The sequence below is a fragment of the Apteryx rowi genome, unplaced genomic scaffold (assembly GCF_003343035.1).
Source record: "Apteryx rowi isolate R43461 unplaced genomic scaffold, aptRow1 scaffold_70, whole genome shotgun sequence".
Lineage (NCBI taxonomy): Eukaryota > Metazoa > Chordata > Aves > Apterygiformes > Apterygidae > Apteryx > Apteryx rowi.
In genome coordinates, this window is record NW_020450983.1 from 3,017,129 (window position 1) to 3,089,217 (window position 72,089).

A 72,089-nucleotide genomic window follows, 5' to 3' on the forward strand; every position below is an offset into this window, starting at 1 on the left:
AGTCCAGGGGGGCAGAAGAGAGGAGGAGGAGGAGGGGCAGGCATCCAGATTGCCCCCCCAATCCCAGGAGGCTGATTCTGGATGGGTGGCTCTGTAAATCCGGCAAATCCATAACCCCCCACTCCTGGAGCACCTTAGTTGTTAGGAGAGAAGCAATTATGCAACTCAGATGTTAAAATCGCACCATAGACCTTCACAGGATTCATTTGTTCGCTTTTTTGAACTATGAAGATCCTTATATCTACAGTATATTTCAGTTACAAATACCCTAACTTTCATAAAGGACGGTACACTGGACTGGGATGTTCTAATCCCTCCAGAGCAAAACAAATGAAACAAATGTGCCATTCTTGCATATAGCAGCAATTTCGTACACACAAAGATGGGCAATTCAAAAGTTAAAAACAAATAACGAAGGTGTTAGAAACAAATAGTGAAGGTTATTTCTAAGTAGGGAAGACGGAACACTTTCAAACATGGGAAAAGTGGTGGCATTTACAGTTTATCAGCTAATCAAATATGGAATTTTAAGAAAAAGTTTTCCTGTAATTATATCTTCTACTTATTTAATAGGAAATGTCCTTTTAGCAAAGTTAATCTTTCATATCAAATGAGTGTGGTCTATGAACTGGGCTCGCCCATTTGTTTAATGGATTCTCTTTCAACACTCAGGAAACCTGCAGTTCCTGTATGGAAGTGCACAGCGAAGAAGGAAACAGTTCCACATTATACGAATGACAAGTAAGTCATCTCCATATATTTTTATGTGCCAATTATTCCATAGGAAATACAAGTTCTCGTGAAGCACTTCAGTGTCTAAATGCCCAGCAGCCCCGCTAGATGGCATGTGCCGGACTCGCTGCTGGGAAACCCTGCTGCCGACCTGCCAGAGCAAGGTCCTCCAGCAACAGTGCTTTTATTATAGAGAAGCTTTATGATCTTGTAGCACAAGTTGCTGAAGTTGTAAATGAAAGTTAAAAGACACGAACGATAATACTTTTATGGTAGGTAAATAGGACCTTTAACCTGATGCAGAGGAATTTTATATTTTACTCTGAAGCAAGCACGATATAGAAGTCACAAGGAGTGTTTCTGTAGAGCTGTACAAGCAAGGACAAATAGGTCAAGAGATGCTGACCTGCAGACTTATCTTTAGGCCAAACTGGTTCAGCACCAATGTTTTGCATCCCATTGCAAAACACAGACTCTTGCACCTGAAACACTAGACTGTGGCCAAGAGTGGGGCAGTGCCTCAGGCAATGTAAACAGCTGAAGCATAAAGCTCACAGATAGCAGGATCTCTCACCCCCGGTAAGAATCCACACTTGTAAAATACAGGTCACTTTTATGTCTGATCACAGACTTTGAACAAAAACCGACTAGCATTTGTGTGTGCACGCAATTATTCAAAACCAGAAATGCTCCCTGACCTTCATAGGACAGGTAGCCCATGCTCATTCATTGCTGAAGGTTAACTCTACAGCTCATGTGCCACGAGATGCACAAGATTTCATTTATGAACAGAACAGTAATTTAGGCCAAACATTTTGCATTTTGTGTATAACCTGTGCTTTGAGCCTTATTGTTAGATATTGCTCATTGTGATCTGGTTCTTTAAAAATTAACTTGTTGCCAAAACATGACAAACTATTTACAGGTGCTTCATTTCAAATGTGGAGCAGAAAGTGAGTTAAAGCAGAAACGGAGATGAAAGAGTAAGGTACAACCACACGTGAGGTACAGCAACAGAGCAGAAGAGAGAAACAGAATATATGTGACCAGCAGTACAGTGAGGTGTTTTCTTCAGCTTTGCATTTCTAGAAGAAAATAAAGCAAGAAACTGAAGTGTCATTTTAATAAATAAATCTGACCATCAGCAAAAAGCTGTCACACATTAATTGTGCTGCAGCAGTAGCAACTCCCTAACAAACTCACTCAGTTTTAAGCTTGGCAGATACCAGGCAACTCTTGTCAAACATTCAGAGGTCTTTCATAAAATTATAAGGTAAAAAATTAAAACTAAAAAAAAAATTAAGCTAGTATTGCTTGAACATCTCTAAGTGACCCATGTTGATATTAACAAAAGACGACATTTGGTCAGTATTTTACTCACCCTGCATTTCCGTGGATCCGCTTATAATTATTCTGCAAAACAACATTTAATTTCATGCTTTTAGAATACATAATTTAACACAAAAGTCATTCAGAGTTCTCTATTTATTGGTGGTAAAAGATTACTGCATGTCTAAATTGCATGGGACAGCTGGACTACAAATACAAGCTAAAATAACTAAGTATCTCAGCTTCCTTCTAAGCTATGCCTCTACCCCAAAATAAGCCTGAATCACCTATACCTGCATTCATGCTTTGAGTACCTGGAATGATCCTCAAGTCAGGGGAAAGCATCAGTAAATCTTGGAGCAGCTGAGACACCATGCTACCCCGTTTAGTTCTCCTTTATGCTATTCCACTTTTGAAGCAGTACTAGTAAGTGCCACTCATGCACTTTTTGTCTCCACACATTAGTAAAACTGTGGGCTTCCAGAGTAGCATCCCATGAATAAAAATGCTCACTGCTTGTCTTTTTTTCTACTCTTCCAGGATTACCAAAAGGAGTTTAAAAAAAAAGCAGAAAGAACATTTACTGATGCCAGCATCAACTTTGAGGCATACTACTTTTAGTCTCTAGGATTATTAGAGAAACAAGGCAATGGTAGCAACATTTCCTAAGGAAAGGGGTCCAAAACAGTTCAGAGATCCATATATAGCAGTATTAAAAAGAACAGTACAGGAGTTCCTCTTTACAGAATCAAAAGCTTTAAAATAAATAATAAACTGAATCCTTCTTTAAAAAGAAGGTAGTTAAATTTCTGAAAAACTTGCAAAAGCTTAGGAAATTTGATGGGTATTCAATTAAATAATACCTATTTGCTGCAAAAGTTCTAGAGATTTCCAGTTACTGAATTTGTGCAAATCTTTGGCTAAACTCCTGAACCAGGATATAGGAACTGTTAACCATCTATCAACAGCAGAAACTAATAATATATTTTGTCTATTATGCTGCTCTCAACTAGTTCAGTTCAAAAAAGATGTTTATTTAAAGCTGGGAATGAGATTGAAACTGAAAACAGTTCCTGCCTGCTTTTCATTCCATGAACAAAAACAAGTATCAAAGAAGGATGTTTAATGTTCTGGAATGATATAGCAGCCAGTTCAGTTTCCATTGTGTACACAACATCCTCTTTGTTTAATAAACTGGTTTTAAAGTGTTCTTTTTTCAATATACTTTCTACTTCTGCATTAGCATACTTTATTTACAAAGACACCAGGCTGTTTTATGTATTTTAATTGGCTTCTGGTCCCCAGAGAAATGCAGGTTGAAAAACAAAAGTAATGAGAAATAATTTAAAATTATACATCTAATTTAAAAAGGAAAAAAAATCTGAATGAGGACATTCAGACTACATAATTTAAGTGTTCTCACAGTTTACAATATAGAATGACAAGTTTAATACATGATTATATTAAAGTAAGTTGACAGAACTATTAGTTAGTGGGAACAGAACAAATTTAGGGTGATTAAAAAAATGTTACTTAAACTAGCAAAAGATCAGTCTGTAGTTTACACCATAAGAAGTTCCACTTACCAGAACTCCAGTGAAATATGAAAAATCACAGCTGCACCCTTCGGTAAACCTGTGAAAGTAGAGACAGAAATAAATCATATGATTTATTTAACAGAAAGACTTTATAGTAGCCCAGAATCATCACCTTTCTCCCACAACCACACATAAACTCTTCTGTGGAATCTGTGGTTTAGAAAACGTTGAGATAACGCAGTCTAGAAGGGCAAAGCTGTTGCAAAGTTCAGCTCCCATGTCATCAGAGATATCACTGAAGAGAAGAGTTAAGTTTACTTTTATTAAAAGTATTTGCCCCTTCTGCTTTTCTTCTTGACTCCTTTTGCTGCCTCCAATTCAGTTACCAAAAGTAACAAATGTTACCAGCAACACCTTGCTTTTCTTGTGGATAACTTGTGAAATAATGAAAAATTCTGAAGAGCCAAAAGGAGGAGGAATGAAAGCTCACTTTTTTCAGCTATTATATTATGCAATATCTTGTTGGGGCACACTATTACACAAGAGCAAGTTCCCACCTGGTGAAACCTACAGTCAAGAAAAGATAAGCAGACAACAGGCTTTAGAAATATGCTGGTTTCAGCTGCTTCAGCTACACAAAGCAATGCAAGACCATTAATTTGAAGTCTACATTTTCATCTAGCGGACAGTTCAGTAAACAGAGACTTTATGAACTGCTAGGTCTTACTAGTTCTGGTAGCAATTTTTTAATAAACGTGAGGAACAGCTCCCTCCAGCTGGAGGGCACGTAGGCAGGTAGGAGGGTGGAGAGCAGAGTCTCCCCCACGCTGACCCACGAACCGGGGCTGTTTAAAGAGCTGCTGCAGGTGCTTTGCTGCAGGGCTATGCACGAGAGCATATATCAGCACATAGCTCTGAGTCCGCTCTCTTGAAGAGAATATAGGCAAGAGATATATATCCTCTTTTCCCTGGAGAAGGGGACTTATCTAGGAGCAGCTCAATGCAGGCAAAAGCAGAAGTGATTTTGCTGGCAGGAAGGAAGCATTGAGGACACAGGGGACAACTGATGCAAAGCAGCTGTCTGTTAACTAAAATTATGAAATACAGTCTCTGAATCTTTTGAGGCCTCCCTGCTTCCTCTGCTATGCCTGCAAAACAAGATTGGGAAAGGCAGTAACTTCCAGTCTAAGCTGGACAGCTATGTGTCTCTCATGAAAACATAAATTTAACCCTGCAGCGTGACTTCCAACCTCAATTACTACAATGCAGAAAGGAAATCAAAACCAAAAGAAACCACACACACAGCCCTTCAACTGTCAAGGGCAGCGGCTCAGCTGTGCGTTAGCAAGCTGATGGGCATCTGAGACCCACATGCTTCATTTCCTGTACTGCTCACAGGAGAAAGCGGCTAAAATTGAGAAGTCTCATTCTTCATATCTCTATACGCGTTAGGTATCTAGGGCTAGTATTGCCATTTCTTCCTCCTCATCCATAAGAGTTCCTAAACTCTTCTCTTTGCTCTCAGAATTTGCACTCAATTTGTTAGACAGCCTAAAGCCTTCAGCCAGCACTAGCATAGCCAGCCACTTCCTCACCTTCCCGGCCACACAGAACTGATATTCAAAGGGGCAACACGGATGTAATCCTTAGAGGGACCCAGATGCCCAGAGCACAGTGCTCTTCCCCCTCCAGTGGGGGTTGAGCCCAGGCACCTAAAAACAGCCAAAACCTTTTAGAAAGGAAGTGGAGAAAATACCAGCTCTAAACGCAATCATAACAAAACAGTTCCAGTTTACAGAATAGCAAGGAAATAACATTCCTAGATTGCTCCCCTCCACCCTTTTTCTTCTTTCTTTCTTTTGGAGGAATGGCAGAATGGCCATGTTCTTCCTCAGTCATTTTCTCATTTTCAGAGCTGCATGGCACAGCTTCAGTTTCTAGATCACTCTTATCCTGATGCATGTCAGTAGACATGTGGTAATTAATTTAGAGAAATTAGATATGTCTTCATGCAGTTAACTGCAGAGCTTCCGGTCTTTTATCAGAAAAAGTATATTGGTTTCAGTTTCATTTCTCATGCAGGTCACTAAAATACTACCAAGACCATATTAACATAAGCTGCACAAGTACAAACATCATGCACAGTGTCATTTAAATACCAACACAGGCCATTTCCAAGAAGGTTTCTGATTTGGAAAACACACTTAGAAAGCCAAATAGCTGTAAGGCACTTACAGGCCCATTACATTAGCCATTTGGATTTTAATCTTGACTGTTGGGGAAACAACATCTTAGAAATAATCGAGTTAAACTAGTCAGGTATTTGCTGTTAAACTTAACAAACAGTTTTCCAAGAAGGAATGAAATGAACTGCAAGCTGATAATAGTTATTTTGTTCCGATACAGCAAGGTACCCCTTCCCTCACAAGGATACCCCTCCTGAAACCTGGGAGTCACAACACCTGAGAGCAGGAAAAAAACAAAACAAAATAAACCAAAAAAGCCCACAGATCATGCAGAACTCGGGATATCCAGCCTCACAGAGGTGACGACAGCTCTCTAACACCGCTCGCACCAGCAGCAGGGTAACAGCAATACCACTGTTTGAAGCGCAACCCTAAGTCGCAGCGCAGGCTGGCACGGCGCTTGTTGTGCAAACCTCTGCATAAGCCAGCCTTTGACAGCAAGAGTTATTTTGACAGCTCTAAGTAACTGTTGCTAGAGAGACGCGTTTTTAACTTCATTCACAATCGCCGACTGGAAAACATCAACCCCCTTTTGCAGCCTTCCTAACCATYAAGCAGCGCTGCGACGAGAAAGAAAAGGTAACTCAACGGATCACYTAGAAGAAAAAAGAAACACGCGGTAAAGAGACGCTGCTATTTACAGCCACAATACCCGTCCCCAAGGACGAGGAGCCGCTCCGCCACCTCTCCCGCCGCCCTGGCCCCGGCTTTCCCACGCCAACCCCGGCTGCCGCCAGCGCTGGGGCCGCCCTAAAAGCCGCCCCGAGGTGGGGGGAGCCGCCGGGCTCGTCCCGCCCCGCGGGGCCGCCCCGGAGCGGCAGGTCGCGGGCACCAGCGGCCCCGAAACCAGCGCTGCGCCCGGTTCCCTCCCGGTCCTGCCTCCGGCATCGGCCGGCTGCGAGGAGCTGCGGCATCGCCCCCTCCAGCCGCCGCCTTCTGCTCTCTCGGGGCGGCGGAACGTAAGGGCAAGCATTTAAACCAGGCAGTATTCCCCGAAGGTTTCCTCGCGATTTAAGATGATAACGTCTCTCCTATACTCAGCACAGCTTCTAGAATCAAAACAGCGGCAGTATTTCGTTAAGGAGGTATGGTGATTCAACCTTGCCCATGTAATTATTATCTTGTATATGTATTATTATTCACAGTCAAGGATAATCCGAAGCAAATATTTGAGGCTTCCCATAATCTTTATACTATCATCTTCTCCTCGCTGAAAAACAGCTTCCCCTGAAACCTAAATGTTTCCTAAAGACAGCTGGTTTCTTTGAAGCATGTGACAATAGAGGAAGAAAACCCTTTGATTGGTGCTTACCCCGATGCACTATTTCTGAAGGATTGCCTGAAAACGCAGGTCAGCTGAGGAAATGATTGCCTTATTTTTTGTTCATTTTGATGTCTGATAGTACCATTACATTAATAAGAAATATTATGTAGTAATTGGAGAAATACAGATGSAGTACAACAGATTCATATTCCTTAAAGAAACATGTTAACTCTGAAAAGGTCCAAAGTTTCCTGTAACTTCTAAAGCTTGTTTATTTTGAAAACATTTGCCTCTAAAAGGCTACCTTGAGCATGAGTCTTACAAAAAGGGACAATTTCGTATTGCAGAATCCAGACATATGATGTGAGAACTGGGATTAGGACTGGAGGCACCTATTAATTTCTTTGCTTTTTTGATAATAAATTTAACCTTACAAGCTGAAGTCCAAGGAGGACACACATCACTTCTACCTTTGGAACTAACTGTATACAAATATAGTCTGTGGTTGGTCCCAAATTTACTCTGCTTTCCTGCTTCCACATAGGCTCTATGGAGCCACTCACCATCCTTAATCCATTATAATGGACCAATATATCGATGAAGGGAACGGGGAGGCCTGAGAAAAAAGTCACCAGCGAGCTATCAACCAGCCTCTCACCTACACAGCTGGGATTTTTGTCCCAGAGATGGTCGCTCTGCAGCCATCATAAACCTCTATGTTTCCAGTCTACCACCTAAAAGCAAAGGCTCGTCAAAGTTTCTGTTAAGTAAAATTTACCATACATTTCAAGAAGACAGGCGTACAGTTACATTTCATCACAGTACCTCATGTGTTGGTGGATTTGTTGGTGGATCATGGGAAATGTTAAACCCCTCACTTACAGCTCAGCTTTTTATGAAAAGAGTTACTTTACTATAAAATATGTTTTGCATCCAAAATATTTTCAGGTTAAAGATTATCAGAGATGCAGTTAACATAAATGTTACATAGGTTAGTGATGAATCTAAAACTGAAATGCCCGATTTTATAAGGGTCATCATAGACTTACTCAATGCTTGTTACTGATAATCAGAGAATGTTCCTGGCTTATAGAGAAACTAGTATAACATATTCAAGAGGATCAGTTTGCAGAGAGATTTCTTTAAATGTCACTGTTTAAAATTTAGTTTATATAAAAGCAGGATTCTCTTTACAGAGAATTCTCATTTCAGAGAATAACGAGATATTTTCTTAAATTTTAAATTTAATACTGAATTCTCCTGCTAGTTTCTTCAATGATTTTGGTCAAAAAAGCTATTAGGCACTCCTACATTGCTGTTCACATTGTTAAAAGTCATCCCTTTAATTCTTCAGAAGTCTTGGATATTATTACATGCATTCATTTTACCTGCAGGTAAAAAATGAATTCTGCAAGCCTTATTTTCAGGATAGCAGAATTATAAAATAAAGCAAAGAATAGTTCTGTTCTGTCCTGTCAATAAGGGTCTAAATACTTGATCTACAGTAGCAAAACACACTTCTGATATTTCCATCTGTGGGCTGCTACTAGCGCTTTCTTTCATTATCCATTCCCACTACACAAGGCCTAGGACTGCTTTCAGACAAGCACCATTATCTGTGAAGAAGATAATTCTGTCTGACAGATTAGTAGAAACAAAAAATCATGATGTTTTCACAAGAAGAAAACAGCCTGCTCCTTCTGTGTTAAGGACCAGCTAGCTAATTCTTAAAATCCATTGATCACAATGTCAAGGACTTTATATAGTAGCATGACTCTGAAATATGAAGTATTTCATGCTGCATTAAATATAAGCCCATCACCTAGACAGTGCAACAAATGCAATTCTCTTCACCAGATCCCACACCTTTGAATACCTCTGCAGCAAAGGTACTGCCATTCACCTTGGATCATGTTATATCTATATACCTTGAAGTTACAGATGAAGAGAATTCAGTGCTTAAAGGTTATGAAGCATGAATTAGAAACTTACAGTAAGAAAGCAAACACCAATCATGACAGCTTCTCCAAGAAAAGCGGGTGCACAGTAGCTTTCAGGATTTGATTCTAATGAAAAAACAAACATAATTAAAAATGCTGGGTATTTATCACTGGATTTAACTATTTAAATATTAACAATTCCAATTAACTAAGGAAAACGAAAGCCAGTGCCCAATGGGACTCCTGACAGATAGCTCTGAAAGACAAAATTACCTTGTCCTAAGGAAAGAACAGTTAYGAAAATTAATATGAACCTCACCCCACCCCAAGACCGGATGCTAGAAAATGGTATGAAAACCTGCCCCAACTATCATCTCTGACAACCTACCCAATTATTAGCCCAGTTCGCCTGGCCTACAGTGTGGCCAGGATTGTACTGAGCTATACTAAGGGTCAAAAGCTTCACAAAAGCAATATAAAATTTCAGTATCCTAGGGCATTTTCAAGACGAAACATAGAAGCTGTTAATAAGATGAGAAGAATATTGGGATGAGGATGCATATAGCTAACTTATTTTCTTTGAACTCCTGTAAGCAATCATGTTACCTTTAGGTGAAACATTGGAAGACATTTAACTAAAATATGAAATATTTTACCTTATAAAATCCCAGTCTCCTTGGATTTGCTTGCACATTGTTGCTGAAACTTAAGACATTTCCTCTTAGTGCTTGTTAAATAGTCTCATACAAAAAAGAGGATTTTAGAGGATTTTACTCRCAGATTGTTCAGTAAGAAAATACTTCATATGCATTGACAGGTAGAAGGTGCTTTAAGTTGAATCATAGTTTTTGTAATATGATTGAAGAGCCCTCTTRACAGTTTAAGAGGCACACCAAGACWTGGCAAGGAGCGTCAAGATGGCTGTGGAGCAGCTGGTAGCTTAGCCAAAAGTACAACATCCAGCTTGTCAGCCTGCGCTTCGCCGTGCAGCGTCAAGCCTYGTCGCTGCACTTGCATTAACACCTCTTGCTCTCACCTGCCTGAGAGCAGCCGCAGCATGAAGCAAGCAAGCAGATTGCTCCGTGGTTTGATTAGCTGCACAGCGGAAGCCTGGATTGCAATCCAACATTGTGATTGTGGCTGGCAACAGCATACCCTGCGCGCAGGCTGCCTTCCCGCTGCCCTTAGAGTAACGGCAGAGCCCATAGGGGCACGCCTGGAGAGCACCCTTTGGTTTTGTTCCACCAGAGAAGGATCCAGTCCACACCATTCTGGTAGCGTGACCCGCGACAGCTTGGCCATGCAAAGCACGGTGTGGTTTGCTGCAAAAGCACATCCCCATCCAAACTGAAACACCAACATAGTCACTTGGTGCACTGCGTGCATTGCAAAGTCTCCCCGAGATCACCAAAACCCAGCCAACAATGCTAATAGGAAGTATTGGAAAACCTCTGCTATACATTTAGAAAAGTTGTAGAAACCTTTTTGGATTGCAGTAAAGTCAACCTTGTAAAAAAAAAAAAAAAGAAAAAGGAAAAAAGAAAAAAACAAAGCCAGACAGAAACAAGTATTATCGATTCAGTGTACGGTCTCATCTTCCAGGCTGCCAGCCAGCTTGCTCTCCCTGTTTTACCTCCCCGCGTTAAAGCGCCATACATTTCAATAGATGTCACGACAGGAATAATGCTCAAGCTGTACTTCAGCTTGCTTCTGTAGCAAAGTCAAGCCCTTAGAAGAGCTTTCAATCACATTATGACGTTACTAATGTCAAGGAACACGTTGTTTATAGATCCACAGTGTTTAACATTCATTCAAAAAGAAACTTGAATTCTGTTGCCCAGCAAACATGACTTCTTGACATAGGGATGAATTTGTCATCTTCTATATGAGGACATTTTCATCTTATCAGAGAAAACAGAGATAGCAGCACATCTTCCTTTTCCTTTCAAGCATTTTTCAGTAGGAAGAGATGCTGCTAAAAAGCAGGGCAACTCTGGCTTACCTATTCTCCTGCAATGGCAGGAAGGAAATGCCATTTCTCTCACACAATGCAAAGTAAAGTATCAGTCCTCATCAGCCTTTGCCATCTCAAATAATACCTGACTTGCTTCCTTGTTCAGTGAGGATCACTGGTGCTATGACTGGCAGCCAGGACTTTTCTGTTACATGAGTGGATAACTTTTCTCCATCCAGTCAGAAGATTTAATCAGTGTAATAGAGAAATATTGGAAGAGAAGCTAGAAGTGCTTCAAAAGTCAGAAGGGGACCATGCTTCTAGCAGTTTATTCTTTAGGTTTGTCATGTTTAACTGAAAAGAAACATTCTTAGATTTTTGGCCCTGTTTTCTAGGTATGTTGCAAAAGTTCATAATATTTAGGATTTTACATACTACTTCTTCAGCTTCCACCTGCTGATCCTCCAGACTCTGGTACCTAAATCCCTTGGTACACAAGACCAGAAATGTGATCACGCCTCCCCACCCCCCAAGTCCTGAAACAGAGGTCTCCAGTACACTGATTTGCTAAATTTAGTAGTGATGATCAAAGCAGCTGTCATCTTCGTTCATGACAGTGTCCAAGCAGCTCTGTGTCTGCTAGAGCTTAGGTAGTCCGGTTTGAGTAAATGAACATGTGAGAAGATTCACTTATGCGTGTATATGAGAAGCTGATTAACTTTTTGCAGCACAAACTGTGTACAACTGCATTTAACATCAAGAAAGTCACTGTTTGCATGTCACAGAGAATAACAGATACAAGCATGTTTGCCTTATGTGCCTACATACACGATCCCACAGAAGACGCAGTTCACTTCTCCAGAATTTACAGTCTGGAAAGCAAACCCAAAAAGGCAAGTGGCCCTGGCAGATGGAGAGAAGGATTTGCTGGCAATACTTTTCCTTCTCTTCACATACAGCAAAGACAGAGGGTGTCAGGTTTGAGGTGCAAAATTAAGGATGCTGCCAGGGAAATCAAAAATAAAATGATCTACTCTCCCTCCCCACCTCCCTCTCATCAGGCGCAGAAAGGTTCCTCTGCCAAAAATCAAGACTTTATTATCCTTTTAGCATTTATGCTAGGTATCGTATCTAAAACAGTAGAGGTTTTGAAAGCAGACAGGTACATAATGAAACCTTTTACCTTTAGGTAAAATTTAAGTTTTGATAAAACAAGACCAGACTAATATCAGAACACCACCACTCTGTGTCAGAGATGTAGTAAAAGGCAGTTTAAATCTAAACATTTTAAAAGTAGATAAATTACTGTTATTATTTCTTAGATGTGGAACAGGGGCAAGTAAGTTCCATCATACTAGTAGCTGACAGATTGAAAAGTGAACTAAAATCTCGAGCCCTAGATTAGTGCTCTCTTTTTTTGGTTCAGTAATTGGGCCTTTACTAAGATAATAAAAAAATGTATTCATGAAACTAAGAGGCAACTAACACATTATTTCTGCATTAAAGATTTGTAACTGTGGTAGCAGGACTGTTAGCTTATTGGATTTCATTTAGCTATGTCAAGTCAGTCATCAAGCCTATGGCCCAACAAATTGTTTTCAAGTTCTCCTTTGAGAAGAAAACTAGGTGAAAATGGTTTTACTCCTGTAGCGTTTTTGCCAACTCAGCATCCAGATAATAGGATTGTACAGTTATGAATTCTAAATCGTATAAAGCAGTAGTCCTCATATTTTTACATACTTTGGCCTGCAATGTAGTTCCTCAGACTGTCACTAACAATCAATATAATCATTTAAACAGGAAAAGCAATTCCCACAGTGAACTCTCAACCATTATCATCAGTCTTTTCTCAAGATATTAGAACACAAGTGAAAAACAAAGACTGAACAACAATAGAAATGACTGATCAATATTTGATTTTGCTTCTAGATGTTTTTGAGCCAAACCAATTTCTTAGTTAGACAGAAAAGAAGAATAAATAAAGTTTTACGATTGCCATTCATACACATTTTTGACTGTCAGCACTGCAAATGGACCAGCATAAGCTGCTTTAGACTTGGAAACCAGGAGATAGAGAGGTAAAGAACAACTTAGCATAAAGAAATAMGCTGTTACAGTTTACAGCCTTTAGAATTAACGATGATACCGAGAGCTTAAAATGCAGCTTGTGTAAATCCTGTTTTCTGCTAAAGGGAAACTGATACTGTAAACAGATATTTATGGGTAACCTTTTCATAGGAATGATTTTCTCCCCAAAAGCATAATTAATACAAGCAAAATTAAAACCATGAATCGGGAAATCCTATTCAGGTCGATTCTATGTGCCCTGTCTTGAGGACATGTATAGACAACTTAAGTGTAGAAGCTGGCATTCTGAAGTTCCGGAGTGGTTAGGATTAACCACGCTTTTAAAGTTTTTGCACAGTCAAGTTCTTGGACTTCAGCACTGTAGCAGGCAACKAATAACATTAGATCCTTTAGCAGCAATGAAGTGTCGGTATTCACTGAATGCTCCCCTCCCCCCAGTATGTTTTCTCGACAGTAAGAGCGTTTGTGATTTCACTGGTCAAGTTCCTCTAGAACCAGCAAAATTGAATCAGAATAAATCCATTATGTTAGGACACCTAAGGCCTTGAATTAGCATCCCCCTTTTTAAAAGCTACATAAAATAAAGAGCATAAGTAGCAGCCATCCAAACCATGCCTAGCAATAGTCTGTCGGCATGGTGAATGATGTGATCGTTCAGTACAACAAGGAGAGGTGCCACACTCATGTCCTGCCACCTCCGTTTCCATTTCCCCTGCARCTCATGCTCCCCCCAGGGCAAATTTATTCTAGTGCAGCAAAGAGTGTTCAAAAGCACCCATGGCTCTGATCTACTTCCATTTACAATATTTGAGTCCTTTGAATACTAGCATTATTTGAATTCTGTTGGATTATTTTTGAATTAAGTATTACAAAAAAAAAGTCCTTTAGCTTTATTATTCTTAATTAGGTGCCCTAGGCTTGCCCAGAAGGTACTAATAAAGGAAAAACTGCAAACATGTTTGTTTCTGGTTATCTTAAAATACACTGGCATTCATTTATTTTATCAACCTGAATAAGAATGTTGCAATACATGGACACACACACACAGGATAAGAACAGGTTGTTACTAAGAGCAATAAAGTCCAAGTTAATGTATTTTATAACAGGCTCAACTGATAAAAATGTACTGAGGTCATTGAGGATTTCATTATATAAGAAGATAACTAAGAAGTTATAGAAGTAGAAAAGCCACTAGATCTGCAAGAGTTTATAAGGTGAATTTACATGTTAGTTGACAATGAGAATCAGGGAAATATAGTACTAGGCTCTCCTTTTCCCCTTCCTACCTTCCAGACCTCCCAAAATCTCTCACCTCTCTCACTATGAAAACACAGGAAAGGGAAAATGGAGAAGATTTATGAGATATAAACCCTATTCACATTATTCAGCCTTATCCACCAACATCATGTACAGTAAACTGTTTCATCTCATATGGATTACGTTGGATGTGGAGTAATTACACAGGAAGAGATTGCTCATCAAAGTAGTGACCTAACTCGGAGTCCAGGAGCATTCTTTAGAAATCTTGAATACATTTTCAGGAGCTATGAAGATTCAAGTTTAGTCCTATTATTTCTTAAATCAAGACTGGCAGATTTGTTACACACAGCCCTGGCTTGCTGCCTCACAAGCTATTATAAATTGTATTTGCCATTCAATCTCTGATTAAACAGTTTAATATAATTGGGCTGCTGGTTATTAATAATAAAGGAGTTGCCCCACTCTTCTTCAGCCATATCTTACTAATTACAAGGTCAAAGCTGGATACCACGTAGCCACAGCACCTGCGCAAGAAGTTGTTGGCAGAAGACTGAAATTTATCTCCCAGCGGAGACAGGTCTGTGGCATGGTGCCCGCAGACTATTACAGCAGCTAGAGCCCTGCCGAGATGCATGTTCTGCCCGCCTTGCTGTGGTGGGAGGCTTAGTGCCCTGCAGCCTGCTGATTGCTCTTTCCTTGATGGAGATGTGAGGTCCAGCCTGCGGACTTCTTGTCAGTCTTCCCAATGAGAACCTCACCAAAATGGGTATCCACCACAAAGAATCTGGTAGTGCTCGGTTGCCTGCCTGAGGTTACCTGCTTTCACTGTACCCATGCAGTCACCACCACTGACTTCCATGGTCCTTACCGTGTGTGAGGTCATGGTCCAGGTGACAATCAGCATTTGAGGATTCTTGTCATGCTCTTTCCCTCTGCCAGGAGGGAGAGGGTGCTGGAGATGTTGTCCCAGTTTCAGAGGTTTTTGAAACACGTGCCCAGTATGTCAATGTGCTGGCACTCAGCGTGTGGCAGGGAACAGCCATGCAGGCCATGCAGCAGAGCCTGCAGGATGTGCTGCTGAGGAGTGAAGATACCTGTGGCAGCCTCAGGCATTAACAGGCATGCTGCAGAACCGCTAGTGATCAGGCTTCGCTCCTCTTCCCATGGCGTATCATGGCAGGGCTTCCAAAGACAGCTGTAAAGACACGATTCTGGTAGTTTTCCAGTGCCAATGTTCAGCCAGTTTGGCCTCAGGCTTGCTGGCATACAATGCAGAAGCAGTCTAGTGCACCCACTGTACATATCCTGTGTCCTGGCTATGCTGACAGGGATGGTTTCTCCACTTCATCCCTGAACAGCCCCAAATGCTCACTCAGACTCTTTTAAGACCTCAAAAGTGCAAACAGGTACTAGGGACAGAGAAGTGATAGTTATCAGCTCTTGCAACAACTCTATGCATTTATAGCATTTCTAAATTTAAATATTGTCATGGGCTACATGATAAACTGTTGCTGCATGTCAGTAGGAAGAGGGCAGATCACACTGCTGTAGGGTCATTAACACCTCAGAGATGTTGGTCTTTCCCATCCTGTAGGATCTCAACATAGGATCCCACACTGGGTTAGTTTCAGGTTCTGCAAGTTAGATGGGGTTAGCTGGCCTACAAGTCTACACAGGTAGGCTCTGTTGATTTCTGGAGCCCTTCACAGCCAATAGGTTCCTTAATCAGATCTCCAGAACTGAGGTACAAACCCCATTTTATCATGGAATAATACTGGTATCTACAATTTTCAGTGATTCTATGTGGTTCTCTTTCAATCACCTTTCCCAGAATTTCAAAGTATGTGTTTTCCACTTAAATTAATATAAATTAGTGTTAATTAGTATTTTCCATATCTTTAGAACTAGGCACCACAAACTTTTTATGCCATTCAGCATTTGTTTTCTCTTACTAAATATTATTAAATATTTGCTGGCAGAGCTGTACACAACTACTTCGGATACTTCTGACCAAAGGCTTTAACGTCCTGATCCAAAGGCTAACCTTTATTTCAATGGACTTTGAATGAAGACCTGTAGTTTTAATGCTTCACCATAATGTTGAAATCATAAACTCTTCTATATCATCCAAATTAAGATGGTATTACTATATAAGCAATAGACTTAACAATAAAACTATTTACAAAATTTAATTTCCAGGATAGAAAGGGAGAAGAGAGGAGTCTGACCTCTTCTGTGCAGGCATCTCCTTCAGGAAAGGAACTGAAGACTTCTACCTTAGTTTTCTACAACTAGGTGATTTAGAGTAAAAAGTTCACCAATCAAGACAACACACATTTGTAGTATTTTTATATATATATATATATACACACACACACACACACACACACACACATATATACATATATATACATACTACAAATATATATACATATATATGGTGCCAAGCACGTCGATACTGCATGATGCATTCAGCATCTCTGCAGATTTTAATTAAAACTTTTTTTCCTTCTTAATCATCTTCTATCAATGATATCCATGAAGCAGAAAATAACATTCAGCATTCGAGAATTATAGCTTGAACAGCAATGCATTAGGAAACAGTGACATCACCAAGTAGATATTTATTTTATACTGAAAGTCCATAGTATTTTTTCCACTGAGCATGTACTTGTAAAAAGGCAATTAAGCTTAACAGTTAGTATAAAATGTTCGTTTACTTGCGTAAGAAGTATTTCATTCTCCGTGTCCTTCTCTGACTCCTGTACCTTTTGTTTTCATGACGTCCTCTTCAGCTCAAGTTACCCAATGGTTTTGCAATGACTCAGCATGGTCAGCCTCTTCCTCTTCCCAAGTTTCATAGTGATATAACTTTACATTACRTCAGGGCTAATGTTCTTAAACAGGCCAGTGACAATAGAACTAAAACACTGCATACTCTGAAAAGTGTCACATCCGGTACCCAAAAGGAGACTGAGCAAAAGTAGGAATTGAGACAAGTTATTTTACAAGACTGCTCATCCAACAGGTTAATATAAAGTCAAGTCACATGCATGGTTACTCTGTTTTTCTGATATAACCACTCCTTTTTTTGCTAACAAACTGGCACGTGTATGGAATTTGCACACATACATTACACACATTTGCACTCACTGGAAGAGATAAGTATTTCTGTTGAAAAAACAAAAATCAAGACAAAACATGCATGTCACACTCATTCCAACTACTGGAGCTGAAAGCAAACAATCTTAGCTTATAGAAGTTTTTTTCGATTGCGTACGTACTCTTTATTAGGTGTCACACTTACTAGCACGTTTAATATCAGCACACCTGCTTGTGTTTCTCTACACGAACAGAAGAAACCTTCTCAGAAGTCACACCCTATCTGTTTACATAGCCACTCCTCTCTACAGTCCTGTCCCCACGCCTCATCTTTTATGGTTTCTTTCTTTAGGGTGTTATGCCGAAATTCTCAAGTTATTTCCTCATGCACCACTTGCTTTTATTCAGCAAAGCAAGAAGAAAATGTACCCATTCATGGCTGCCTCAGCAGAAAGCATAGTACCATTTCACATTTCATGTTTTTAATGGGGCAAGGAGTGTTCTGATATTACAGTGATGAATGCCATGCAAATGTCCAGGTAGAAGGACTGAAGGGCATCATTAACGGCATGTATCTTGCAGATCATTGAAAGGAAAAGGCCTCTTTAAATAAAGAGAAAAAGGCCTCCATTAGGATGTATTCAGAAAGCAAAGGAATCAAACTGTGGTACCGTATTGACTTTGCTCAGGCAATAGCTGCAGCACAGGTGTCAAGAAGGATAAAACACATTGTACATCAGGGATTCCTGTTGGGGTATCACTTTTCTGGGACATTTTATTAGAGGAGGACGTTTTATATCAGGCCCTTGATGTTCCTTTATCTGCAGTGATAAAGGCAGAGATAAAATTGTCCTGTTAGGGAATCACGTAGTTCATTTATTTACTAAAGTAGTAATTTCAGTAATAACCTGCCTGACCTGGATCCCACTGGACTTACTGTCTTTATCGGAGCATTTTCAGGACATTGAAGTGATCCTGCCATCACCATGGTAGTCTCAATCATTTTAAGTGGAAATGTTTCAGAACCTGACATTTAAAACAAGTCCCCTGAATCACAAACGCTAGAGTTGTCTAATGCTACGCTTATTTCTGAAAGAAATTTACGGTTCCAGGTACGGTGTCACTGCACTGGTGCTAGGCAATGGCTGAAGGACAGAAAAGGCATCATTTGTGGCTCTTACCAAGTTTCCAGGTGCTCTGAGCCTTAGTCTACAGTTATATGAAACTATAGGCAGAAAAGAAGCTGCAAAAAAGTTCAAAAATCATATTTTTTTACTCCTATTATTCACACCCAACTGTCTGTATAATACCAAAATATCCACACTGAAAATGCAAAGCAAATGAGCATTTTCTCTTTTTCAAATACAATAATATTTTGGCACTTTAGGTTCTTCATGAAAAACAGAAGTCAAAAAAAAAAAAAAAAAACCTAGCTCCTACTGATCTGACCTGCAAAACATTTATCTGAGTTCTAGAAATACATGCAGCTTCTCTAGTAGTGATACATGTTTTTGTCCTACGCTGCACATCTTATTTATGTCCTACTTGGTATTTGGGGGCATGATCATTAAAGACAATTGCCTGAAATTGGAAATTTCCCTGTTTGGAAAATGTAATTCATCATGGGTCTAGCACATGCCTAGAAAGGTAACACAATCACTAGCATTGCCCCCAAATTCCCCAAACTTCTGCTATCAATCCATCAACAATACCTCCAGTAAAGACCAACAAAGCAATACTAGACATTGACATATGCATGGTGGCATCTTCTGTCTCCAAAGGTGCTCACCTGAAACAACAACAACAATAAATTTCCAGGGCTGTTCCTAGTTAGAAACAAGCATTTTTAGATAGAACAAGGGCTACAACCAGTAGTTTGTTGTTGTTGTTGTCACTGTTTTTAAATGCAAAACAATTTCAATGCAATAGAGTACTTACCTAATGTAGTTTGCATGGAGCAAAAAGACCCTCAAGTCAACATCATTAAGTGGATCCAAGTCCTGTTGAAATGAATTGCAAGAAGATTTTTTTCCCTTAATGCCCACCCAGTTGCCAGGATAAAAAGATTATTACACTATTAAATTATGACTGGCTTATCGAAAGGTAAAGATGTAAAATTTGTGGTGTATACTTTTCTTTTTTCCAAGCTTGCATACCAAAAGTGCACTCTGCCTGTAGCTGAGAGGAAAAAGGCAATTCCATAATCCTGGCCAGCAGCTTGGGGGCAGCAATGTTTCCATGTTGCCACCTTGTGGCTCTCTAACACTTATTTCTATCCTCTGTTTTTCTGTAATACCATTTTATTTTATTACACACAAAGCCTAATCTTTCCAGCTTAGCAATATGCCATCCTTCCTTAGACAAACAATGTCCAGGGAGAATGAGGTTGCTCAGTTAAGTAAGGACTTTCCTCCCAATTACAATTTTATGCCAGAGCAAAGGAGTTCTTGTTGACCTCTTTTATTGCACAGTTATCCAAGGATTTAACCTGGCAGGGGCTGGGTTCCCGGGATATAAGAACACATGCTCACTTAGCATTTAAGCATTTCAATAATCTCCATGTGTATCTTGCAAACATGTAGATTTTAAGAGTTGTTCTGCATCAGAAACCAAAGAATAAGAAATACACAGAACTGAATTTGCAGTCTGGGCCTATAAAAGATTGCCTCTCTTGCTTATTGTTCATGAACGGCAACATTAAATGGAGGGGATAAAGCCCATCTATGCCATATAATAAAGTGAATTTATTTCAAGACCAAGACTGACAAACCAGGCATGTAAGTATCTGCGTTGCACGGCTTCATAGCCAATGCCCAGGACTCCGTATGGGAAACGCAGCCCACCATTACAAAATTCACTGTGCTCCTTTTTCAGTAGTCAGTGAGATTTGGGGGGGAGGAAGGGGTGTATTGAATAGTGCTGTGTGCATTAATACAGAAGGTTTGATATTAAATCTGTAGCTTTCAAGTAGACCTCCTGAGTATCAATGCAGGCAAGGTCAGGAGTCCAATTTCCTATAGCACTACTGTAATAATTATGTTTATACTGCATTATCAGAAGAGAATGAAAGGGAGAATGGGGATGAGAAGTTTCTATGTCATTTTTGCAAAGAGAGACCAGAGTATAAAACATAATTGTGAACCAGGATGAATTTTCAATGGCATTCTAAGACATATAACAACGTGTGGTCACCTACAGGCCTCCTTTTCAGAGCGCCAAGAATTCACTGTCACTCCCGATAAAGGAATGGACATGCTACTGGGGAGCACAATTTCTGTGCACCCATCAGGATACGTCTATCTGCCCTTTATTTGGTGAGGATGGTTAGTGTGCTTTCATACGCACAGCACTGAAACACATATGCAAAGAAAACAGGAAATTGTATCTGGCCTGGGCTGTCTCACTCCAAAAACCAGATATTAGTCTCTTTAGCAAATTGCTTTGTTAGCTTAATTTCAGAGGAGCTGAAGTCATAAAAGGCTGACAAACCATGAACAAACCATTATCTCATGGCAATTGCTAATAGAGTACCTCAGTAATGATTTGACATTTAGGAAGCTCTTCCTAAGGGATTGTGTTTAGAAAAGCATTTAAGATTACAGAAAAAATAACAGATCTCCTTTCACATCTTTTTGGGTCAATTTTTCCTAAGGAAACCACATCTCCCCTCTACTCCACCTAATCCCCATAGGAGCAATTTTTAAGGAAGGAAAAATGTAAATTTAAAAATCTAAAGATGACCTTTGAATTAAACTAACATGTATCATTCTAACACAAAACATACCATCAATGCAACTAAGAGGAGAGTCAGTAGGAGGAAACTGCTTTTTTTTTTTTTTTGAGCGGGTACTACTTAGATGACTATAAGAAAATTTTGATTTTGGACATTGTGGGTTTGTCTAATTCTAAAACAAATACCCCAATTAGTTTAAGACAAAACCTTTTTTTTTTCTTCAATGTGCACAAAAAGTCCTCTTTTGCCTCCCCCAGATTACTGGATAACCAAGAGTTATGTTGCCATTCTCTTACAAAAAAAATGCTTGGTCTTTCCATGGGCAAAGTAGCAACCAGCTGCCTCCCTGGTACCGGTGTCACCTGGGCTTGTGTTGCTACTTGGGGTTTCCATCCCTCTGCCCCCAGGACAGCACGCTGGTGGAAACAGAATGATAGGACTTGGAGGCAAAGTTATTTTACCCACAGAAACCTTCCACATTTCTTGAGCTGACACCACAAAGCCATTTCCTTTAGTTAGCTCCTTCCCACCACAGGGACCTTGATACAGCACTTGCCATGTCTGCAGGAGGTGGGGAAGAGCCTGGCTGGGGGCTCTCCCTTTGCAGCCCATCAGTGCCCTCCTCAGACTTGTGAGCTAGAGCCTCTCCACCTGTGGAAACAGCAGAGAGTTTCCAGGAACAGAAAATAGGTTTGGGGTTAGTCAAAAGAGCCCCAAGGCCCAAATAATGAGGTGTAAGATGACACACTAAAAAAAACCCAAAAAACTTCCCATTAAGGGTAGAAATCAATTACAGGTTAAAGGTGGGTTGATCTTTAATTGCTGTCCTGAGTAGAGCTTGTGACCTGTGGAAAGTTAAGTGTTGCAATAATGAACTGTTGCTGCCATCTACTGAACACAGGAATTATATACTACACAGTTTTATAATTTGGCTAGTGATCAAGTGTGAAACTATTTGTTTTGCTAGATTTGCTAAAATATCTCTTTCATTAGAGCAAACATATTTCTCTCTAGAAGATATTTAGGAGAGTTTCCATTTTTATCTCTTAACTATTACACACGTGTAAGTACGTGATTCTGCTTTAGAGAATAACTGTTCCCCTTTGGGGGAATACTGTATTTTCCTTTGAGGAGCCACTCCTAACCAGCGAAGGAACRGTGAAAAGTGGGTTTTGTAAAGAGGATATGGAGCACTCATAACATGAAATACATTGCTATTAATAAGAGAGAGTTACCAGTTATTTTATGATTGCAGCTTTTAAAAATGTTTGTATATATTGAATTTTCTTTAATAACAGTGCTTGAGAACTTCACCATCATCTTTACTAGGATGGAGAGCTGCCCTTGTATAGCCACTGTGGTTTAGATGAGGGAGCTTCCAGTGCATAAATGCTGGCATTGGCGCTACCAAGATACTAATGGATATGACCAAAGTGAAGCAGGCTGCTGAGGAAGTTCTCCTAGCCAGCAAAAGCTGCAACAACCCAGTGCTTTGTTTTATTCAGGGACTGAACMAGTTCCTGCATGTTCCAAAAGCTGTCACTGGGCGCTAGCAAAGAGACCCTCAGGTCTTTTTGGTAGGTAGGTAGGGGGTAAGTAGACAGGGGCATTCAAGCATACTCACACAAATATGCAAGTGTTACATTTTCCTTTTTTTTTTTTTTTTTAAGGCATACTAACACGCAAAATAGCAACAAAGTGCAAGAAATAACAGTACTATCATCTGGTTGCAATATATAAAAAACATAWGCAAGTATGTATTGCTTACCTACACAGTATATGTGGACATTCACAGCCAAATCAGCCCTGTTGGAAAATGAGACTTTGTTTTGCATTGATTTAAATGGAGGTGGACACACTTGCTTCAAAGATGCTGTTAGCTTGTTAAGGGTCATATGAATCCTTACTATTGCAGAGGACACATGGCACATGAGCACAGCTGCCTGCYGCTCTCATCGGGCACTTCATTCAGCTGGTCGGGTCAACAACAGCTCAACAATACCTGAGGAACATGGTTTTGCACCTAAAAAGGTGCAAGAGCATTGCTACAATGATAGTAACTTCTGCCTAGGATGGCAGGAGGATTCAGAGGGATGAATTAAAATAGCAGTTCTGGCTTTTTTGCTCAATCTGCGTTAGAGTAAATCAGGATTGAGAGGCCTGATTTTAGTAGAATTACACCAGTGTGAAACTAGTTGAGAACAGCAAATGGGATCTGCTGCCATTTGTATTCTTCTGCAAAACTATAAAGTTCCACACGAGGGAGCTTCTTGCCCACGAAGCTCATCGCTATGGCGCAGGGTGCTTTCTGCTGAGGAAGGTGCCAGCAGTGTTTCCCTGTGGAGTTCATAACTTCTGCAGATTCCAGCCTGATTGCGCAGCTAAACGTTACAGCAAGASCTAGTAGTGAACTGGTTAACAGATAATGATGATTGTCAGAGCTTATTAACCACAATCATTTTCGAGACATATATGTAAATCTCTATAAATATGCAAGTGTGGCATATAATCTAAAACATACAGTTTAAATCTATAAACATTCCTGAGTTAATTTCACTATGGGAATATTAGTTGCAACTTCCTGGCTTCACCGTGTTTGAATTCATATCCATGAACATTAATTTAGAATTAGTCTAAATATTTGTTGAGAATTAATCACCTGATAAATTTAGCTCTTTTTCATTTTTATGAATTATTCATCATCTCCTTTCCTTTCCGTTGATGTGTTGGTTATTTACAAGAATTCAATTACTAGTTCATGCTAAAAAAAACCCAGCATTCCAGGTGATTTGTAAAATGTTCCCCCAGGAAACTGTGTGGTGACTGTGTTATTTTTTGTCTATTTATCACCAATATTTTATGGTACTGTTTTTTTTCTTGAAGGACTCACTGGAATTTTTAAAGAGAGAATAAGGCATAAGCAAGTTCATACAGCAGATATTTTGCAATAAATAATCTTTTCTTTATGTGTCTTACATATATATCATGAGTGCTTCTGTAAAGCAAAGCTGTTCTCTAAAGTTACTTGTATAAGTTAAAGCATGTTGGCGTTAAAGTTTGGGAACAGTTAAGTATTACTAGGTGTGACTGCAGGAATGAAGAGCTAGCTGAAACAGCCAAGCCGATGACTGTTTCCGAGCCCTCTTGGCAGTACCCGCACAGCTCTGACCTGAAGGTACAGCGCTGTATTTCGGTTCTCTGCTGTCTGCAGTAAACACAAAATCTCCTGCTCCACAGCCCTATCATAGAAAATACCTGAGCTCGCCAAAGGAAGAGAATGATTCTGTCCCTASGAGGAGTTTGCTCTAGGTTGGCCTCAGGCAGGGCTGAAAGAAAAGTTATCAATCGCTAGATATTATGAAGATGAAAAGAAAGCTTTTAGTGGAATTCCCAAGGGGATGGGAGCAAGCGTTCTCAGCACGGGCCAGTGCAAACGGCGATTTGTGCGCATCCAGCACATAGACCTTATTGCCTGCCTTCAATACGAGCAGTGGGAGTCCAGATTTTTCGAATACAGTTTAGTTCCCAAGTCTAGCACCGCAAGCCTTATTTTTAGCAGTCACTCGTTAAATAAATCTTTGCCATAAAATTAAATTACTAGCAAATCTCTGTTCCCTTCTTACAAGTCCCTAAATAGACACCATATTTAACTTCCCATTGGGTGATGTCTTTATATTTGTTACTGTCAAACTCAGTTTGTTACTATTAATTAAATAACAAATCAGAAAATTACTTCTAAAATTATGAAAACGCCAAAGCAAAACCGCCAGAACACACCCTCACGTGGCTAATAACTGGTACCAGCACTTGCAGAACATCAAAGGGTTCTCTAAACATAGACTTTCATCAGTGACACTGCAAGCCTTAGTCTAATCTTTCATGATTTCCCATGCAGAAACATCAAAAGAGGGAGAAGAGAACAGCACTGTTCCAAAGCAGCAGTGCTCTGTATGAAAAGTATATGTCTAGCTACAATGCACATAAAATGTAAGTGGGATGTTATTATTTACATGAGACATTTTAATAAACATCATCAGTAGCTCCTTTTCTTTTCCTATAGGGAGCATGGATCTGTGCAGTTCAAAATCATGTCCAAAGCTCAGGGGATTTCTGAAAGAAAATGAAAAAGAATTAGAAAGTATCTAATGTATAAGTCTTCAAAGCAAGAAGATAAATTTATGTTCTTTTTTACTTACTGAAACACATTCTGCATATTTTATTGTTTCTATCATCTTGTTAAAATCCATCGAAAGAATTTTCAAAGAACATTAAGTCCTACAAATAAACAAACTATGAATGGTAGGGAAGGTGCAAAAAATGCAACAATTATTATCAAAAGCAATACTTGTAGACTTTTGTTACATAAAGTAATTAGATTACTCAGTCGTTTTCTATTACTCTGCCACAGAGCAACAAGAGTTTTGTAGGAGGTAATCTGAAAATTTAAAGTGTCAAGAGAATTACATTTCTAACCTAATAAAACTAAAGGATCTGAATTGTTGCTGTCTTAAAGCAAACAATTCCCACTGTATAATCTAAATAGTTTTGTCCTTTTCTTCTATATTCCCTGATCTAAGTATTCCAGATGATTTTAGCACCATTGCATGCTAATATTAACATGTTAATGATGGCAAAAGACAGACATACACATTGAGAAAACAAATTTAAACATGGGAGGCAAATATCAATTCACAATTTTTAAAATTGTGCATCCCAACTCCACCCTTAACCCTAGTCTGAAGTATTCTCCTTTTTCTATAGAATTCTTATCCCAGTTGGGAACCAGACAGATCAACAGCAAATTTAAAGATAGTTGGTTGAGTCCCAGAACTTGAGAAATGCACTCAGTGTTTTAAATTACCAATAGAGATAACATAACTCTTCTGTTCTGGATCATACACCCATTCAAATACAACAGATAATGCCAGGGGTTTTGGTAGATCTGCTATACACCTTGATATTTGATCCTGCTATGCGTAACATTAAACTGCATGTAGAATACTATTTAAATAGACAGCTAAAAAAATAAAAATATTAGAAACTTAAAGAGGTGCAAAGCATAAAAATAAAAACAGCCATGAAAATTAAAAGTTTTCCAGTTGACTATTATCTTTCAGGTATTGGGTTTGGCTTTTCTCTGCAGCACTCCTCTGCAGGATCCCAGCTGTCAGGGAGTACTTTGGTCCCAGTGTGCTCAGTTCTGTAGGGGCTTCCTCTCGATTTTGCATACTTACGATCAGGAAACAAGCACCAATCATTACTGCCTTGATTCTCACATCAAGATCTACTGGAACCTGGATCCCAAAGTTGGCAGTGTTGGTAAATACATTGTTTACAAATCCAGACCAGTACTTGGAAATTTTGCCAATTGTTGACATTTCATTGAGAGCTTTTACCTGCAGAAATGAAAAAAGGAATAAACCTAAATGTAACTATAATCAGTGTATATTCAATTTATTATCTCCCCGCAACTAGTGATTTGACCCTGACATGCAGAGTATGCTATAGTTGTCAGGATAGTCTTTTATTCTTATCTCTTAAATGCTCTATAGTGTCACATTACCTATAGAATATCACACAAGAAAGGTTCTCTTACAAATTTTGAAACATAATTATCTTTAAGAGCTGACTGAAAAGTAGGGGAAAGCCATTGTGAAAGTTTATACTGCTTTTCGTATTCTTTCACAATTTTTTTTTTTCCTTTTCCATGTTCTTCTGACATACTCCAAGTCACAGCGGTACCATTTCTGTGGCCCAGTGTACCTCCTGACTGATGTAGCCATCTCCATGTTTCTCACAGTATACTGAAATTTGGGACAGCACCCACTGAACTGTCTTGATCTGGCTAATGAGGAGCTGATCAAAACAGAAGTTCTTTTATAATTCTTTAAATTAGGCAAAACACTTTGTTCATGTCAGAAAATTCTGCCCATGATTTCTTGTAGCTTCTTCCTTTTCCCTCTTATCTCCCAACTATCTCAGTGGCTTCCCAAAATTACTTTTCTCCTGAGGAATGCTGTTAAATGGATGCAGACATGGTGGACAGTAATACTGTTCTTTGTCCTCAGTCTGAGAGCAACGAAGGCAGTGGATTTAATGCCACAGTCTTCAGGGGACTGTGAATCAGATACTAGTGACTGCACATGAAATGAAATCCTGAGCCTGTCAAAGTCAACAGCAGAGCTCTCATGGACTGCAGTAGGACCAGGACTTCACCTAGGGAAATGTTTTCTTCCTGGAGGTAATTTTCATTCCTATCTTGAAAATATCTGTAGGAATCTGAGTCTAGAAGCCAGGGACTGTGATGCACACTGTTGCCATTCTGTTCCCAAATTATAATAGTTTACATAGTATTTTTAATGATAGAGTATCTGAGTGAGACATTCATGCAGAGCAGTAAAACTTAAAAATTGTAACAAGAAACATACCTCAAAGTCAACATCTTCAAAACAGCCACAAGTTGCATATGGGCCAATTATTTTTAGTACATCTTCCTTGCTTTCATTCTGTATAGTAAATTTAGGCAGAAAGGGGTCCCAGTTCTGGACAACATACCCAGCTATTGTACCTGGTGGGGACTGAACTTCTAACTATCAAACAAAACAAAACCAAGTCTTAAAATCTAGTTTTATATAAGTATATAGAAGTCCATAATACTATATTATTTATATAATTACAAAAATATCTATTTACTGAGTATAATTACATATAATTTTACTGAACCATGAAATGGGTATTAAAAAAGCTCTATAATGGTGTTTTCAAATATACTGAACAATCGTAAGCTCAAAAACTGCACCAGAAGTTAACATCTTACATATGGTGTAAGATTTGAGAAAAAGCCATAAACTGAAATTTTTTAATTGTAATTAGTGAATATCTTGTAGGATATTTATACAGCAATTTGGCTATCCAAGGACCTTCTAAAAATCTTAATGCAATATTGAGAAAGTAGGTAGATGACTCTAAAACACCTTCATAAAATAAGAATGATGTGTGAGTGAAGGAGAGTCAAAAATAAGGAGAAAGGATCTAATTTTCTAAAGGATCTCTGTTTTTCACTAAAAGCAGTATATTTCTAAGAGTTCTGCAATTTCCTACAGATATACGGCCTTATAGAGGTACAGACTAATGGAGTGATACAGTGCTACTTCTTGATAATACCCACACATATTAATGGCCTCCAGGAATTTTCCGTCTGTCACATCCTTTGGGATTACAGTGGGTGGTTTGCACTTGTAGATGTTAGTGTGTGTCAGGGCAAGAAGTGTTTTAGGACATTACTTAACTGTTTGGAGAGAAATCCATATCATCAGGTTGAGACTTTACTGGGATGGCAGGAAAGCAAGAGTCCATGAGAGAGGGAGGAGACATGCTGGGAATGCTACTTGTGAAAGGACCTCGCTTATCAATAATTACTTCTAAATGAAGTACTATTTGTGAGAATGCTTTTTGAAAGGAAATGAAATAAAACAGCCTGGTAGTCAGTATACTGTTTTGATTCTTCTCTTAATTGTAATATTGCCTTGCCACGTGAAGAAGTCAGAACAATAACTATCCTCCACAGGGTTCACTGGTCTGGCAAGTGGGCATGAGAATTCCTCCCTGGCAGAGGTCACGCGAGGCTTCATTAATGCTATTCACATACGCTAAGATGCTTGGACAAAAGGCAATTAGGATTCGCTCACCTCTTGCAGGAAGCATGGGAACCAGCAGCTGTTGCATCTCAAGGGTCTATTCACTGTAATCACTTCTCGGCCTGTGTTATCAGCAATCCTTATGGTGAAAGACCTTATAGGCGAACAGAAGTTACGATCAAAGCAACCATTTTCTTCCACGGCAAAGTAAACTCTTTGTCCCAAATGGTTTTTTATTTCATATTTGCTGCAGGTCTCTGTGCCAAGTAAGGCTAATAAAGCAAAACAAGTAGCCTGTTACCTTAGTATAGTGTTAGAATTAGGGTTAGCCTTTACCAAGACTCACCAAATTCGGCTTTGGATACAAGTTTATAGCATCAGTCTTCTCTGTAACATGTATTCTAAAAAAATCTATGGAATGAACTGTTTAAAAAATATTTTGCAATGATGACACCAATAAAATATACAATAATAATGAAATAATGAATTAAAGCCAATTTCAGATCTGCATTTTGAAGGAAGGCTTAGTTCAAAGACTTTGGTTTGCTGCATCCTGAAGTTCACATCACAAAACAGAATTCATATCTTGAGTTTTGGTCTGGGCTTTTTATTATTACCTACTCTGTGAAAAGTAATGACATGAAGCTATTCCACTTCAGTGACAAAGCTTTCTCTCAGAGAGGTAACCAACAATCAGGCCTAAAACATTTTGAACGGGAGAAATAATTTTAAAAAGATTTTTCACTTGCAAAACTTCATGTTTTTTCAATACTTAGAAATTTTGAGGAAGCACATAAGTACAATTTATTGTGCTCTATTTTATGTCTTCTGATGTTTCATTCTTTACTCGCATTGTTTCTCTACCTGGCATCGCAGCATTGTTACTTATTGTTAAAGACAATAACCATCTTTCCAAATGATGGAAAAATTTAAACTTTAATAGCTTTGAGGKAGAGCTGCTTGAGGGAGAGGTTTTAGGGTTGGAGTAGCTGCTCATTGTAGCCTCTCCCTCCTTGGTGATTCGCTGCAGAACAGGCATAAATAAAATGAACTTTCACCATTCTAACAATACATTACAGGCCTGATGCAAGGTGAGTGAGAGCATTTGCAATGACTTCAATGAGCCAAAGGCAAGACTTAAAATCATTTGAGATATCTCTGTGTCAGCACTGTTAAAGAGCAATGAGAATCACACTGTACCTTCAAGAAGCTCCACTTGCTGATGAATAATTATCCGGTCCAGCTGTTTAAAAAAACAAAAACAAAAAAATGAAAACATGATGATGGACGTTGGAAAGGTCTGGAGCTGTCACAGCGATCACCTGTCCCTTTATATTGCTCATCTCATTTGTAACAGAATTTCTTTTTCTCCATAGGTGCATGAACTGGGTGGCCTAGAGGTATCTCAAGTCATGATTTGGACATCTCCCTGAAGTGATGGCTGAAGCATGTGACCTTAGATGTTGTGGTCATGTAATTTACTTGTGCATATGAAGAAAATGATCTCCACTGGGGGAATTAGGAGGCCAACCGCAATGGAAGAAATGTATGTGAGAAGCAGGACATGATTTTCTTTCCTATTCCTCCCTTCATGTTTTGGCAAAGGCTGAGCACAGTCCCTACGTGCGATGCCTCAAAGCTAAGGGTAAGTACTGAGCCTCAAGACAGTGCAAGAATGAGGTAAGTTTGGGCTCAAGCTCAAAAAGTATCACATCCGTCTCTCCAAAGTGCCCTGCAGGAGCAGGTAAGGGTCAGGCTACAGACCAGGAGGTGGCACGGCCATAAGGTAAACACAGTCGATTTAAAGCTCTGATTTCAAACGCCCCAGGATTCTGCACCGAGACTGCAGCCAGCAAATCAGTAGTCACTACAGGGCACCAAAATGAGCAAAACAATAGTTCCCTAGAGAACCCCTCAGCTTACTGAAACTATCCCAGCCTGTGAGTTGATTACAAATGCAGGAGAAACTGTTGGCCATGATAACCAGCTTTTCTGTGATTATTGTCTTTCAAATGTTATTCTATTCTAGAAAGCATTCATTAATACTATAAAACCAGCAAGACTTGATTTCAATCTAACTTTCAGTTTCATGTGACTTTTTAATGTGTGGTTTGTGTGACAGTTTAGGCCTTGCTAATTTCTTTCCTTAAAATCCTGATGGGCATCAAACGCTTGGCACAGGATTTTGCCATTAGTCACAGCTGAAAACAGAAAGCACACAATGACCTTCTGAGACTAGCATGTCACAACTCTCCAGTGTTTGTATATTTTACAACTGATAACTCTTGCCTGGTACACATTCAAACTGTTGCAGCCATTTGTCAATTCTAGTCCTCTCCAGCAGCTAGTCCAGGCCGCAAAGAAAAGCTGATAAGAAAGAACTTCCTTAGCCCTTTCATTTTTGTCCGAAAGGTGCATGCAAGTAATTAAAAGATAAAAATAAAAATTATTTGGACTTTAAAACCTTCTCCCAAGAATCTCTGCTATTTGTAGTTTGAATTTCATGAGGCCCAAGAACTCTTGGAGCTCACGGGAAGTTAGTACAGAGCTCTGCTAACAAAAAAAAAGCAGAGTAAGCAGGTTAAAGTTGCCATGACTATTTTAATATTGATTTGCCCAGTGTAGATTTTTTCCACAGGAAAATAGAAAATTGACGAGCATGAACCATTAAAAGCTTAGAGTGATTTTGGTCTGTGTATTACTTTATTGTGAACAATGTACACAATGACAAGTTTAGACAATATGGCAAGTGCAGTATCACTTCTTAGGCTTGCTTGCTTTGCCGTTCACTGGATTCTGTACGAAGGCTATCCTGATGCGTCTTTGATTGGGGCAACTGTGGATTAAGGGAATTTTTCAGTTGCATTTGAAAGCACCCTAAAGCCCCTATGATTTAGAAGGGTCAGTGAGGGCATTACATTTATATCTGATCAGTCTAACAAAGTCTAAACTAAGAAGCTTCTTGCAGAACTGTGTAAGCCTAGATGGCAGCAAACACACTGATGCACTACTTGGAAAATACATCCCTGAGTTCTCTTACCATGTTCCTTTGATTTTCATGATGGACACTGCACAATTACTAGAACTATGGCTGTGATCTGGAAGACAATAATGATTTGGGGGAAATCTGTCTTGCAGGAAATTGTTCAAAGAGCATCATTTTTGCAATGTTTATAGAAAACATAGCATCAGGYTACCAGGGTAGGAACAGTTTGTCACTGGTCTCTGATGCACCTCAAACAGAGGAGTGAATTGCTCCTCAGCCTCTTCCACTGACTTCAGGTGTGTACTTGAAGAGTGAAATATTGCTGTCTGGCCTTAGAGTACAGGACAGAGATATTTTCCTTACCTGTCATCCAGTACTATATGCTGTGTCCCTGAGTTCCTGTTTAGGATAAGACCATAGGGATCTCTCTTCAGATTCACTAAGTTCCTGCTTTCAGAGGCAAACATGGTTTTATTAAGAAATATACTCTGCTTTCCCTAATAAATCTATCCAGCTATCTTCACCACTCCTGCAGGAGGTAATCCTAGAACCTCATTTCTATTTGTCACCCTATATTTATTCACAGCCACTATCTACCTACTCTGTTCTGTTAAGATCATTCTGTAAATTAAATGTTTTTTTCTCCTCAGGTTGTTTACTCTACAAGGTATGAGAGCCATCACAATTCCCTCTCTGATACCGTTTTGCTAGCCTAAAGACAAGACATCTACATTCTTGTTTCAAAGCAGGGTCTCTGTTCCCCATGACATTCCAGTAGCGCTTCTCTGTGCCTGTTTCTGTGTGGACCCCTCTTTCCCGAACTCACATGCAAGCAGAAGGATACACAGTATTCTGGTCTTCCCAGTGGCAACAACATGTTCCTAGTTCTGCTAGAAACACCTTGCACCATGCACTTCAGAATTTTTTGATTACTTGAAAATCTCTTAGCACATCAGGGTAAAGGCAAAGGTTTCATCCCAGTAGCTATGAACCCCGCACTCATTCTGCAGGCAGATCTCTCACTTCCAGTCAAATCTCCTGTTCTGATACAATCTAGTCCGTATTACTTTGATTCAGCCACACAGCAAGTATTACTAGCATCACAACTAAAATGTTCTGCAATGCACGGGAACTCTAGCTGTGGATATATGTAAAATGCCAAGGAGGGGGAGGTCTCTAAATATATCTAAAAACAAGAAAGTGGGAAGCAAGACTACACCAGAAAAATAATAGTAAAGTAGAAAAGCAGAAAACGTAGAAAGAGAAAAGGGAGTGGTGTTCGCTCCCTACATACACAGATATTAGTGAAGACAGCAGATCCTCAGGACTTTCCTTGAGCAGGAAAGGTTACAGTGAGCACTAGGCTGACAGCCTCTTATCACAAGCATAGCATCACAGGTAGCAACATATTGGAGATTGATGCAAGAGTCATCCTGCGACCTTTCCTACTCCAACATCTTGGATTCGTAGCTTGATTCTAGAATGAATATTCTAGTGAGCAGAGATTTGCAGTTGAACAGAAATAGTTATAATAGTCATTTTGTCATTATTGTTCCCAAGCCGTTATTCCAGCAGATGTTGTGATACTGGCACAGATTTATGGATTTAAGTAATAGGGCTACAAGGTGCATTTAAAAGCAAAATTTTGATTAACAGCCAGACCTAACCTTGGTGAAGTCAAACCTAAATGAGGATTCCTTAGCACTCTTCATTCACTCTCAGCCATTCAGGTCTACGGGTTTTGCTTGGGAATATCATATTTAGTTAAATGCTTCTGAACGAACAATGAAAATCCTTAATAGCAAACCTGCAATTAATTGTTCACTGGCAAACACGGTTGTGCCAGAAAGCTAGGCTTACAATTGCAAATATGTTCTCCAGGTTTTCAGACTGCAGAGAAAACTGAGGCTAATCAGAGAGCATGATCTGGGAAGATCACAAGGGTTAAAGCACAGACAGCATGATTATCAGGCTAAGAACAAGCATGAAGTGCTAGTTCTAGTTATGGTTCTGATAGTGACTTGCTCTTTTGTCTTTATGTCAGATGTAAAGCTTCTATAAAATGGAGTAATAGAATTTGCTTGCCTACATTGTATGGATAAATCTGAGGTATAATTCATGTTTGTACAGGAGACTGAATATGCAACCTGCCAGTATTCACTATTGCAATCACTTTTAGACTGAAAAATGTAGCTCCCACAGCCCGTGAACTAATGCTCAGATAATTGACAACACATATCATTTTGTGCATGGGCACTATGAAATGAACATCATAACTCTACCTGAAAGATGGTTTCTGAGTGGTCTCCCAGTTTCATTAGCTAAGTAGCTTCAGTTCCAAATATAAAATACATCCAATTCCTGTTTCTATTAAAAAAATATTGAAATCTATATTTAAAATACAAATGTTAACTGAAATAAATATTCCCCAGCACCATCACATGCAAATACAGAAGTGTAACACATCAGAATGACCATAACTGATTACACTGAGGGCCTGATTCTGCCCATTGCCCAAAACAGAGTGTGGGAAGTATTATTAAGCATATGCAAGAATGACATAATCCAGCCATATGTGAAATGCAAACTAGAGTTGGTTTCAAAGTAGCAGCAGTACCCCTTTCAAGGAAAAAAATGCTGGAAGATAAGAAGCTGTTATGGAATAGAGCAGCTGAAGCTGCTGGAGCTGCAGACCACAACTAAAGCTGACCGGCAATCTGCACTCTAGGAGCTGAGAGGTTTCCCAAAGGGCTGACAGACAGCTGCACGTTTAGCAATAGGGCTGAGAAGGCTTTCATATTCCCTTTCCCTCCTCTACGTGTGTCCCACTCACTAGCTCACATTTCCATGTACTTCCCTGACTTGGGCACCAGCATATTCCTGTCTCACTCAGAGTGGGCGCTGGTTTGTAGCCACCCAGGCTATTCACAAAGTTGTTGTCTTGGGAGCTTGCCTCCCAAGGACCTTACCTCTAACCCAGAGAGTATTCTCATTGTGGGCACAAGGACTTTGCCCAGAAGACCTTTGTGTGACTCAGAGTRTGGGTTATAAGGAGGTGACATACCTTTAGCACAGACTGTTTTAATCTTTTTGAGGTCAGTGAGAGTTTGATAGTGGTTTCCCTGACAGTTAGCTCTTAAGGAACTGGAAGGGAACTAGGGAGAGGAGGAGAGTGGGGTACTAGTATGACCTAGAACAAGTTCTAGAGGGAAGAAAACCATTCTTTTTGAGCATGAAGAGCTTCATGCACAACAAATGGATTTCTATACAGCAGCAATGAAGTAGGGACCAGTTTGTCCTATGTTCCTTATTTCAGAGAAATGAGAAATATTAAAACTACTCTCTCCATCTCCACCTACTCCATCTGAAGAAAAAAAACCCAAATATCTCCCATCCCAAACTTATCAAAGAAATCTATGAAAAAAAACAAAACAATTCTAACATTTGGAAAGATTCAGGACCTGGCTCAGGTACTCCAGACCAGGTGGCAAGTTATGAGAGTGCGATGTTTGCTTCCAGACACTTGTCGGTTCAACAGACTTATTCTGTTCAGGAAGATCAGAAGAACCAGGGAGATGATCCTTAAAGACTGGGTTTCTTTGTCCTTGAGGTTCTGTGGAAACAGAAAAAAAATAGAAACGAACAGGGGCAAAGAGCAGCTAGCTGCTTGGATCAAAACTGCAAAAATAATGAGTCACATCCAGGATGTGACTCTATTAGCATTTTAGTTTGGATCAGGAGTGAGGCTTTGAAGTGCATCTCCTGATGGTCCCATGCTTACAGCTCTTTGGTTTGCTTTGTGAAACAGTCTTTGAGTGTGCAAACTGAGTTCCTGTTAGATGAAGCTAAATGAGGAGACATGACCTTGGATTGCATCTAATTCACTCTAACAGCTAGTGAGCCCTTGGTCAGTGGGACAAGACTAGAGCTAGACTTAAGTCACAGGCAGTTGGGCCTCAAGATCCTTGGCACAGGCTGTTTCACGCTACTCCCACTGAGCTGCACTACTTGCTAATGTAGACGATGGCTCCTTTCTAGGATCTTAAAAGCTCATATATTTTCTCTTAAATAGAGATAATCTTTTCAGAGATCTCAGATTCCCAAAGCTGGATGTTATGGCCCTGATATCAAAGGCTACAGCCCCTTACTGTATATTATTCATTATTATCTTAATGGAAAGGAGGTCAGATACCATTAAGCTGTGTTTTCTGGCTTGCTATTGCAAACAGTTTCTTTAGGACACAGTGCTGGTTATCTTGACTGGTATTACTGAAGGTAATGAAACTATTTTCTGTTATAGGCATTTATATGCCTACATCCATTCATATGCACAGGAATAATTACCGTAGCCATTTGATTCTCAACAAACTCGCATTGGTTTTATAATTAGCATCTTTCCACTATGTTCAGTACACTAGCCATAGTGGAACAAGAAAGAGCAAGCTGAAGCTCTCTGCACATAAGTAAGTCCTGTTATTAAACTGAGCCCCCGCACTTAGACAGTAAAGTGGTCCCCAAACCGATTTTTTTTTTTTATCATCTCCTGTGTGACAATACTTAGGCACAATGGGGTTTGAGGTCGAGAAGGAATTTTGGCTATAAGACTGAAGTTCTCTTTTGCTATTGTGGGTTTAAATGAGATCCTTTAGCATTATCTGAACTTGCTGTGTCTGATTCATCATTTAATCATAATTTGATCTTAATTTATCTTTGCAGCCACTGCTTTCCTTCAAAGTCTGAGACCACAGGAAGAAGAAGTAACCCCTTTGAATTTGTAGCTGGCTTTTAAAAATGCATAACTAGGTAATAAATATTTTATACACTCTTCTGCATCATTTTACCTCACAGGGTTCTGTTACTGCCGTAACTCTTGTTGTTACATGAAATGCCATGAAGTTCCACTGGCCAAGTGTTAGTGTTACTCTTGAATAATGATAAAGAGAAAAGACAACAAATTGCAGTTCTACCTGTCAAATTTAAGCTATACAAAAATCAAACAGTAAATACATTAAATATTGATGAAAATTTGAGCTACTCAGAAGCTTTGTCTATTTTTGTGGATGTTTCCTGTTTCATTTACGGTACGGGAACACTTAAAAGTTACTGTATGCTGCAGTGAGCATTCTGCATAATTATAATTTGTAGAGTTACTAGTTCCTGACAGAAGCATAATAGCATGTTCCTTCATTATAAAAACTCTACATTACACAAGATTATTTAGCTGCTGCTGCTAACTACTATACATTAAAAATACACATAACCAGATCTCCTTTACAGTGGCTGCAAAGGTAAGCAAATCCTCCCTCCCGAGGGAAAAATGCATTTTCCAAGAGCGCAGCAATGCTCTAACACCTGCTTGCAGCTGTATAACTTTTCGTGCTGTAAAGGCAGAATGTCTTAAGTGTTTTAGGAGGGGAGAGGGGCAAACATTTGGAAAATATAAATAAGACTGCTGGAACTCCATGGGCCACCATTTGCCTCTGTATATCATATTGGAGCTCTGTGACCTCTGTAGAGTTGTATTCATGTTAAGAAAAAACAGGTTTGGGTCCTTCTGCTTCATTTAGTATTTGACAGCATGGGAAAATGAGTTTAGCAAACTTTTGMGATCATACTATGATGTTTACCTTCAGTCCTAACAACCCAACTGGCTGCAGCTAAAGACAATATGTTACGAGAATGAATCCAAATTGGACTAATCTGATTCAATTCAATTATTCTTCAGAGATTTCTTTTTGCTACGTGGTTATCAGGACTCCGACCAGTGTTGAAAGTGAAAAGCATTTGCTGACACAGTATTCTCAAAGAGGAATATGAAAGCTGTGCAAAAATGATGTTAACCTTGGATCAGTACATGCCCTTCCCATACATTCTACACTGACAGGTTTAAGCACAAGGATACAAACACAAATTTTTCTGACTGAATGCAGATGCTAACATTTTGTAACATATTTTGTTCAAATAACATTCTAGTATAGATTTTAGTCTCCTTAGGAGCCTCTTGAATGCTGAAAAATTAAAGGGAGCCAAAACAACTGTGTTTTGGCTGCTGTGGTTTTAGCAGAAACTCTCATTTCATCAGACTGCTGATTGCTGGAAATGTACAAGACTGTAGTTTTCTGTAAACATGATCTAGAAATACAGACTATAGGTGCACTTACCTTGAGAGGCCATGAAGCTTCCYGAGTTACTTCTTCAAAGGAAGCCAGGTTAAAAGAAAAGGCTTTTTTTGTTGCAGCAAAGAAAAAAAGAGCACAGCATGCCCAAAACTTCAGAAGGTGTCTGTCTACTTCATATCAGCTTACAAAAGAACTGGAGGAAATGTATTGCCTTTCTCATGTTGCAGAACACTGCATTTTATGTCGATGGACAACAGGGGGAGATGAGGCTAACAAACAAGAAAAACATGATTCATTTCAAGTCATTTGCACCAATAGAAAGAGGAAAAGTGTTTTGTGAGTACGAAGAGGCAAAACTTCAATGTACCCACTAGCTAACTGAACACGTTAGACCTAACAATCTCCCTTATAATGTATGTATGTATTCTGAGACTATACAAATTCGGTCTTTCTAATTCAATATTTATGTTTCCATTTCTTTAGGCTACCCACTAAAGACACAGGAGCTAATTACCTGTGTTTCTCTACTGCTGGCCCACAGTCAACATTTCCACTGCTCAGTGCAGAAAAGCTACTTTGGATTTCTTCTTATATTCCATTTGTGTTGCATCAGCCTCCCTTATGAGGGACGTTGCTCCTGCACTGTGTGAGACCCAGAATAGGACCCCGTACATAGCCCCCCACCCCCCTGCACCATGCAGGGCTCTGCTATCTCTAAGGGATGCTTAAACTGAATTTGGAGAATTGACACAGATTGTCTATGTTTTGCTTCAGAGAAGCTCAGTCCACATCAAAACATAACCCATGTAATTACCTGCATTGCACTGAGAGAAAAAGAGGAGGAGAGAGAGTAACCTTGACTTACCCGCTCATATTTCTACCTCAAGTGCCCAAGTCGCCATGGAGATCATGCACATGTGATCTGCAGGCAGATATGATTCATGACTGCAAGAATGGCAGAGCCTATGCACGGAGCCAGGAGGATCAGAGCGAGGTATTGAGGACCATATTCTGCTCTCTCTGTTAATGCAAGTCCTACTGGTTTGAAACGGTCTTGTAGGAGGGTATCCAAGCAGATTTAATTCCAGGGCTTACAGTTCAGGAACGCTACTGATGAGGATCTCTGAAGGAAGAACATAAACAAAAAACTCCTTCTAAAGCAAAAAGCATATGGAGGCTGATTTTTATTGACTAAATGCAAAGGCGTGTGTAAAAATTCAGCTATGCAAAGCCTCCTGGGAGTTTATAGCTGCTCATTTGAGAATTCACGTGGTGTGGCAGCAGGGCAACCTTATCTAGGCTAGCATCCAGGTATCCTGCTGTGCTCATCCCTGGAAACATGGCTTGAAGGGAGAAGGCAGCCTATAGAGAAAAAAGTCTTTGGTAGCTGAAAAATGCCACACTAAATAAATCCTTCTGGGCTAGCAAGAAGTTTGACATCACTAGAAGTAAAGATTAAGGATAACTAAAATGTTTTGCTTCCTGTCTCCTTGTCAAAGATGTGCTTATCTGTAATATAGCATCTAACCTAGGGAGCAGACACAAAACTTAAGCTTCCTAAAGAAAAAGGAAAAGGAAARCTCCTGATAAATACAGTAAATCCAACTTTGGAAATAATGGATCAGAAATTTTCAAAAAGCAACTGAGATGAGGGCACCCACCCACCTTTAAAAAAAAATGGAAAAAAGTTACTTTACCTCCTAGAAAACCAAACCAAAAAGCCAAATAAATCTGTTGATGCATAAAGAAATAGTACAGTAAGAAAATAAGGTGACAAAAATAGACAAAATGCACACTAAAATCTTATGCTGAAAGATGTCTCATACATTTAAAAAACATTTTTGAGAAGGCCAAATGCCTCACTGCCCTAAGAGGGACACATGTGAGCACAGATACAGCACGGTTGTACTGTACCGTACTCAGTATCTGACACACTGGTTTTGTGCGTACAAGTAAGTGATGCTACCGTCTAGCAGCTAACCCATAAAACAGATCCAGAGCCAGCTCCCAGTACCAGCTAAAGTAGTTTTTCAACTCAAGAGATAGGTCCGTGCTCCTGTTCCATATACAAGCTCTACAGGAGTTGTATTTGACAGACGTAGACTGCCTGCAGAAATGGTCCGAGACTGGTCACGTTTCCTCCCGCAACATACCTCCCCTGTTGAGACGGTGCATAGGATGTCCTTGTACAGAGGACTGCCCTGGACTTGCAGTGGTCTGGGGACAGCATAGCCTCCAAGTGCTGGCTCCGTGGTGGGCTGAGGAGAAACTGAGGCCACGGGTATGTCCCCAGGACGTTCATTCAGGACTGTGAGCGTTTAGGGCTGCCAGACAGCCCATAGCAATTCAGGGACTGCTACGTCTATACTATTCAGACAGCTTRGAGTCAAGAAATCAAATGGGAAGACATTTAAACCAGATCTGAGAGTGGAAGGTGTTCCCAGGGATAATTCTCACAGATTTGAAGAGTAAAGGTTGGTAAAGAGCAGGGCCTGAAATCTCTGAAGGATTCACAGACATATTCCTCTATTAACATAGGTCTTTGCAATTAAAATTAGGTATTTAATAGTTTCATTAACCTGAAAAGTTTTGTTTTGCTTTTAATAAACATTCACATGTGGGTCAAAATCTGCTCCAGCTATGATTAAAGGCAGCCTCACTATGGACTTCTGGAACAGAAGACTTAGTCTTATTTATCCAGGCACAAATGTAGTCATCCTTGTAGAAAACACAGCTATTTAAAAACTCACAGAAAAACTACTCAGGAACACAGGAAAAACATTTAAAGAACCATTTACAACTACTTCCAGTCCAACTTTTAAGGATTTTAGGCAAGCAGAATGGAAGCACCCGATATGGGATGTTGCCAACGCTGAGCTTGATGCCTTTGCCCTTCCTGGAAGGCTTTGGGGGTCATCGCCTGCATTTACGCTGTCATGAGGAGCCTGCACGCTAAAACAGCGTGTGCTCCCTGCCTCTGTGTGAATCTGCTGGACACCTGTAACACCCTTACAGGTATTATTTAAAAAAGAAACGACTGCGCTTCTGTACATGGATTTCCTCTACCTGCAAAATTTATTTGTTCCCACACCGTAAAGCTTAAACAAATTGTTGGCCGAATCCTCAGAAGCTGCAAGGCAATGCGGATCCATTAAAATCAGCAAGGCGATTCAGATTTGTACTGTAAGTCTCATCTAAACCCTCCTGACGTCAAAGGGCACCGTCACATTATTTTCAGTGGACCCTATCTAAAGCTCTGTCTATCATGGCTAGATTTGCTATCACAGCAAGTAGTGCTTTCTCAAACAAGTTTACGCATCTAGAACCTTTCCCACCCGTTTTCTTAAAAATGGCTAATCAAACAGGGAAATCACAAAGTATTTAATTTCACACTTTTTAATATCTGATTGTTTTGTTTTTGTTGTCAGATCAGATAACTGTTCCCCCTCACATCATTATTTATCTGTTCCTGATCTGTAATCGTTATCATGATAGCATGAGAATAAAATGACTGCAATGCCATGCTGTGATAGCAACAAGGAATATGAGCTATTGGGCGTCTCTTCTGTGAAGCCCATTCACAGCCTGAACATTTCAACTGTTTTGCACAATCTGTTTTGCCTGAGAAACTGATTTCTCCGTTCTGGCCAAAACAGTTTACTATACAACTGTCTCAGGCTTGTTTATTAATTACATGAACACTTAAAGGGTTGTTCTCTGAATTTTTCAACCAAGTATTTGGAAAATTTTTCAAGTTCACCAACAGATGATCATACAGTTTATCATATTTTGATATGTGTATCTTGAGAGCATGAACTTACAGACTGAAGTTGAATTCCAGTTTAGCTGGGTTTGTAATGGCTGCATGGCCTTTTCTGAGTATTACTCACCCATATATAAGTGTACACTAACCTTTTAGCACGTTCACGTATGCTAGCATTTTAGCACATTCATATCCTCTGATACAATAATATGCTATTTATCAGGAAGCGATTGCTTCTGTTTTTACCAACAACATTATTTTCGCACTTCATCCTACATTGATAACAGATAAACTATCAGAAGCTTTCGATATACTAGACTATGACCCACCTCACTGCAGCAGAGGAGCACACAGGGAAGAACGCAGTAACAGGCAACATTACTTCCAAAATCACTACTGCAGCCATGGCCGCGCATTACAGGCCAACCCATTCACTCACCCATAAAGCATTATGTCAACTCGGAAACGTTATTTCAAAGGGACCGGGGAGTGACTTCGAGGCACCATGCGTTGTACATGAGGTGAGAGGCAAGAACAGACAACCCTTCAATCACTTAAGTATTCATCTGGCTAGTCTCAATTTGTGTCGCTTGCAGTCTGGAGAAAAATGTTACATTGCATCTTTTCTACAACCATTTCTCCTGCAAAAACACACCCTGTCACAGACCCGTCTGCAGTAAGTTGACTGCAAACACCATTGCAGTTAATGGTTATTTTTCACATGAACTACTGCAGTCTGTAGGAAACCTAAGACATCGTTGTCCTATACAGCACAGAAGCAAAACACAGKTTTTTCTCAGGAATACATATAGTATTAATCAACTAGATGGGTCAACAGAGCAAAGGTACAGTATGGCTCAACATAAAGACAGTTTTTCACTGTTCTATTTTTTACAGGCATCATGGCCAGAGCCATAAACAGGAGACAGGAACAAAATTGAAAGGATAAGAAAATGCCGTTTGATTTGAAAATGATGTTCTACTCCCCACCCTGCTTGGAAAACTGCTCTGTCAGCCTAGTGCAAGGTGTTTCCCCTGGTGGTCAGCGGGAAAGGGGGAAGAGAAGGGGCACTGGCACTGCCCTTTCCCCCCTTTATAAATGTCCACCYGCACGGATAAGCAGTTACACAGAAACTGCTTCTCCCCTCACCCACGTGGTCAAGAAAAGCTCATACAAGAACGAACAGCTCATCCCACCTCCCCTTGCTGAGGTCCAAGGAGCAGGTCACATGCCATGCCGTACCAGCAGGTACATTAAGGAGAGCACACAGGCACCACGAACCGCAGCTGAAACCTCACCGAGCAATACCTGAGCTTCCCTGCTGCTAAGAAGGGTGATAAAGGGTTACTTTCCTTAATACACCACCTATTACCAGCACTAATGTTTCACACTGCTATCCTCCATTTTTTATAGGAAATTATACCACCTTCTTCCCTTTCCCAGGCTTCCCCTCAGCACAGGGAGAAATACAGAGCAGGAATGCAAGAATCAGGCTGTGGCTCCATGCAATAAGATGCTCCGACTTCCAGATTTTTACCCAGCATTGCTTTCTGCACTGGAGGGGGGAAAAAAACAAAAACAAAAACAGTTTCTTAAATCTGCTACAATCTAATATGGATCTCACCTTAAACTTTGATTTCTGAGGTGTCTTGCTTCAGCTTGTGTCTACAGTAACTCCTTCCCTCCGAACACATCTGCAATCATGTTGAAATACTGCAACTAGCACTCTGGCGTCTGCAGCACTGGCCATCCCTCTCTCCAGTAATTTGACTGCACCGACAGCACACACATTACATACTGCACTGTGGAACAGGTTTCTGTCATTCATCTCTTGATGGTAGTTTTACCATTGCCATTCTACAAGGTGACTGTTGTGCATGCACTAAAAGAAAAATACAGCCTTTAAAATAACAGTTTTTCAGCACTTTATTTGCTCTTTATTTTGCATTTAACAGAACCAGGAGGAATAGGCTCAGAATAACAATCTTAAAGAAAAATTGGGAAAGAAACTTTTCAAAATCTTATATTTAGAAATGGTACATGGGTATTGAATATGCATCAGAAATGTTAATACTATCCTCAATAAGTATTGATATGGATCTGAGCCCAAATAGACATCTAGATGTCAGCAAAATACAGCAATCATCTGGCAAATGGCAAATTCATAAACTGGCTTGCACCCCCAATTATGACACAATAGATGGAGGGAAGGCTTTTTTTTTTTTAATCATTCACCTAAAAAATTATGTTCTCATTAAAATACAGTACACCAAGGGACTCCAAGCACCGATGACATGCACATTACACATTCATATTTTGATTTCCAAGCAGTTCTGAAACAGCAGCATGAAATTTTCAGTCCAACAAAACATTGAACTCAATGGAAACCCCAAATATTTCAATTTGAATAATTTTATACAGGTTTTGGGATAAAAGCAGAGGAAATGTGAACATTAAGGGGTTGATTTATAASCAGACCAAGGTGATTTAAGCAAAAATGTGTTAAGGAAAGAGTAGTACTCAAAGACCTGAGTGTATCTTGTACCAAACCCTCCCTTTGGTCATGAAGTTTTAAACTGCTCTCTCGCCTCTGAGTGAATTTGCCCTGACTATTGAGTACTCTAATCACTGAGAGAATTTCTTTCAACCTCTCCTGAGGCTATTCCATTCCAGGTAAATTTTCTTAACTATTCATTAGATCTGAGTTTCTGACAGAATGACTTTATAGTTCAGTGGTAAGAGCACAGCGATGATAAAGACACGAAAGCTGACTGCGTGTACTGAAAACAAGGACATTGTACCACCTTTTTTTTGTTTACTTTGATAAATGGTACTGTGATGAAGCTATTTTGAAAGTGAACGTCAAAGTGATTTTTTTCCTCCGATTTATTTATTTTTGGCTGGAAACTATTTGCCAAGTTAAACTGAAATTCCCAAACCATCCTGGCTTCTTTTTGCATAGTAAATACAGACTCAACAGTAGGAGCCCTCCTTACATGTAACCAGATTCCTCTGAGCATTTTTCAGGCTAAAACCAAACAATAGGCATTCTTTCTGGAAAGTGGTAAGCTTTCACAAGTCTAACTAAACTGCAACTGCTCAGCAACCTCCAAAAATTAGATCTAGTGCTTGTCTGTCATTAAGATATACCAGTTGTACCCAGTGAAAAAAATGAGGGAAAATACTCAACAATATGCACTGGTGTACTGAAAAGATATTATTTCTATCCTCTAGTACAGTCCTTAACAACAAGTTTTGAATAGAGAACATAAATAACAATCTTGGTGATGATGCAGAATTTCTTCACTGGCCTTGAAAACTCGTTAGTTAAAATTGAAACTACTGTTGTGCTCTGCTTTGGAAGAAAAAGTAACACTTCTCTCCTACTTGCCTATCCCTTTTCCCTTTCTCTACACCATGAAAAATCTAAATTCTAAAGAAGAATCTATACAGGAAATTTGAGTATTGGAAAATATTGCATTTCAGATGCTTTTCCTTCTGTTTGAAAATAAATTAAATTGAAATCAACATTTGCATTGACCGTCATATCAACATTTTGATTTCTTGTCAAGGCACAAGGTCAGATCTAGCTACATGCACATTAGCAAACGGTGCAGTGGGAAAGCAGCAGACCCGTGTGAAGAGGAAATGGGTGCTGAGGACCGGGCCCCCTCCCTGTCAGCGCCGGGGGGCTTTGCTTTGCCCAGCTCTAGCGCAAGTCTGTGGCTGAGTGCCGCGAACGGCTGGGGTGCTGCCGGAGGGCTCCTGGAGCACGGCCTGCAGGTCCCTTCGTCTCCCGGGAACCCAGTCCGCGTGCTCCACGACCACACCAAAGCACTGAGCGGGGATGACCAGGAGATTCCCTTGAAAAACACTACATGAACTAAATCACCGGTATAGCCAATGCCCAGTTGGCCACAGTATTTGCTATCATACAACACATCATCCCTGAAAGGCATTCAGTTAAGGTGCACAAATTTTTCACCTTGAGCAATTCTGTTAAAGATGACTGATGAGGGGGTTCTGCTGCTTGCATCTGCGGACAAAATAAACCAGCATTGCTGAGTTACTGTAGGAGGCTACTAGAGTGACTGCTTACAAATTAACCTCTACTAACACGTATTCAATGACCTAGAGGTGAACAGTTTTGTGTTCATTTAGAGCGCATTGTGTTTATTACACGAACAGTCCGATACCCCCCAGAGGAGTGAAGCTACTCTAAAACTATCAGTTGATCTCCTCCACATCTTCAGAAAGTAGCCACTCCACATTATAATTCCAAATTCAAACCAAATAAAACATTTACTCACTTTGGGGGAGGGGAAAAGAAAAAAAAAATGGGTAGGACATCCACAAGATTTAATGGCATAATGGTAACTCTATTAGGACATCAAAATTAATTTCAGTTTCCCTGAGGTATCTTATTTTAATTAACAAATTCATGATCCTGCTCTATTAATTAGCATACTGAAAGAATAATAAGTTTCAGATGAGCTTAATTCTAATAAAGCTTTTCATCCCCTAAAAAATAACAAATGGAATTAAGGAACTCAATCCAATTTGTTTTCTACATTTAGTAACAATCTTTAGAAATTCTACCTAATACTATAGCACAGCTATTACTCTTTTATTATTRTTATTATTATTAAAGTTAAAGACATTTAGCTTTTGTGCTTACCAGACCTACTGAAGGGATAGCAGTGGCCCACTTACCAAGCAAAATATTCTTGCAGAATACCAGTTAACTTTGTTTTTCATATTATTTCCTACTATTGACACTGATAACCAATAGGGATAACATTCGGATTTTTAAAAAGCCTTATCTGCAGCTGATTTTCCAACAAACTTGTTCAATAGCTGTTATCCATTAGCATCCCACCGAACTGAAGAGACTTCCAGGAGGGCAGCTGGTACCTCAAGCTGCACAGCAGGTGTGTTGTGCCTCCAATTTACCTGGACCATTCAGTGGTCACCAAGTGGCTGCTATACTGCTGGTCCAACCACATGTTTATATGTGCATGCTAACCCATTAGTCTGCTCAAAGCTGTTCCAGATCTGGAAARCTCATTCTTTTTTCCCAAATTTGCTTTATGTTCCTCTCTCCTTGTATCAAGGTTGCAAAGAATTAAAGAAAGCATGTAATGAAGCAGGTGAAGATTTGTAGGGAACTAGACAGTAACACTGATGATTCATGGGACAAGTCCCAACCTACAGAGTTCAGGTGAGTTAGGGGCACAATAACACTAAATGATTGAGCACTTTGTATATATCAAATACTCACTTTCTGTCTGAAAAAARATCACAGCAAGTTTTAGAAAGTTTTCCAGTTCCCAAAGAGCAATGAAGTTGTGGCTTCAGATTTCTGCAAAGTTCTTCACAGAATCCACACTACCTGAAGCAAAAGAAGAGAAGAAAATATTAGAAAACTGCCAAAGCTTCAAGTAAGAAGCGGCAGCTAAGGAGAAAACTTCTGCATAGATGAAAATGTACCGATGCTCAGAATTTCAGAACTACTGGATCAAATTCCTCTAAATACAGCCTGTTTTTTTTGACCTAGCATCATCTGTAAAGCAAGCCGGAGCAGAAGGGAAAAATCTTAAACCACAATATTTTGCATATGTATATATACATATATATACACACGTACACAAATATATATATGAGATAGATGAGATATATCTCAAGCCACCGGACTGAATTTTTTCAATATTTCACTGAAGAACAAAAGACATTTACTACATATTAAAAAAAACCCCACAGAATTAATGGAATATGTAGAAAAAGTTGAGTAATTGAAAAATAAGGGTTATGAAGGAAAATGCACGTGAACTTTATTAATACTTTTGTGAGCTCTATCACTGCACAAATAGTCTCTGTCTGTCTTCCAGTGCTTGTGGAGGAAGGAACTCTTCTATGCCCAAGAACAAGGTGCTTTACGAAGGATGGTCCAGATGGTTCCCTGTCTTTCTGCTGCCTTGCGTTTGACCTGGCCTGTTGCATTTCCCTTACATCCCTTAATGACATGCTGATGCTAATTTGTCTCTAAGTGTGTAAGAACATGACAGATACTCTCTAAAAGTAATCAGAGCATGGAGGGTTCATTATCACAGAAAACAACTTTTTTTTTTTTTTTTACAAGAATGGTTAAAGCCATTAGCTACATTTGCTGTATTTTTCTGATGCCATTTTCAACTTCTTTCCCTTTTTGTGTGGCCCACTGAGGAAGCGTAATTAGCAGGTCCCTCACATATCTGTAGTTTTCGTCAGACACTTAACAGCAATCATTCTGTGAGTTTATTTTTAGCTCCTTTGTGTCCCATGTACATTAAAGCAGGAGAATGTTTATTAGCAAAACGTTTAGCACCCTATCACCTTATTATTTGCCTTTTCTAAAGACTTTGTAATGCAGTTGGTATTTTACTCAGAAGAACCATAACAGTTAATAGAAACAAAATTTACCTCAAAAAATTAGGGCAGTCCCTTCAGAGATACATCACTTTTTAATGATTTATCCTCTTGTAACAACCTTAATCATGGAAGACTGGGACCACAGAGGCAGTGAACATCCTTACTGCCCGTGTATTTTTGAATTAGGGTTCCAGCATCTCATGTTTGAGATTAACTTGCAAAAATTAGGAGTTTGCAATGGGTTTCTCCATAGTGCGTTCACACTAACAAGATTTTGCTTTTGTGGGGATTGACACAGATGGAACCATTCCTTTTCTAAAAAAAYAGAACATTTCCTGAATGGGAGTCATGAATTGATGCTTAATAATAGACTGAATAGCATCTCAATTATCTTGCCCTTCTCAGCTCTCATACTTATTGTAAATCAGGTAAAAACGCAGAAGTCCAAGTTCCGCATTTGTTCAATAGCAGAAATAGAAGTTAAAAGAAGATTTTTTTTCCCCTCCTACTAAACACACACATCATTTTTATGTGGTAATTATACTAATTTCCTCTAATATTTACATTTTTAAATACAGYAGACAGACAGGGAAAGAGTTAGGATACAAAAAACAGAAAATGTAATGAATTATAGCTGCAACAAATGAGAATAATCAAATATTGGATAAAATTCTGCTCAGTTACTCCAGCATAGTAGTTCATTCTGGTGTCTGGGATCTGAATGTGGCCTCTTGTATTTTTTTTTTTATACAAAGAATTATACATTTTATAGACTCCAACATTTGGTTAATGGTTACTAAATCTGGCATTTACGGAGGCATTAGGAAAGCTGGTGTTTATTTGCAATTTTATTTCCCTCATAGTGAAACGTGGAATCCATACAGCTGTACAATGAAGATGATTAGAATTGCTAGAAATGAAGGCCTCCTGGGAAAAAAAAATATCAATAGCATAGTTTAACTACATGAACCGTAATTGCATTATTAGCTCTGCTGTGCACTACCACAGGAAAGCTAATGACATGATTCTGGAGAAGCTTTATAGATTATGGAAAACTACATAACCTCGTGTGCTCCCATCAACAACACAGTTCATTTCAGATCCCTGCCTTTATGGGAATGAAAACTGCCTCGTTTTTCACAAACCTTGTGAATACATCTTTTCATGGATTTTAAATGTTAACTGTRTATATGCCCATGAACCAATAGCTGGAATAACATTTGTTTAACCTTAGCTGTGGCAAATTTAGCAATGAATTGTGTTTCCAGTGCCAGTCCAAAGGATAAACTGGTTGTTGCACAAGGAGAGAGGAGGAAACAGGCACTCTCCACTCCAAACTTGTGCTAGCTATATCCAAGATGTAGCAAGAGAATTAATACCATCAAGTGTGAGCAGAACAAAATATTTTTTTCTCTAGAGTTCTAAATGTACTTACTGCTAAATCGATCTGCCCACACTTTACTAGTGGAATTTCAGCTTAAAAGCAGACAACCAATACAATTTTCTAACATTTTGACAAAGTGCAATAGTTATTTCCAGTGAGTCACTCTCACTTTGTCTGTTTTATCCCCTCCCACCCAATCCCCAGGTTGCAAAGACTTAAATGTATGAAAGCCATGACTTTGTTCTATTTTGGTAAATAATGAAAAAGACAATCARGACTAAGCCCAGAAACACAAAGTGATCCAAGACAAGCCTAAAACATCGGGTCTGGGAGACATYGCATCTCTGCAATTACGTCTATGTTGCTTGAATAACCAACTTGCACACATTTGCTCTTCAGCTCCACTAGTGAGCTGCAGTAACCAATGTACATTTGTTATTACCTTTCRTGTGCACTTATAGGCTAAAAGAGACTTTTTTGGCATTTCATCTCTGCCCAGGCTCCCCCATCAGCATACRTCACCTCTGTGCAACAGGCTGTGATGAGGCCACATTACACAGCAGGGCAGGGGCTACCAAAGCTCTTCTGCACCTTTTATTCATAGTCTAGTACCTATAGCCCTGCCCTCATTGCTGCAGGTTCACCACCAAAAAAGAATGAGCTACTTCTTTTTTCCCCTGGACAGTTTTAAAAGTGAACTTGGGGGCTACAGGAACTGATGAGCTGCAGTATCACTGCAACTAAGCAAAAATACCTATCGGAGGGTAAAATCATTTTGCCCATCCACTGAGAGCAAGAAAAAAAAGGACTTTGCATACAGGTAGAGTCATCTACAAGTGAGAGTTTTTCTTGTTTGAATCTTCCCTCCATCAGGTTATCATCTCCTTTGGGATTTAAATGAAAATTGCTGTGCATGTTTCAAAATAGGGCAGCCCAGCTTGTCAGTACTTTAAAATCACAGAAGTCAGTAAGCTAACAGGTTTGCTCTGTGTTGTCACRCATTTATTCAATATTGCTTTTATTTTCTTTGAAAAGATAAGATCGTAAGGGAACTGAGAGGTCTACTGAGTGCAAGAAAGGAAGACTTGCATTTAAACTGGATGTAGGGAAGGAGGATAAAAAAATTGAATAGAAAAAGAGAACTAATTTAGCAGTCAAATGTCTTATTATTACTTATGCATTATCATCTGTATAACTTACTGCTCTTGCAACTTACCACTCTGCAAACTTTTTAATACAGTATGCCCACTTCTGCTTCTTGAAAGGGTTATCTTATTGAAAGCACTAACTTGCTAAATGAAATCTTATAAAAACGGAATTCATAAAAACACTTAAGACTGGGATAAATAGAAGATATGATGGATAAAGAGGTCTTACTGGCACAAGTTACTGGAAAACAATGTTTTATGAGTATCTAGAGCTTTTTAAACTGGGTCCTGAGGAAACCTGCACGTCTTCAAGGTTATAGTTTCTACTGTCAAATTCTGCTGGGTTTACTCATACGTGGTAAGATGTTGCCATCAAGTGGCCATTTATTCAATTACAGAGCCTCCTCTCCCTCTGGGACAGGCTGCTTTGCTCTCTTTAGGTGATGACTTCCTACCTTAAACTACTAACTGGCTGGTATATAAATGGATTAATTCAGCTGTTACTATTTATGCAATTAAATTCACTAAAAATATTTTTGATCTCAGTTGCTTTGAATCTCCAAAAAGGAGGAGGAGATTTAGAGCATCTAAATTAGCAGTGTCTGATCTCTTCATTAAGAAAATTGAGCCAGATATTTTTCCTCTTGTAGCTGAGGAGCATAACATGTAATTCTAATTCAGCTAAAGTATTTAGGGAAACATTCCTTTTAATGTTATTGTACATACCCCCTAACAAACCATAGGGGGCATTATGTTACCATAGTTCATTCTTCTAATTTATCAATTCAGAATGATGCTCTGTTTTACGGAGCTCTAAGAAGTCCTGTATTTACATGAACTCAACAAATAAATGCAGAAACCTGTATGTTCTATACATTCTGCTCTTTCAAAAGTCCTTTTCAGGACATCCAAAGCACAGGACAGGTACCCTTTCTTATTATCTATAACCTAATACAGAACCAAACACATCCTGAAACGTACAGATTAATATGTAAAGTGGCAAAAAAAGTCCGACGGTGAGTGGGTGCACAAAGCAAGCAAGGGAGCAACGCGCGGGAAGGGGGGAGGAAGGCATTCAGCTTCAGCCCTGTGCTCTGCACGGCATGGGAACATTCCCGCAACTCAGCAGGGGTGGGCAGGCGGCTCTCCTCCACCTGCGCTTCTGCGTGGCGCAGCAGGCACGAGCCCAACGCTTCCGCAACCTGCGTTACCCAAACTACTTTGGCTGTGTCACCCGGGCTCAGTCAGTCCCCTAGGTCCTCGAGATGTTTTGTGCAAGCACCCACCACGCAAATACCAGAAGTCTCAGGAGCTCACTGTTGGTTCAGGTCCTGGGTACCACCTGGGAAACAAACAACTGCAGTGATTCAAAATGTTACTACCCCTGTTCACTTCTTGTATGGCAGCRTAACCAGCAACACGAGCACAGGTCTGTAAAAACGGGGGTTTCAGGAAACCTGCTTGACGCTGCACTGCTATTCACTAGTAGGGCTTCCCAGCTGGGTACCAGGTCACTACAGAGGCAGGGTTAATGCACCGATCCCTGCAGCTGCTTCAGAAACCGCTCTGATAACCTTCGCCTCCTTGCTGCAGAAAGGAGGTTTGGGACCTAAAGGCCATTTCGAAACTGGCTCACAATTTTTGTTTACAGGAATCATCTTTAGGGCAGCAAGAAAGAAGCCTTTCAAATAAAGTATTCATCRTGACTTAGCCCAAGCTTGGTTAAAAAAAAAAGGCAGGTACTAATTAGCAGCCATGGTGTTGAATCTAAAATTATTTTAAACTTTAATCTAAAAGGAAATACAGTTGATTGCCCTTGAACAGATCTTCATTTTACGTAACTGACCTTCCATAGTTTTAGAAATTTAGAAAAAAATAGAATTGACAGATTTTGTAGATTGATTCATCTACAAATATTTCAAGCACCTCAGAGGGAATACCATCTTTTGAGAAGGGTATTTAATACCCTTTGGGGCATCAGGAAGTCTCATCAGTTTCTTACTCAAAGACTTTCAGAAACTAAAAATAAGGGAGGTGGACAAAAAAGTACTAAATTGTAAAATGGCAACTCAAGGTCAGGTTCTGTGAGGAAAAAAATGGAAATAGCAGCCATTTTTATTAACAATCTTTGTGAAAATTTGAGCTTTTAATATTCATTAGCTCACCTTAAATTATAGGAAATGGCAAGCATTTTGAGAAAAGGAACCGGAGACTATAATGTAGAAAGGCAGAAGCATTTTTTAACATTTCTGAACAACATATGAACARGCTAACTGTATAAAAATGGTTGCCCCAGTTGAATACTACTTGTTACTTTTGAAAAAGTCAGCTTCACTTCATACCATCCAATTTCTCTCCCATTCCTGTTCGTACAAAAATCCCTCAAATGCCAAAAAGTTTGCATGGATAACACTTTTTGGTGCATCTCCCAAAGCGCATTTAATCTAGATCACACTTCAGCCACCCAGTGCTGGAAAGAAATTTCCAATGAAGAGAATAAAGCCAAGGGCATCTTTCTATCAGCCACCACTGTCTGATGTCCTTAATAAAGGTAAGGACTGATTGCTTATTGACAGTAATCTACACGATTTTTGTCATCTCCTGGTACAGAAAGTAGCATAGTTTTGAAAAAGAATCGGAAGACAACCTCTGGCATAGAAAGGGCCAGCTATAGTAGCGTCAGGAAAGTGCCGGTTGTATTGCACTAAGACATAAGTGATTGAACAAGGAGAGAATTCAGTGCTCTTGACACCTACAAAAACATTATCAAGAGAAAGAAAGCGAGATGGGGCCATCTAATTGTATAATATTGGAAGAATACTTGCATAATTACAGAGCTACAGTGACAGCTGCTTACAATGTCCGCTATCATACGCTGYAGGTGGTAATTTATCCATAGGTTTCCCATTCATTTGAATGGAAAACAGCAGGGGGTGGCCTCTTGGCATCCCACATAATGGCAGACACTTTAAGCAACTACCATGTGCTGGGTCCCCATTTTAATTTTGGGGAAAGGATATGGACTCRCCTACTGCTGAGTGCCAATTTTAAGGCTCTGTATTCTTTATTGTCGGAGATGTCACAGGACAAATAGGAGGCGACCATGGGACTCAACTAAAGTTCTTAGGGCTGTTTATTACAGAACTGATTTCCGTAAATTTCCCTTAAAATGCAATCTCTATTGAGCGCATTTTGCATGAAATGGTAAAGAGCTGCACCATTTAAAATTCACAACTAAAATACCAGCAAATGTGAASACAACTGTTGGTAGTTTGAAATAATAATATATATATAAAAAAAAGCCTTCTTTGTTATTTTATTTATGCCTCAATTATGTCACTTCTAAAGAGACAGTTTGGAAAGAAGGGCATATCTCAGTGCATATCCTTTCACCTCCTTCATGCATATGAGTACACAAAATTCACCTCAGGGTCAGAAATCAAATGGTTATTATGGCTTCAGAAGGAACATCACACACGCAGGGCTCTGTGGTGTCTCACAATACAGCCTCTTCATCTCTTCAGTTACCATCCGCTCTTTATTAATAAGCAGTGAGCTCAAAACAGGGCAAAGCTTTAATCCGACACTTCTTTCGAGCAGGATGTTGAGCTATCCTCCCTTGCTCACAGCCTTCTCTTAGCGATTTCCACATAGCATATACTTTAATTGTATTTGCTTTATTTTTATTCCATTTAAGGGTATATGTTTGCATGTCTTCCTTAGTCTTTTAAAGACTCGTTGAGCAATAATATCACAGATATATTGCCTTGGTCTTACCATGCTTGGGGAACTGCCAGAGTTTTCAACAATAACAAATTCCAGTTGCAGCCATGGCTGTTATTCTAGGTGCCTTTAGGAAAAGCTGGCAGACTCACTTTGTCACTTTTGCAGCTGGGTGGCATTTATGAGGTACGTTTCATGTTCTCACAGCACTAACTTGCATCACAGAAAAACACAAAACTATCATTTTAATTGGAGTAATCATAGGTATCATTCTTGCCACTGTATATTACATTAAGTTAATGAACTTTGGGAGATGCACTCGAACACATCATCACGATCAGACCAATTCATTATAAACTCTATGCCTCATTTACAKGGGTTCCTACTTTATTTTACTGGGGATGGGGAATATGCATGCTCTGTAATCAGTTCAACWTTTTTCTTCCACACACAAATTATTACTTCTGCAAGACAAGCTGAAGTGGTAGAGGAAACAAAACAGGAGTTAAGCATAAAAAGGAACATATCCTTACCCTAAAGTGGTRCTTTATTTAGATCAGACTGCTGAGTATGAAGCAAGCATAAAATAAGGGCTTAAAAAAGAGTAGTACAGCTTTTATCTTTTTATTTATATTTTTGTAATGGTGAGAGTGAAGCAGCTTTTCTACCATCCTTCCATAATGCCTTCTGGAGCAATGTTCACAAGCAGAGTGTGCATGGGGGGAGGCTACCACCTTTCAAGCTCTTGCGCTCTTGTTTCCCTGCTTTCCTTCCCCTTAAAGATCAACTTGATTTAAAAMGAAAATAACTACAGATGTTTTAGAATTAAAATTAGCTTGAAGGAAGAGATAAAGGAGCATCTTGAAAAGAAAAAAAAAAAGAACAAATGTTACTTTTCAGCACAGCACTTTTCTCTGAAAAGTCCTTCCAAGACTTAACTAAGGAACTCTCCCATCTTTATTCCTTTCTCATTTTGGTGCTTGTGCCATATATACCCCATACTGTTTCTGAACCACAACACATTTACACATTTTTATACAATGTATCCAAGACTGTCATTGCCAGAGATTTCATAAGAGCTTTATAAGGCCATTTCAGAAAAAAAAAAAAAATGCTCATTCTGTTTCTTTTTCTTTGAAGCCATCAACCAGGCTACCTAGAAACTCTTCTGCTCTATCATCTCTTGTGCTTCTTTACTTCTCTCATTTTTCTTTTTTATGAAGCAAGAAAACAGCAAGGATTTTGCAAGTTGTACAGTTTCTATAAATGTTCGTTAGATGTAGGCATTTAGAAAATGTAATTATGTTGTGGCTCACTGCTCCAAAAAGATTTTTTTTAGCAGAGCAGTTCCAGGAAAAACTAGACATGAAAGTACAAATAACGCAGGTAATTTCAAATGCCCTCATCAATGTCTGGTTCATAAGTCTGTTGTGTCACAGAATTAGCGAGCAGCTGTAGCCATCATGCTTATGCACAACTTCTTGATAAGATGGTCCATAAAGATCATGATTAAAATGTGCAGATTGTGCCTGAGCTTCTGTGAACCAGCTCATACATTTACTAAGCCCGACAATTGCAAATTGGTCCCTGAAGTATTCTGTTCCCAAGAATAACGAGGATATTTCTTCTAGTTTTGTTGACTCATCCACAAACATTAAAGATACACACTCACCCTTCTCTTCTAAAAAAAATGCAAACAAGGAAAATAGGGTCTCATGTGCTGACTTACATGTGCCCATGTTATCTCTTTCTCCTCACTAGCAATACATGAAAGGCACATATGTATGCAATCCAGGAGAGACTGGACAACTGTAATCGAAAGCCTCAAATTCCATTTGTGCTTTGGCCCACACATGAGAACAACTGAACACTGCAAAATCCACTGTCATTAAATGACCGTGAGTTCKTGTATACAACTCGCAAGTTATGTGAAAGCTAAAAAAAAGTCTTATAATGGGAGAAAAATACCCTCTCTGGGGGGGGAAAGCAATGCAGCCTTGGGAAAGGCAGCACAGACTGATACCGTAGTTTTGAGTAGAGCAAGTATACATATGAAGTATTTATTTCATAGCACCTGAGGAGCCCCATGATTTAATGCAGGAAATGCCTGCCATACAACGCGTGCCTGACACCAGCACTGTCACACTGAGACCAGCAGCACACGTAGGACTGCTGACTAGCAGTAGAATTAGAGCTCCCTTTTAAGCATCCTGGACTTAAATCTTATTCTCCCACTAATTATTTCTGGTAGCTTCTGCCTGGAAATCTAAGYGCTAGGAGAAGCGTGTTTACAGTTCTCTTGCTAAACTCCTGCCTACATCAATGTTGCAGGATTTTTAATAATCTAGCAAAGAGAAAGGGAACACGGATCACAATAGCAGCATTTTGTTTTTAAACAAAAAGCCAAGATACTCTAAAAATACAGGTCACAAATAAATACTAGCAAAACACTAAAGATACTGTGGCAATACTTAAATCAGAGTTGCTGTTAAGTACTGTGTCATCCTGAAGGTGACACAAAATCAGTCTCACAGTGTGGAGATTTCAGCACATCTTGACTTCTGCTAATCTAACTAGTGAGACAACATCAACTTTTTAGTCTCTAAAATTTGTTATCCATCGGCCCAGCTCTGGCCCTTTTTGCCAGTTTTGTACAATAATGASAAGATGAGAATATTACTTGGAGAGTGGGTGGGTAAGAGCAAAAAAATATATACTAAAATGGATGATGTGAATAATTAAAACCACTTTTCTATCTACTGAAGGAACAGAATCCACAAAGATGAAAGTGAGGGCGCTTGTTTTATTAGTTGCCTAACCAATCAATACCATCCTTCAGCAGCAACTGTATAAACACATCCCCTCAGCAAAGCCTTTGTAGAGCCACCTGCACCCTGATCTAAACTGAACCTCAGTGACATTTTAAACATTCTCATGAGAAGTTTTCTTCATTCAGTGACTACAACATGCTGCATTGCTGAGCAAATTACTGGAACATATGCAGTGGTAGTTTAGGATTTTCAAGCAGTGGTTTAAGTATTATTTTTTTAACCAGTTCTTTAACATTTGAAACCCCCATATTCATTCCCGCTCATGTTCCAAATGAATTTGTCAAAACCTTTGCATACTTTGCAGTTTGAGTCACAACAGGCTAATTCCCCAACCAGCGTAAATCAGTTTAGCTGCACTGAACTCAATGGAGAGATGTGGATTTAATATAGCTGGGGATTTAGGCTATTGCATTTTAAAGAAAAAAGTGTCTCGAGCAGTTATTTATTGTTGAGCTATCAGGTTTATTTATTTTTGTAATGTTTGACAGAATCATAGGAGTGAATTGTCATTGCAGTAAGCAGGGGGTTATATGCACAATTCTCATTAGCTGTAGTATTTTTCTTGGGATTTTGCAATGCCATCTAATCATTCCTAACTTTCATGCTTCTGCATGCACAAACCAGAAGCGATAGGACTTAAGGAAGGTGAAGTGAAATTACTCCGCTTAAAAAAAAAATCACTGAACTTCACAATCCCCAAGCAACATGAACCACAGTGTTTAACAACGTATCATACAGAATTCAAGGCAGTCATTATCTTTCATAGTCTACCCTCAGTTTCCAAGGTTTGCCCTRTGGAGTCATCCCTTTATATTAAAGTCTCCCTAGATAAGCTTCTGCCAAAACAAAAGGCATATATTAAAGACCCTGTTCACCTTTCTGCTTAGGCCACAAATCAGTAAGTGCTGTTCTGTTTATTTTATGACAAAACCAGTAACCCACAGACTCTCACTGCATACGCATAAAAGGACAAAGCAAATCCCTTTTTTCCTACTCCGCTTATGTTGTGTAACGGTTGCCTAGAATCATTGTAATTTAACACACACACACAAATAATGGAATTTCAGAGAAGTTCCACAAGTGATATAAGAAGCATTTTCTATTTGTCTTTTTCTTTTCCTTCTCTGCCCAGTCATCCACATGATGCTGGTGCTTTGTATTCAACAACACTTAACTTCCTATGCAATATGGGCGGATTCTTCACCAACACTTACACCATTGCCACATATACTGATTCTCAGTAACTAAATTACTTTGTCACTTATAGATGGTTTGCCATATTTGGGTTTTGAAGTAGGTGACATTATAATGTTACTGTGACACAGAAGGAACAGAAAACAAATTTTTGACATAGAACATGCATGGATCTACTGAGCTTTCTTGTGAAGTTTCCAGTATTTCCTTTTCCTAGCTTAGTCAAAGATTATTTATTTATTTATTTATTAATCCAATCAAGACCAGGAGAAGGAAAACCCCAAACTGAACCAAACTATGAAAGTGATACAGAGTCAATATGGGCAAAGGGAAATTCCAGATTTCTTCACCCACCTTAAATGCAAAATGAAAAACAAAGTATGACCTTGCAGTTCCATAGATGAGATCCACTGGTATCATACAGATTGCTGTAGCTGTAAAAAGTGGTCAAAGTATTTTTTATGAAACATCATCTGCTTCCTTAAAAAGCATAGTTTTAATGAAATTGAAATATTTTGCAAACGCACAGTCACAGTGATATACAGTACATTCCACAAATATGCGCAGGAAATATAAAAGGAGAAAAGTAGATTGAAACACAAAGAGCACGTCAGAAAATTTGTTTTTCTGCTGAATGTCAAAGGAATTCATTGCCAATATGGTGAGATTATCAGGCTCCCCATTGACTTGTTAGGCAATCCTGTGCTCCTTGCCTACACAAAACTTCTAATGCAGTAACCACCTATTAATTCATTGGTTGATGTGTCAAAAAAAGCAAAACAAAAAACCCTATAGGCAGAAGACGCAAAATCGTCTCATAAATCAATAATTATATTTTCAGTACACTTCCAGAACAGAAAAGCATTGCTTGAAGCAATGGCTGAACAAATACCTCCAAAATTCCAGCCTCTTTCTGACCTTACCAAGAACATAACACAGCACTTATGTTTTAGAGATTGTTAACTTTTTGCTTCTAAAAACGTATTGGAAACAACTTATTCAAGCTCTGAACAGCTTCTTCTAGTTTGGGAATCTTTGTTCTAATTAGTATCTTTTGGCATCTGACTTTGTAGTCATCTACTCAGAGTGAGTGTGTTTATGTACACCTACATGCAGAGCCTGTATTATTTGGGGGATTAGGTTAAATAGAATAAAATTGCTTGCTTGAGGGGAGTGTTTTCCTGCAAAGCACATTGTCAACTTTCCACTGTATAGCAAAGAATAGTGTTCAAAACCTTATGTTAACCTAATGAAATAAAATAAATATCAGGAAGAACTAAAAGGTTGTTGTTGTTGTTGTTTTTAAACAGAACAAATTCCAAAAGACCCTGCTGCCAAGACTGTATACTGCATAATACAAAAAAAAACTTTTAAAAAGATCACATCCCACTGTAGTAAAAAATCATTTTGAAAACGCACCTTTTTTCTGTCACCTTGTCTGACAAGCTTTATGTATTTTATTTKTATGCAAGTGAAGGGCAGTTTATTGTGTCCCAGCAGATGAAGTATTAATGATCATTTGCTCCCTGCTGTGTGGCCTGTCATAATTTTGCAGAGAGAAGACTGACAGAAGTAACAACCAATCAGTATGCTAATACTCCGCCTGACAGGGGCTAGTCAGCCCATTTTAAACCAAGGTTCTTTGCCAAATCCTTAGGTAATTTTCATTAAAAATTGCAATTTTTGATAGCATCCGCAAATTGCTAGATAGAAGCAGACTAAATATACCATATATTTCTTTTGTATAGCAGTCAGACTTCTATCTCAGCAGGTGTTTTCTGGAAAAAAAGACTTCCAATCTGAAAGCCCATTTTGGTCAGCAAGAATCAATCTCTAAAACATTCAGCAATTTGTTATATCAATATCTTAACATGGAGAAGTCCTTGCAGCATATAGGAATTAAATCCAGTTCTGACAAGTAAATAGAAGGCAGAATTTTTAAAAATGATAGTTGAAAGTCAAATGTCAAAAAAACCCACAGATTTGTACAATGTGATGTCATTCATTTCTCTTTTCACTGCGAAGCTGCCTGCTTCATTTTACCTGGAGGCTTGTGGGAAAAAAACAGCTAAAGATGGTCATTACTAACTCTGACACACAAATAGTCTAACATTTTGTTAGTCATTTTATATCATACGGCCCCACAGTAAATGCAGTCTATGCTATTAAAAAAAAAGTTTCAAAAAAATATTTGAGTGTTCGCTTAGCACAAGGTACACACGATTACAGAGAAGATTAGCAGCGGTGGGTATGGACAGTCAGTTGCCATAAGGCCCCCTCCCACCAAAAGAGCCTTTTGCTTTCCATGCAACCACATTTCATTCTTATTCACATAGAAACAACACAGAGTCCCAATGCTCTTGGAATTAGTTTGAAAACAAAATGTTCATATGAATGAGAAAAAAAAGAATATTGGGGGAGGAAGCAAAGAAAAAAACCATGACAGGTGCATGTCAGCGTGAGACACCCCTCCGTCCTGGGGGACAAGGGCGTTCAGAGAAGGTGCGACGGGCCTGACGCACCCTACCTGAGGAAAGTAGCGTTATTGCTTACCTTCCCTTTGCTCGCTTTACAGACCTAATGACAATTAATATCACTCAGGTGTTGCAGCTATAACATTTTGATGTAAATTAAGTAGATGCATTGCAAAGGCATTTCTATAAATGAAATAAGAAAGGAAAAGATACTTGTTTGCTGCCTGCTGTTCTTTATATGCAAATCTTAGTATATTACATGGCAACATACTTGCCTTCCATAGCCACATAAATGTTTTACTGTTTTATGAGATGTTTGCAATAAATGTGATTGATGGTAATTTTTTTTCATAATTGCCTATTAGAAACACACTATTTTGGTGACAAATCCTTTAGAGATATCTCCGTTTCAAAACTGAAGAGAATGAGAGGTACCTGAATCAAGAACTGGATGCTACTGCTAAAATACGTCAAAATGCACATTCAATCTGCTGTTTAATTTTAGTCATACATTTCTTTAAGCTTGTTAGCATCCTTTCCAGGTTTACTGAGTTTTGCATTTCAATCAGATACAGAGATGTATAAAAATACTGCTACTGTACCTCAGGGCAGGCAAATAGCTTTAAGCTACACACACAAATAGTCACAAGGGTGAATAGCTATAATTATATTGGAGTGCATCCAAGGAATCAGCTATTCTGTTTATACTTATTGCTTCTTTGAATTTATGTGCACTTCAAGCAAACATACTGTAAACTGATTTTAATACTAAAACTGTTGACCTTACTATTGCAGTTTATTGACTGTTTTTCATATAACTGCTGTTGTGCCGAAAAAGATATAAAAGTCAGGGTAAAATTTTATAGCAGAAAAACTCCTGGAGCATTTATAAATAACCTCAGATATTGCTAATAGTAACTTTAAAAAGCAAGAATGTTAGAAAGATTTCTGGCCTACAGTTTAAAAGCCAAATTGTCCTGAGCAATTCTGAAATTAGCGGAGATGTGCGAAGAGAAAGAAACCAACTCTATTCTTTTAATACACATAGCCATTCTAAAATGGTTGTTTCAGTAGGATTCTTTCAGCAGAAGCCACGTCAGAAGGTGGAGACATGCATGAATGCTCTAACATGGGTTTGCACATGTTATTGGCCCTTGTAATATATTTGTCAGAGGTCTGGTTCCACTCTTTCCATCATAGCTCTCCACATAAGCAAGTGGCAAGAAAGGACTATAGCTGTCAGTATCAAGAATATGAATTGTGTTTCAGGAGGAAAACAGCTATGTTCCTCTTTTACTTATATCCTGTTCACATGCAATCAAAGAAACACGCATGGCCAAATTCATGTCTTTTGTTGTTGCTGAACTATGTTCAGGACTAGGTGTCAAGAGGACCTGCTCCCAGCCATGGTTCTGCTTTGGCATTTGTTGGAAGCCCTCAAGGCTTTAGTTTTCTCAAATTAAAATAAAAACAATGCGAATTACCCTTCTTTATACATCACTGAGATCTAGGAATCAAAATTACTAGGAACATATTACTGACCAAAACACAACAGCCAGTCATTAAGGGTCCACAAAAATATCAGTAACAAGTCAAGAAAATCAATGGGTGAATTCAGTTTTCAATAAGTATGCAAATAATCATGCAAGATAAAAAAAAAAATCATCTGCAACATTAAGTGTCAAGCAAGTAATTCAGTATCATTTAGCAAACTTTTCAAATAAATATGTGGATCAGTCAACTCTTAGTTAAATTACAGTAAACAAAAATAGAAATTGCAACCTAATAAGTGAGTGGAACTGAAACCAGGACTTTCACATCTGTGAATTATTAGTCACAGATTTCCATAACAATACATTTTTTCTTCTAAGTTAATTGAATTAAGAGGAAATTTGTCCAATTTTTTGCCAAATAAATTAGATTTAACATATTAACTTGGGAAGACATCAGAGGAAATTTACTAGGTTCATTAGGCTTAGGAAATTAGGTTACAGAAAATTGTGCTTCCTTGTAATAGATTTAAGCAGTAATATTTAGCAGTCTTCCAAAGATGCACATTTCTCATACAAATAGATGTCTATGACCCAAAAGAGCCACAACTTCTTCACAGTACTTGCAGTCATTCCTTTGCAAAGGAAAGAGTGTTGCCTTTTCAGAGAGTTTGATAACTCTACAGGACTCTACAGAATGGCTGAAAACATTAGTTGTGTCCACTGAAAAATAAACCACCTGCCCATTATCTAGGGTAATGGTAAGTGGGGATACTTTAAATAACAGAAAAATTTGGAAAATACAAGCACAAAGGGACATGCTGAAGAACACAGCAGCAAGACACTCAAGGCCAGACCTGGGGCATGTTGGCTCTCTCCCAGCAACGTTGGTACTCTGTGCTGGCTCTGAACTGCCGCGGCATCTGGCACCTGCGCATTGCGCCCGCCAGTGCCCCAGGGTCACAGAGGGACGGCTAGCTTGACTTTGCTAGCTCCTGGACCAGACTCAGTACAGTTTCTCCAAAATCACAGCAAGATTAATCTACAACCCAGACAAAATCCCTGTAATAACTAACAGTACAGACTGAAGTACAGCAATAAAAAATCCAAAGCCTGAGATGCTTTGGATATATTCTCATGTGACCAAGAAGCATAGGATAACTTACGTACTACTTGACAGAAGCTGTCATGCAACACTACATTTGAGGAACTTCTCCTGACAAGTAAAACAAGAAGGCAGCCGCTGTGTTCTTTGTTCTCTTATTTCCCCACGTAGAGCAGCACGTTAAACAGAACTGTTCTGTAGAATATAAGCGTACGAGAATAAAGGTTTGTATTAAAAAGAGCAAAGTCAAAAAAATGAGCATTGGTGGGAAATAATTTTCTTGTCTTGCGAGGAGGTTCAAAATAAAGACCTTTATATTTTCTAGATGAAAACACAGCATTTTACATGCACATCCAAGGCTGTGACAGCCCAGAGCCATTCCTACTCTCAATTAGACCAAAACTTTTGCATCCTTGGCTGTAACCACTCACTCTTTTCCATTTCTGACAGCTCAGAGGCAGCAATGTGAGACATTAAGAACACTCATTCTAGCCCCCAGCTTAAATGGAAAGAGGAGAAATTAAGCTGAAATTTCGCTCCTGAACAGAATGACAAAACCACTTGGCTAGTAACCTTCTGAGAGAGCATGGTCAATTCTCATTGAACTGCATCCTGGAGGTACAAAAAGTTTTCCAAAAAGCATTGGTGTAACTACACCATATGCCCACGAATAATCTTGAAAGCTCATTTTTGACATGAAACTAAAAAGAATTGATTGAAAATTCTGCATCAGCTCTGAAATAAAACTACCTTGTATGTGAAGCAAAAGCTGAAAAGGTTTGTCATGATCATCCTTAATTCTTGTGGGGAGTCCATTGCTCAATATGAGTTTCTTCTCTTTTCAGATGAGATTTATTCGGGCTATATAAAGATTGATCAGGGTAGAGGAATAAAGTGGCAGCCTCCATTTTTAACATATGGCTTCAAGGTTCCATTTAGATATAGTTTGTCTAAGCCATGGAGCCCTGTGAAGGTAAGACTGAGGCTTGGCTGCAAGAATTTTACTTAATATTATGTGCACTTTTTTGATGAAATAAAACTACAGGTTGTCTGAATTCTGATGTCACATGCATAGTTAAAGCTCAGATCAAATGCAGTCTGGTTTCCATAGCTAAATTTTGCCAAAATATCACAAATTAAGATTTTCTAATGGTACAAAAGCACCAGGAGGTACAAAACTAGTTTTCTATTCTAAACACTTAGATAAGCTGGGAATCACACAGTTGCTAAAATCTATCCAGAAAAGGATACAGCAGGGCAAACTCTACAGAACATCCTCAATCTTTAGTGCCTAACTTCAGTCCCTAGAGTTGGCGCTGGACTGGAGAGAGACACACTCATGTTCAGAGAAAAGATCAACTCTTAGTAATCAACGGGCTTTAGGGCATGCCGCAGCTGTGCCCTGGAATAACTCCTCATGACAAGGCTGTTCTGGAACACCTACTGCGAAAGACAGACTTTCAGCAAAGAAAAACAGAGCAAGGCAGACTGCACCACCAGATCTCCATCCCACTTGAGCAGAATAGTGTTTGTAGATGGACTAAGATTTGCATTCGTCCCTTCCAGTAATGTATGTAACACCATAACTGTAATTACATCTACTACATAACTGGAGTTGTAACTACTCCCCTTCTCTATTCTTTCCTTTCTTCACACGGATTGACCTTCACACTCTTATCACTCTACCAGTTAGCTAATAGACATCTGATTTGCAGAAGAATGCACAGAGGACTGATAAAGTAGCTCATTTCAAACTACAATTAGTATGAAAATAACACTCAAATGAACAACCTCAGCTTCCAGAAGAATTTGTCCAAGCATGATCCTGCAAATATCAAACAAACAGCACTTCATCAAATAGACTATTAAAAGGGTATTTAAACAAGTGGTGCAAGTCATGGCTTTAAAATTCTTTATTAGATAATAACAAGTGATTGAAACATTTTGGTATGTCAGACTGGCATTGGCATAACGGCTAAACAGAGAGAACACTAGAACTATGGTACACGAGGGGTTTCTTTTTTAAACTCCTCTCCTTCAGCAGTATTTCTAAATACTGTGTTTGTATTTTCAGTCCAGTTTTCATCGCAGTCTTCAAGCATAGGCTGCCAGATGTAACCACTGAAATAGGTGGTGATATTTAGAAGCGTCTGCTTGAGGAGATGGACAGAAGTGGGTGGGTCTTCTGGCTTTCCCCCAGATTCTGGAACTGAGAACTGATGTTTGAGAAAGACAAGACAAGAGGCTAGAAAGGCTGTATGAAAGCAGTAGATTATCCCTGGTAATTTTAGGCTTAACTCAGTCTGTTATATTCTGAAGATACTTTTTTTTTGATTATAGATTAACTGTATGAATGTTATGCACAGGGTGGGAAATACTATTACGGTTAAAAGTATTTTACCCATCTAGTGAAAAAGTCTTTTAAATTGATATGCTTGTGAAAGAAAATGCAACATGAGAATGGGATCTTCTAAGACAAGGACAGCTAAGACAGTATAAATGAAGACCAGACTCTTGTGTGAAGTTCTGCAATCCTTTCCTTGTGCTATATTTTATCTAGTAAGATTCAAAAGGATCAAGATAATAGAAGTTGCTCAGAAACAGGGACTATCCGGCTTTCCAGGGCAAGGATAGTCAAAATGGGTCTTCTTTTCTGACGCTGCTACTAATTTCATACACTTTTAGCCCGTTTTATGATACAATTTCCCATTTGAAAAGGACACATGGCTGAAGCAAGTACCTTGGAACACATATAAACACCTTAAGAACTTGTATAATTCCTTAGCATCTTGTTCTTGACTAAAAAATAACTGACAAAGAGCAACACAAAAGGAAGAAAAAGGAATCCAACAGTGTTGATTTCTTACAGCTGATCCATATTTTGGAGCTGGGCAGAAAGAAACAGTTAAACTGAAAGATTGCCCTATTAAGCTATGATGGACATTTAACTGGCTATTTGACCAACCTCTTGTTTGACCAATTCTCTTATCTACTGTAAGGGGAATAAAAAACACTCTGCATCTCTGATCCCAACTGACAGAATGCTTTTCTGCACCTTGCTTAATAGAACTAGGAAATAAGTTTGTTATTTTTCAACTAAGGACTCACAAGAAGGAATACGCTAACAAGTGTCAGTTGCTTCCCTGAATTTTGTGAAAGCTTGTTCAAAACCACTTTAAACACCAGCTTCAGCCCATATAAAATAGCAGCTCTACAGCACTTATTTCTAGCTTGTGCAGCTGGGGCTTTGACCCTAGCGTGGCAGATGGTGTAGATGGCTTAGCATATATTTTCAGGATCCATGTAAAAATAAAAAGCATACTATCATGCTAACTTCTTTATTATTGCTCCTTGTGGCATCAATGGCTGGTTAGGGAGAAAAACAATACTTAAAAATTCACATTTTCTGGACATTTTAGGGGCACCCTAGAATACATATTATGGTCTATAAAACCATTCTTCACATTTGATGAATATTCTTACAAGTCACCATCTGGAAATTATCAAAATGCACAGGAACTAGAAAATATATACACAGCGTGGTTTCATTATTCCCCAGACTCCCGTATCACCTCCCATATTTAGAATGAGAGAATCACTCGTTTATTTATTTTAAAAATACTTTAGCAGAAGATGAAGTTCTTTGAGAGGACGACTAGAATAAGAATATAATGAATCAAGGCAGACAATAGTGCTTTTCTACTCTTGGTCATCCCTTCCCCCTTCCCGGTGCCATGTCCCTATTAAACAAACAAATGCCACTATCCCCACGCACTAAGGTACAGGCTGTCTCACAAGATACTGTCATCCCTGGTGAGCTCAGTTTGACAGTTTGCCCATGCAGCTCAAATAATCTGTGGCCTAATGAAGGCTTTGCTTTTTCTCTCTCTAATTATCACCTCTTTATTGACATGCATTGGGAGGCCTGAGTTAACCTCCCTGCTCCAGCGCTGTGCTAAATGTTTTCTCTTTCGTTTGAGGTTCACAAAATACCTGGTATTATCATTGCAAAACATTGGCTAAACCAGTGAAAAGTATAATTTCAATTTAGGTCTGTCTTTTACTGGAATAAATAATAATAAAAAAACAGTTTTCACACAATTGTTTTAGGCCTTTGGGGATTGATTCATTAAAAAAATAACTTTGTGGCTTCCATGGTTTGATGCCAGTAGAATCATTAAAATAATGTGTCTTATATTTTTTAATATGAGAATTCTCATTAACATGATACATCCACTATTACCATATTCATCACAAATTTGGTGCCAACAATTTCCAGAGTGACTTCCCATATAAAAAGGGTGATTGGAGAACTAATAATTGAAACAGACATTAACAAAGACAGTTTGATTATTAATAACAGCACCAGTGCTTCCTATGATAGCTTCAGCCTGAATTGATCTTTTCTACCTGTAACATTTATTTTGCTAGGAAACTTTGAAAATAAAACATGAAAAGCCAAAACAGTTACTGTAGGTCAAAGGGTACTGAAAAAAGTTTTTCTCAACAATTTTTATTTTACTATTTAAAGGAAGAGTGCATATTTCAGGTAATATGCACAGAGTAGCTTTACTCAAGAAACTATCTCAAGGTTCTGTAAATTTTTAACAGTGCCCTTTATAAATGTTTCAGGGGCTATAGAAATGAGACAGGCCTATAAGAAGTTTAATGGGTCCCTGTTTAGCCATTTGTAATGGGGATTTAACTGCTTTGTTTGTGAGCTTCAGCCAAGAAAACAGATTACCTTCATCAAGTACTAATACTCCAGAGTCAATCTAAACTCTGCTCAGCTATGGAAAGGTATCATGGGATGTCAATAAGTATTATAAACACTAATCCAGCAAACCTGTCAGCTGCTTTATAAAAAAATTATATCTAAATCCAAGCTCCAAGTTCAACACTGCTCTTCCATGTCCAAGGCTCTAAAAAAAAATTGTGATGGATCATCAGGGGCACATTTCAAATTTCAAAATATTCTAGTCATAATTGAAACCCTTGCAGTGAAAGTGGTGCTCTCTGAATACCAGCAAAATAAAGGCATGTGTTAAGGATTAACAAAATAATGATTTCATGGCCTCAGAAATGACATCATAGCCACCATTTCCATCACAACATTTTTCCCCCTATACATGTCCTCTGCAGCTCACAGAAATGAAGTTGCTACCAGCAGACAGTAGAACCCCCTCTGACTTCAAAGACAAACTGGGCCCTCTTGGACAAATCTGTACTACTGATTTCTTACCCCATGCTCCCTGTGACCAAGTCTGCTGCCCACAAGCATAGGATCTGGTGACCAGGAATGAAAGCATGTCCCAGCCCCCTTGCCCCATGTGCTCGCACCAGGAGGACACAGGCCTCGCTTTGCTCCTCAACTCCCCSGGCAGAGCAGGGGCTAGCTGCAAAGGAGGAACATGCTGCACTAATTTAATTTGCTCCACTGGAAGAGGGAATGGGAAAGAACGAACAAAAGCAATAGAAACTGATTGAGTCAATACTCTTCACAGCAACACTCCTGAAGGAGAAATCATGTCATGCCTGCCTCTTTTTTTGGAGTATGAATCACCATTTCTCCTTCATAAGTTGTTTTTCTTTTCTTTTTTTTCCTTTTTTTTGAGAATAGAAAGGAATATTTATAGGCAGAAGTCTTATCTTTTCCTAGAGAAATTAAACCATTTGGGCTGAGGGGAAAGAGCAGCTTCAGATGCAAAAATCAACTATTCTCAGCAGCTACTGCAAAATTTAAGTTAGCCAGAACTGCTCTTTGCACAATGTGGTTGCAGCAACCTCTTGGCCGAGGCAGCGTGTTCGCACACGGAACAGCCTGGCCCAGCCAGACACTTCCGGGCTGCTCAGCAACCCTGGCTTTCTCACTGACCTTAGAGGGGCAGTGGATGTGCCTGAGCACTTGCTTAGACCAGAGACAACACATCGACAGCACATTGCAAGATCAAGCCCATTCCCACAAAATTCTGCAATACTATCACCTGTGCTGTKCATAAGCAGAAATTTCTTTTCTCCAGGAAAAATCTGGTACCTTTTATGACCCCCCCCCTTACCCTCCCCAAAAAAGGAGGGAGGGGAGAACTATCTGGTGTGCCTTATCCTTGATTTTCATCTCTTCTCCCTGGAGCACTTATTAGCTAAATATTTGTAATGGTGTTATAAAGCTGAAACTCTGTTCTCAAAAAAGTTTGGTAACTGCTGTCATGTAGCTCTCACTTACTACATATCATCTGCTTGGTAGTAAATATTCCTATAAAGAAGAGTGTTCAGTGAAAGAAAAATTGTAAGAGTTATATATGATTGGCATATGGAAAAATATAAACAGAACACTATTTGCATAAGAGTACATTAGGAGAATTTCTTTTATGTTTATTCAACAAATGTTTCCTAAAAGGTTTTCCTCCAAACCAAGCAATTTAATTTTCTTTTTAATGTTATTCTCAGCGGTTATAAACTTAATTAGCTTCTTAAGCTTCACATTTATTTGCATTTGAGATAAATGTAATCTGTTCTTAGTATAACTTTTTGAAATCAAAATATGGACTAAAAAGGTGCAAGTTTGATTAGTGAAACAGATACTGTAGCAAGTAATCATAGCAATGAGATGTTAATTGGTGTCTGGGAGGTTCTATTCATAGCAACAATAGGCCATAACAACACCCCGTGTCCTCTACTGTTCAACCGTATTTTGCCTTCTCATTTATCATACTGACAATTATATTGTTCTCGAATTTCCTGCCTGTCTCAACAACAGAAAGGTATATAAAATGAACCAGGCACCTGTGACTGAGGCAGACAACTCAGAAGCAATGTGCTGTAGTTTACTGCAACTCTTGTTTGTTTCTAGAAGTTAGCAAACTAGAACCTTTTTTTTTCCTCTTTCCAAAAAAAAAAAAAAAGGCTTTTCCTCCACACCCTGTTTCCTGTGCTTCCCTAGCACTCCTATGAGTTGCAGTGTCACTAGGCTTAAGAGGAAAGGGATCAATATGTCCCAAATCCCACCCTACCCCTCCTTCAAAACAAGGACTTTTTCGTTTCAGCGCTTGACACAACAGTCTACCCACCAGCCTAATTGCTCCCTCTTGCTCATCTCTAGTCCTTTTTTCACCTACATCAGATTGTTTATTTAAACAGACAGATTTCAGTGAGGACATTCTCYGATTAGAGCCTAAACCAATAGTACTCTTAAATTTAAGTGTCACTGAATTACAAGTCAAATAATCATGTGCCTTAAAGCATAAGCACATGTGCCGTGCGGAGCAGTGGGTGACCCAGATCTTTGCACTCCCCTTTCTGTCCAGTTTGGTGGGTTTAAAAACAACAGTGTCACTTGTTGGGAGTAGTCCCCAGGAACATAAGGAAATCTTCACATAGTCGGTGTGGGCAGGCACAGACCAAGTCAGACACATCGGTCTGAGAGGAACTGCAAGGGCAGTAAAAACAAATAAATAGAAGAGCCCAGGCAAATGCGTCCCTGCTGCAGTGTCTCCTCTATTGCACGGCATTGTGTACTGTGTTTTTATTTATTACTTAAGTGAATGTCACTCTTTCCTATCTCTTTCCCCACTTCCATCTGTGATGTTTCCAATGATGTGGCCAAATTTATGCTCCACTATCTTTAATTTGTTAGAACCCCCCTGTTGTGATATGCATACTATTTAGCCCACAAGTGAAGATTTCTTTATCTGGGTAATTTTATTTCATTGATGTCTCTGTTTTTCCTCTTGCTACCAGAAATCTGGGATTTACATCAACTACCTTCCTTCTCATTTTCTACTAATAGCATTCCCCTTAGTGAGCCATTCATACTTCTTTGTCAGAAGCCTTTTCTGTTTCCCCTCAGAATTTTGTTATTTAATTCATCTGAATGTCTGCCAGTTTTTAAAGTTACTGCATAGATAGCAAGAACTATGGAAAAAAGAACACCGAGTAACTGAAATCCCCCCCCCCAAAAAAAAAAAACACCCAAACAAGCAAACAAAAACCCACCACATTCAGGGAAGGAAAAAAAACAGCCTGCTAAAATGAGAGAAATAAAATAGGTATTTAAAAGAGAAACTCCCGCTGGTCCCGAGTCAGAGCTGAGCCATGGCTCATGAGCCTCTCGTGGTCTGCAGGCGGTTCGTAGGCGCCTTCCTGTTGGGATCAGCTCGCGTGACCTGCGGCAGTGGTTTGAAGCAAATGAGCTGGGTGGCTCCAGAGGAAAGATGAGCGTCCGGCCCACCCCGCTGCGGAGCCCCTGCACCTCTCGTCTGCAAGCGGCTCCCTGGGCTCACCCGAGCTCRGCTGCCACGTGCCAGGTACTGCCAGGTACTGTGCGCCATGCACTGTGCGCCATGCACCGCCTTGTCCTCAGCACGGTGAAAGTTTCAGTTGTACTCCACCAGCACGCAGCCAAGCGACAAAGCTGGCCTGCCGTCCTATTGCCACTTCTTCCCTTCTAGCACTTCTATGTCTCATTAAAAAAAAGGATGAACATGTCTTAGAAAACTTCAAGAGTCGTATTTGCCCCCCCATACCCGTGCTTTCTTGCTCTCAGAGGAAACACTGACCCTTCTGAATTAACTCATGCAAAACCATTTCAACAATCTTTATCAGAGAATATTTTTCTCCACTGGTTTGTAAGGAGGCCATACT

The 72,089-nt window shown here is 39.2% G+C and overlaps 2 protein-coding genes across 3 annotated transcripts in view; both read right to left on the reverse strand.

The window, feature by feature from the left end:
- Positions 1 to 6,589, reverse strand: part of PLSCR1 (phospholipid scramblase 1) — a 12,590-nt gene extending 6,001 nt beyond the window's left edge. The window contains exons 1-4 of one of the 2 annotated variants that reach the window (XM_026087040.1): positions 6,498 to 6,589; positions 3,648 to 3,696; positions 2,114 to 2,145; positions 1 to 133 (exon numbers count right to left, since the gene is read on the reverse strand). The exon at positions 1 to 133 is cut by the window's left edge and continues 16 nt beyond it. In XM_026087040.1, the coding sequence (XP_025942825.1) occupies positions 1 to 133; positions 2,114 to 2,120 (140 nt within the window). In that variant the 5' untranslated portion in view covers positions 2,121 to 2,145; positions 3,648 to 3,696; positions 6,498 to 6,589. Of the gene's footprint in view, positions 134 to 2,113; positions 2,146 to 3,647; positions 3,730 to 6,497 lie in introns of those variants that run through there. The other variant, XM_026087041.1, reaches the window with a different exon arrangement.
- An 18,833-nt stretch (positions 6,590 to 25,422) lies between these two features.
- On the reverse strand, positions 25,423 to 37,983 carry LOC112976127 (phospholipid scramblase family member 5-like). Its single transcript, XM_026087031.1, has 7 exons — positions 37,971 to 37,983; positions 35,271 to 35,422; positions 30,024 to 30,066; positions 28,875 to 29,095; positions 27,615 to 27,776; positions 26,421 to 26,582; positions 25,423 to 25,461 (listed from the first exon to the last, which is right to left on the reverse strand). Exons 1-7 carry the CDS (start codon positions 37,981 to 37,983, stop codon positions 25,423 to 25,425), a joined length of 792 nt encoding a protein of 263 aa, XP_025942816.1.
- Between the last annotated feature and the right edge of the window lie 34,106 nt (positions 37,984 to 72,089).

What these genes read in the sequence shown, in the direction of transcription:
- LOC112976127 (XM_026087031.1), bottom strand. An exon ending in TCCCATGCTTCCTGCAAGAG is followed by an intron (nt 27,777 to 28,874) that starts GTGAGCGAATCC and finishes TTTGTTTGATAG; the next exon opens with TTAGAAGTTCAGTCCCCACC. An exon ending in TTGAAGATGTTGACTTTGAG is followed by an intron (nt 26,583 to 27,614) that starts GTATGTTTCTTG and finishes TCATTTCTGCAG; the next exon opens with GTAAAAGCTCTCAATGAAAT.